The 61,000-nt window shown below is 37.9% G+C and overlaps 2 protein-coding genes across 4 annotated transcripts; both read left to right on the top strand.

Annotated features, from left to right (window-relative positions):
* Positions 1-26,240: 26,240 nt before the first annotated feature.
* On the top strand, positions 26,241-32,931 carry LOC108669561. Its single transcript, XM_018156933.2, has 8 exons — positions 26,241-26,323; positions 27,984-28,123; positions 28,725-29,051; positions 29,409-29,467; positions 29,591-29,737; positions 30,372-30,670; positions 31,990-32,418; positions 32,863-32,931. The coding sequence occupies exons 3-8, from the start codon at positions 28,795-28,797 to the stop codon at positions 32,929-32,931; spliced, it is 1,260 nt and encodes a 419-aa protein (XP_018012422.2). The 5' UTR covers positions 26,241-26,323; positions 27,984-28,123; positions 28,725-28,794.
* A 1,233-nt stretch (positions 32,932-34,164) lies between these two features.
* On the top strand, positions 34,165-59,501 carry LOC108669559. Of its 3 annotated transcripts, none has more exons than XR_007156866.1 (6): positions 34,165-34,338; positions 34,804-34,961; positions 35,844-35,966; positions 36,803-38,315; positions 39,067-39,368; positions 39,427-39,662. XR_007156866.1 is itself a non-coding variant. In XM_018156931.2 (6 exons), the coding sequence occupies exons 1-5, from the start codon at positions 34,286-34,288 to the stop codon at positions 53,607-53,609; spliced, it is 2,025 nt and encodes a 674-aa protein (XP_018012420.2). In that variant the 5' UTR covers positions 34,165-34,285; the 3' UTR covers positions 53,610-53,626; positions 59,386-59,501. The 3 variants fall into 3 exon arrangements, 2 of the variants coding, with proteins under 2 accessions (XP_018012420.2, XP_018012421.2); XM_018156931.2 differs by lacking the exons at positions 39,067-39,368; positions 39,427-39,662 and adding exons at positions 53,432-53,626; positions 59,386-59,501; XM_018156932.2 differs by having other exon boundaries at positions 39,067-39,662.
* The last annotated feature ends 1,499 nt before the right edge of the window (positions 59,502-61,000 follow it).

Raw genomic sequence — 61,000 nt, 5'->3', positions numbered from 1 at the left:
AAGCACAATAGAAACATATTTAAAATCAAGGCTAAATAATTAAATAATTGTAGTGCGTAAAAATTGTCATGCCTGCGAAACCCGATCATGTATTCATGATAAACAATCCTGAAAGTTTTTCAAACACTTCTCATATCCTTGCTATGTTCTCTCGTTGGCAAGATCAAAATAGGAAAAGGGGTCGAATAGGACTATAATAAACGGGAATAAAAATGGCAATTGTGATAATAATTATAGTAGTACCTAATAATAATAATAATAACAATAAAATAAAAATAATAATAATTACAATAATACTACTACTACTAATAATAATAGCAGTAAAACAAACAGTTCACGCAGCTCTTTCTTGGGTTCAACGTCACCGGCATGGTCCCTTCATATAGGCTCAATTTATTGGTGCAATTAATCGCTGGCTGCCAGATAGATCCGCTCTGTTTGTTATTAAAACATCTAAAGATAAAATGAAACCATTCGTACATTAATTCTGTATCCGCTCATAAATGGACAGACAATATGCAATGGATTGAATTTTACGAATGACAAAATTGTTTTAATTATAAAGGTTTATAGTTGAAATCAAATGATCGATAAGATCAAAGTCTAGCATCTCTGTCGTCACTTGAAGTGATCGCAAGCAAGACCTGGAGATGGCGTGTTGGAGATCGCTTGCTCAGTAACCATGATGTGAAATCTCCGTAGAGTTATTCCGCTGGTACTCAAATAATGGGAGTATTGTGGGAGCATTTTCTGATAGGAGTATCTGGGATGCTTTATCTCTAAATAGTGATGGGCGGCAAGATGTATTTCGGTCCGAAATAGGAAAACTATAAAAGAATAACCTTAACGTGATGCGCAAAATTCAATAAGTTATAATATATTTACGTCAGTGAATAATGGGATGAAAAACGTATAGAAACAAAGTCTCAATAACCTCCTCATTTAGAGTACATACTGAATCTGTTGCACTTCTTCTTCTCCAAGCTAAATTGAAAAGGAGTTAAAGGTTACTTACTTCCCTGTCAAATTTTCCTCTCAGTAAATATCCTTGACTTGCACCCGTTGAGACCCGCGTGTGAGCAGACCAGAGTTTGCCATAAGTTGAGCCGTACTCTCAAATTACTGAGCAAGTTTGCCGTAGTTAACCCAGCAGGTCTCATGCCGTGGGTCGGCAGAAGGTTATTTATGCCGGCAACTTCCTAACTCACGGCGCGGCGCGGCAGAAATTTCAATCCAGTTCTTAGGCGCCCACTACGACCAGATATGAGCGCTAGAATTTGGTTTCTCCACGCAACAACATTATTTTGTACCTTCACGCAACATCATTTGTATCTCCACGCAACAACATTTGTACCTACACGCAACCACATTATTCTGTACCTTCGTGCAACAGCATTTGCATGTATCTTCACGAAAAACCCCGTCTCTGTCATATTAATAAGCACAGTTGTCATTTCTGAGCAGTCGCGAACAGTGAATAAATAATGAATAAAATAAATGCAGCCAGGCTTTTGGCTTAATCGAGAATCAAGCCTCTTGACAATTTACCACATATAGCTTATAGCTCGCGCACAACCGTCATGGAAAAGGCAGCACTCTGAAACTGCGCAAGGAAATTTCCAATTTTATCATACGTGTGACGTCATAGCCAGCGCCGTGCAACGCATCGCGTTATTTTGTTTTCCGCTCCGCCTAACGTCGTTTAATGCTAACGTCACATGACGAGCTCGCCTTTAACGTGAATACGTCAACGTAGAATGCACAAATTTTCTGCGTGGTCAAATAGCGTCCAAAATGGTCAGTTTGAAGATACGCATGATTTCAGGCTGCAGATACATCAAATGGCTTTAGATTTTGATCCTTTCTCGTCAATCGTGCGATGGAAATTCTTGTGCCGAAAAACGTTGGAAAATCGAATTCTAAAATGTAGAGAATTGCTGCATCGTGCACAGTTATATATTTAGAAGTCGCTACTTCCTAGAAAATCTTTAAAATTTTGCTCAGGGACAACAAGCATGGCCCGAATTTTTCGGGATTTGAAGCATTGAAATGTTTCAGAGTATTAGAAGAATTTGAATTTTAACAGGATACCTAGAATGTAAAGCTCTGAAATATTATAAAATGAATGTATCAGGTTGAAATTTTCGGGATGTCGGTTATGACGTAAAGAATTTTTCGAGTAATATTTCTCTACGAAGAGCATTGAATATTTTCCAGTTCACTATATATTTCGCGACATTTATAGGGCAACAAAATGGTCTTGATGATGGAAATTGACTATTGAAGCGCTGCAAAATATCGCAGGACCAAGAAAATGTTTCTTTATCACTAATGCTTAGCAGCTAAACTATCAAAATATTTATGAACATTAATTACACTATTGATATTGTAATTTTCCATTACTGTTAGTTGAGTATTGTATTATTGTCGTCTCCCTGCAAAACTAATTTTTCCGCTTTCAATTCTGAACGCATAGGAATAAATCCATTCACGTCCAAACAAGAAATTTTTGCGTGAAGGTTAAAATTTCTATTCTGACACATTTTCATTTATATGAACAAAAAATTTCAGGTTTCTTCGTCTGAATTCTAAATTTGGATATATTGCAAGAAAGTCATAACCAAAACTGTATTCAATGGCTTTAGGAGTGCTTCAGTTAACTGAGATAGGGAGCTGCAGAGCAGCCCGAGAGCTCTGGGCCGTACTTTCAAAATTCGCTAAGTAAACGAAAGCACTTACGCTCTATTTTCTTTTCTCTGATTGGTGGATTTAGCTTGAAAGGCCGTCAATGATTAGCTGATGAACTTACGATCTCCTAATATTTTGAAAGTATAGGCCCTGTTACTTACTGCGAATCATTCACGGCTCACGAATGAAAGATGGGCATCTTTTCGCTCTGCCAATTCTTCCAATTACTACGAAGTAGCAATTAACCTTATCTATTTTAAAACTATTTGTGATTTATGTCGAGAGTTTTTACTTTATTAACGCGTTTGAAGCATTAAATGTTGATCTGTTTTCGGTGATTTGACGTTTTAATGTTTTTCTGTACAGAATGATAACCGAGATTAGCATTCATATCAAAATTACATATGCCATGAATATATGCATAACAAACGTGCAAGTTTAGATTTATAATTTTTAATTATTGCGGCATGTACATATACGTAGATATAGATTTGTTAACTGTTTCCAAGGCCATACCAGTTCCTAGGATGCAATTAATGATTGTTAAATGATCAAGTGTAGCCGAGAATTAATTAAGGAGTGGTTGGGGTGGAAAAGTTGACCGGTGTATGGATTTCGGATTAATTTTTGTATCGATAAAAAGGAACCAGAGGAAAAAATTAAAGTGACTAATGGAAATGAAAAGGGAAAAGATTGTATCCTTAAGGGAAATAGAAATATTGATTTAGACGAATGTTAAATGCAATTTTTCTCATTAATTCCACGCAGACCTCATAAAGTCGAGAGTTCACTAGTGCAATGTAAACTATACAGTATAGTAGCTACGTATTTGTCAGTTGTGTTAATATAGTGGATTTCGGACATAAATACTATTCTGTAAGAATTGATTGTGCTTTATTTGGCCATAGATTTTTTTGTTCTCTTCCTGTTCATAAGAAGGTTTATTTCACAAGTATCAATATTCATGGATTCATGAATTTTCTTCTTAAATTTCTCATATCCCTTGTGTCTATTGATTGCAAAATGCCGGCCAATGAGCAACACAAAATACCACATTGATTCTGATGACATTTTTTATCTTGATTTAAAGAATCGTAAGGAGATTCTCTGCACTGGAAAACAAACGACAATTGAAATTCTCGTTCAGTTCAGCAAGGACGACCCCAAAGAGTCACCGATGCATCGTTTATGTGCGCAATAGAAATCGTTGCATTTTCACCTCGACAACTTGCTAGTTTGTTTTAATTATTTTCGTTGTAAACAATCGTCAGATGAAGGAAGCACTTTTTACTTGTTTCAAGATTTATAAATGAAGCAGCACCGGGCAGCTGAACGCATGCGAATCAAATTAAAACTCGACAGAAATTCATGTATATCGTGTTTATATGTAATATTTTCCTCGCTTTAATGAGCTGAATCATTTCGATGATTGTTAGATTGATAACCGCTGACATTGAAAAATTCTTGATGATGAAAATGATAGCAAGATGATAAAAATTTGTTATAAAATTAATTTTCCAACTTGATTGTAATAGTTCAGCCTAATACTAATAATAGAAATCATTGTAAGAACGAGTTCAGATCTCTTATGGAAATGAATATAAGTCATTACTATTGACGCAGGCCTGTTTTTAACAAAACAGAGGTTATTCATGGAAATAATATGCCTCGTATCAACAAATTATTACTATGAATACTTTTCCTACTACGTAATGTTTTTTTTTAGTAATGAGTAATGTTTTTTCGGCAGCTGAATTAATCCATTCAAATTCATGTATTTATTCTCCCTGCTGTGCTCAGGATATAAAATTCCTGATAAGAGGATGCCGTCTCTCCAATAATCCTTCATAAGTTTACACCCGCGAGAATTTTAATTAAAGGAAGATCCGTTAAAACCACCGTTCAGAACTGAGCTCTCACTCAACCACTCAACAATATTTTCGAAATATAAGAAAACTTTAATGTGCGATCCATTAAATATCTGCGAAACTTGCTGTGTTTGTTCCAAGCTTAGCGCCAGAAATTGCAAGCAAGTAGCGAGAAAATGAAGTTAGGAAAAGAAATTACGTGTGATTTGTATTATGGTCAGTATAAATATAGTTTCAAAATAAGAAATATTCATGGTTAGCTAATTTAGAACAGGAGTTAATAACTTTATATGCAGTTTCATTTTACATATTAGTCTTAATGATTTCATATTTAATTAACAGCTCTTTAGTTGTCAAACTATTAACGGGATCCTCAACTCTTAATTAGAATTGACCTAAAATTTGTTGGGCAAAATTTCATGCCAATTAAGGAAATATCCAGACTTGGCAGGTATCCTGGATACGGGCTTGAAAAGCCCTCGGTATTTTCACATATTTTATAAGCCAGCATATATATATTTTATAAGCCCGCATTGATTGTTGTAAGAAAGCCCGCAGTGGAGCCAAATAATTCGAATTTGCAGAATACTGTTCGCAAAAGTTTCAATCAAGAAATATGAATGATTTTTAGATGAATTTTGAATGTTGTTTTGTTGCATATGTGACGCTTGGTTGTTTTTCTCAAATTTTTAATACAGAAGTAATTACGCATACGAGTACCTGCATTTATGTGTTGGTATTTCTCATATCCTAGCGACTCTAGCAGAGCTGTCCATACCCTAACAAAATTCAGATTCGCCCCATTTTCTGATACTCCAAATCAGAAGCTGTTGCGTCTGTGAATTTTCACTGGGTAGCCAACATGGGAAATTTAAACCTCTGCGGTAGTTTGTTATGCGCACTATACTTCTATGTTTACTCCAACTCTTTTATCCAATTACACTAAAAGACTTTGCCTCGTTTGCCGCGTTTTGCGGTCTTAAAGAGGATGGCTTCCACACGACATTCTATTCCAGGAGCCGTCACTACCGCGCGGTAAAAAGTCAGGTTTTACGTTCGAGATTTCGTTCCCGGCAGGAATAATAGATTCTCATTGTTCATGCTTGGGCTGAGTAAGCCGGTCACAGCAGAGTTTAGTGCATCTGATTTAGGGCCAGGATTATAACCTAGGTATTCAACTTGGTAAGATCTGAATGATTTGAAATATTTTCGTCTAATAGAAGGTAAGGAAATGAGAGGTCCATGAAATTGAAGTTAAATTGCGAACGCTGATCAACACTATTTTAAGGATATTTCCATACTGTGAGAGTTAAATTGATTTAGCTTTGCAAGTAATGATCTTTAACATAAATCAGGATTAAAGGGCAGTATATACGCATGCATAAAAATCGCTTTATTCTCCAAATTTCGATGTAATTTCACATTATTAATGAAACTGGTGAGTTTGCCAGTAAGTTAAGAATTGGCGATAAACCATTTAAGTTTTGAAAAATTTGTTAAAGTTTTTCAATGAAACTGTTTGCACATTATAGAACACAGTTTATCCAGTTTTTTTCAATAATAACCTAAATAACTTTAGCGAGGTTTTACGAGTATTATTGCTGAAAAAGCTTAAACTTCCGGCATGCATTTCAAATTAAGTATCTATACATACAATGATTAAGTAATCGTTAGTCGTTACCGATAATGTCCTTGTAACGTTAGTATAAAATGTCTCGGATATGAGATACAAACTTCACTCGTCACCTACGAGATACAACACTAAAGGTTATCAGCCAGATTGGTTAGTAAGTCTTCTGAGAAATAAAATTCACTTCAGAAAAAACTCTTCTACAATATTATGACAAGATTTTAGGTATAAATAAGGCGTAAAAATAGATCTCTCCAGTTTCAAGTGTGATGTATCATAGTCTGGAAATAAATAAATTAATCCGCGCAAGTTATGTGAATAGAACAATATTTCAGGATGAATGACGCAGAGCTGGCGTCGCTCTCCGTAGAGTTATTTGACTTCCTGGCGACGGCTGTCAGTTATGCTTGAATTTTATGGGTAAGTGAGACAGCCTGAGACCCCATGAGGATTGAAGCAAATACAAACATATTGTGGAAAACTGCGACAAATGTTTCATTTGTCCAGAATTTAACTTAATTGATGCGTGCAAGCATATGTAAATCAGCTAACGTTATATGAAATAAATTAATTGTTCAGTGAAGCATAAGAGAAACATGAAAGATTGAGTCAGGATTTTGATTAAGAAGAGAAAATATCATTTCACGCAATTGTAACATTTACTGTTCACATCAAACACGCTGAACTTATTAATTCTGCAATATTGTTGATGGAAGGAAGTTTCAATCAACTAGTGCTGCATCGTTGAAAAATTCCAATTGACTGTTATACGTCATTTCAATTTTTTTCCACACATTTCAGCAAAGCGAGCGACTCTTGCTTAGGATATAATGTAAAGTGTAAACTCTGCATGAAGATCAATTGTCAGTTTCTGCTGCATTTACGTCTTCTTTCAACATGGAGTGATGTCGCTGATCTAAAAGTCCACGGAATTTTCCCTCAGCATTTGAAGAATTTTAAAACAGTTTGACGAGTTAGCAAATATTATAGGTGCTTTTTTAGTTTATTAACAAATTTGTGAGCGTATGCCGTGAATATTTTGTTATGAAGTTGTTCAGAATTTTCTAGGCACGATTTGAATGCCACAAACGGCATACAACTCATACATATCTTATGGTCAAAGCCCTCAATAAAATAATGATAGATGAGACATATTAATGAACGTTTATAACGTCTAGTGTGGGCATTACTATAACTGGCCATTCATAAGAGAACGGCCCTATTATCGTTCGCAGATGCATACTTAGCAATCATCGAGCTTCAAGAATGATGTTGCCTGTGCTGTACAAAATTGTAGTACAATTTAAGGATATTAGATTAAGGAAATTGCACCTTATGTAATATGTTACATATGTTGTGAATTGGAATTCCAAATCATTACTGCACCGTGACTCCAATATTTGCTTATAGTCACGAACTATAGTCAGCCCAACCGCACGGCTAGCCAGCGGCAATAAATCAACAGTCAGGAGAACTTCAGATCCCATCCGGTGCAGACTTGTCCACTTTGGTCTCATCATCTTTGTATCTTCAGTTAGTCTTCACCGTAATTCGACCACCTTGTTCTCTGGGCGCTTTCACCTGATGCGTACAACTTCGCCGTATCTCCTGAGTTCCAGGAGGGTTCGTGTTCTCATTCAGTATGGAACCTAGTTTTCCGATCGCTGAGCAAGTTCCTTTAAAATAAAACTCTTCTACGTCATAAATCATTTATCAGTTTTAATTTGGAATTCTAATTTACCATCTAATTTAAAAATTACTTCGAAATTCTGTCAATTGAAACTTTTGTGAACTATTTGCAGGCGTGTGAAGTGGCGCTAAAGGTGGAAGATGCCTGGAAGGAGTCTGGGTCAGAAGCCTTACTAGCTTCCGAGTTTCGTTCAATAAACTTGTATCGTTACCTGACTCTGGTCCATTTTCCCCATTATTTAGTGCATGTGCCGATGAGGCGATGTTTTTTCGAAATTGTCATGGAAACTTCGGCTGTATGGTCGTTTGAAGGTGTATGTATGGTCGTGTGATGACCTCTGTGTGGTCGTGTGAAGGTGTCTGTATGGTCATGTTAAGGTGTCTGTATAGTTGTGTGAAGATGTCTGTATGGTTGTGTGAAGGCGTCTGTATGATCATGTTGTAGCGGGCCAGCTTTGGCCTCGCTATTAGTTTTCTCCAGTCGCCGCACCTCTCTAAAGGCCCGTTCACACTAGGGGCAACATACGAGAATCAAGTGCCTCAAAGCGCATTAAGAGGCGCTTTGAGCAGGCTCTGCAGGCTCTGCATGCGCTTCTTGACCGATTGACGAGCTAGCGATTGACAGGGGCCATGCCTCGTGCAACACAAGCGCGGCGCTTAGTAGATAGCTATTAAAGAATTGATATCACTTGTATGCTTAAATCGCATATTAACTAAGAATTTAAATTAAATTAAAAATTTAAATCAAATTAAAAATTTAAATCAAATTAAAAATCTAAATTAATTAATTAAAGAAATTCAATTCGTTCTATCTTTTCAATGTATTAATTTGTGACTTCTGATTTGTGATTGTAGATTCTACGAACTGACGATGGAGCTGGTCTCCGAAACGTTTTCTATAAAGATATGAATTTTTGTGGACTATTCTTTTCTTTTAAATTCTTAGTTAGTACTTTAGTACTTAGTAGATAGCTGTCTGTGGTCTAGTAAGGTTGATTGCGTACGCTGGTCCGGCACACCAAATGTCGACTATTACACCACTCTCGTTTGGAGTCACTCTCTAGTAGAGCGCCTAATTGATCTTTATAGAGAACACGAATACCTATGGAGTGTTTGGTCAAAGGAGTACAAAAATCGAAATGCAAATGATGTAAGTTATTTTTACATGACGTGTTTAGTTTATGTGATTTTAGCAACTCCTGATAATTTATGCATTACCGTTTAGCGATTTCGAAGGATGATATAATATCTGTACGAATATTGTAACTTTTTATTTAAGAATAGACTATATTTTTTATAAACTTTATCTTTTTGAATGTGCTAGTTTGTGCTCTAATTATGATGCCTATGCTAAATTCTCGTTTACAACTGGCATATTGCGAAGAATGACGGACCGCAGCACACGCGAGAACAATGGCACACAGCTCAAATTCGGTTACATCCATCCTCATTGACGTCTAGGTGGCAACTAGTGTTCAAAGCGCGCGGTCTCAAACTACCGAGTACAAAAGTAGTGTGAACGGTTGTGCGCGGTGAGGCACTGCAGCAAACGACTCAAAGCGCATGTCGTTGCCACTAGTGTAAACGGGCCTTAACGTACAATTTGTACTGAGCAGTTATCTGAGGGCGTCTCAGAGTGCGGCGCTAATAGGAGTCAAGAGATAGAATAAAAAATACAGTACCGTGAAAATCTGGCCTGTGAGAACAGAGATTGAAGAGAAAAGGTGTGCGTAGGTAGTTTGCGCGGGAAGCAGCGGATTGCTAGTAGCCAGCCTACTTTTGCCGGACTTACCACACTTTGTAATGACTGTAAATATCTGTAATTATTGTCCATATAATGTCTGTATTCGTAAACATATATGCATTCAGTTATAGTCCTGTGTCGTGGATGCCGGTTTCCCATGAAATTTAAGTAAACCTTTTTGTGGCTTTTGTAAATTTGCTGAACCAGTTGTCATTCATCCTCGTACGTTAGGGCCCGCTTGCAGAGACCCAGTAACTTTGTATATGGAGCGTAGTTATCCCGCTACAATGTGAAGGTGTCAGTATATATGTTCGTGTGAAGGTGTCAGTAGTGACACGTTGTGAAGCCGTTGATGTAATTTTCCGAAGATTTTCTAGAATATCTTCAGTTCCGACGAGCAGGATTAAGTGATAAATTTCAAACGAATAATAACCCATTAACAATATTAACTATTAACTGGCTAATTACCCATCTAATCCTAAAAAATATGTGAGAAATCCTTAATTCCTCACCGACAATATGTATTTAGGCTGGAGTTTTTTTTATAAATTAAATGATTCATTATTCGCTTACAATTTAAATTAGAAATCCACTCAACTAAATTAATGCAAAAAATATAATAGATTCGAAGTCAGAGGTCGGAGAGCATCGAACCTTCTACGCGAAGGCGGCGCATCAGCGTGACCGGGGACTAGGAAGTCCCGAACTCATCATAAGGTAGTTGCCGCCAGTGAAAGCCTTTAAGTCATTCTGTCACGACGCATTGTCCAAATCTCATTGTGATTCATTCATTAAAATTCGAAATTTTCGTGAACATTGCCGTTTCAGAACAGTGCGGCAACTAAACTGCAACAACTGCTTAGTATTTCTACCGTATTTGTAAGTATCTCTACCGCTCAGTATTTTTTCTCTCTTCTTTGGTTTCTACTAATGTCCTGTGAATTTCATATAATTTTTTTTTGTTTTTTAAATTTAATTTATTTAATGTGGGGAAGTTGGACAATTAATGTTTTCCAACTAAGCTGTCATTAATGTTGGGAAGTTTCAAGGCTTACAATTTCGAAGTAATTTCAATTGAAATTCCGTGCGTCAAATTTAATTTTTAGTTAGTCTAAATCAAATCAATCAATTCAGTTTAGAATGTTCTCTGCTTTAGAAGTGCGTTATTTTATCACTTTACCTGCGAAGATCACTCATCAAATCTTGAAAAACTTATTAGGGATTAAAAATTGGATTGGTAGAAGGACAGTTTATTGAGCGCTGAAATATGCGATACCACATGCTGTCGTCTGGAGTTCACGTGTTTGCACCGAAGAATGGGCACGGCCAGCGGTCCACGTCTCACGTCCAAGGCAGGAGGATGACGGGGGATGAGTCTAGTGGAGATGAAGCATCAACTGAAGTCCACAGTAACTTCAAGCAGGGCCACACTGGACGAGAGCGTCACACGAAATTGCGAAGCACAGATGAGACGTCCAGCACAAGTGACGAACCGCTATAGACTGGCGAATCTTCTTACAAGAGGCCCTGGAATACTTAATTCTCCAAGTTAAATTTATTGTGGTTGGAAAATGTGGCATGAAGTGGCACAACGACACAGATGCAGTATACTGATACAGATGCTGTAAATTGATATTTAAGACATTTTAAAGTTAAGGCTTTTACCAAGTGGAGATCGCGAAAAAGATTCTGCATAAAGTTATGCAAATAAACTGTACGTGAATTTCAATTCTTTAACATCAAACATTGAGATTAAGACTTTGTCTTGACATCAAAAGACTTTGTCTCTCCAAAGCATTAAAACCTTCAACTGTTCTTATTATTTTCCAGGCCTGTCTAACTTCCCACCTCTGAAACTGATTTCAAATATTTTCCTCCAATATTCTTTCTTCATAAAGTGATCACCACACTGGACATTCAAACCTCCGGTTTGTAGTGTTTTTCTGTGTACAAATAAATTTTTTATATTTGCTTATAACCTAATAGTTTATACGGGCATAATGAAAGATTCGTAAATTATATTTATTTCTTCTGCAGTATACATTATCCTGCTCTTGTGACTGGCCGGCCTTATTTTATTTGTACGTCGCATATACCTATTCTAGTTCTTTCAACGAGCTACCAACCCTCGACCTGAACTTCTTGTGAACCGTATCCTAAAAATTGCATCAAGGGTTCGGTTCCTACCGACCGAACATCGAAATTTTGTTAGTATTTAAAATCTGCATTTCAACGATGCTAAACACATCAGACATAATCTCAAAATAAAATTCTCTCAGTGCGAATATTTTAGTGATAAGTTTCGCATTCCACTTTGCAATTTTCCCGGTATGTTTTTTCTTGTATCTGCAAACTCGGGGAGATTTTCAACGGCTTCCCTCCTGACGCCCCGTGATAAACTGCCTCACACAGGAGACAAAGCGTACCGTGTTTGCTTCGAAAGATGTCTTTTTTCAGTCCACAGTCTCAGTCCACAGTCTCAGTCTCAGTCCACAGTCTCAGTCCACAGTCTCAGTCCACAGTCTTAGTCCACAGTCTTAGTCCACAGTCTCAGTCCACAGTCTCAGTCCACAGTCTCAGTCCACAGTTTCAGTCCACAGTCTCAGTCCACAGTCTCAGTCCACAGTCTCAGTCCACAGTCTCAGTCCACAGTCTCAGTCCACAGTCTCAGTCCACAGTCTCAGTGTATTATTCATTTTCTTCTATCAGGAAAGCCTCAAGACTTAAGCCAATGCTCTTATGTAATGACGAAGCCGAATATAGTAGGAATACTGTTTGCCAAGTGAATATAAGTTCGGCCACCACTGATTGTTTATACTGTAGAAAGGATTTGTGCAATAAAATGATTTAATTGAAGACTATGTGTTACCAGAACCTTATGTAGCCCGAGTTGGCGTGTCCCGGTGATCTAAACAATAATTCTATTTTCATGTCGAGTTTTTTCATGTCAATACAGCTGAAGGAATCTATCATAGGAAACAATATCAGCTCTGAGGGCTGCACAGCAATGGAACATAATTTAGGTGGGACAATACATAGTAACTTCAGCCTTACATATATTTACAGCATAATGAAAAGGACGTTCTAATGCCACTCGACTGCAATAGACACTCCTCTGCCACGTACATTTGCAGCATAATGCAAGTGGCTTTCTAATGCCACTCGACTGAAAAGCCACTCCTGTGCCACGTATATTTGTGGCGTAATGTAAGTGGCGCACTTATGCCACTCGGCTGCTGTAGCCACCTCTTTGCCACTTTCCTTTGTTTATGAAATTTGCGGCACAATATCCCGTAGAAAATTTTCCCTACTCAGGAGTCAAGCATCTATTTAAGCATTTATTTAGCATCAACCGAAAGGATTTTAAAAAGTATTATTGAAGTTTAATCAAGAATTTTTTATTCATCAGGGAAGCAATAGAACTGGATCAACTCATTCATATAATGTATATATATATAGAACTCAAAAAGCCAACTGTTATTAACTTTCTCGTCCTCCAGAAAGTAAGATACACTGAGACACGTGTGAGTCCAGGAAGTGCCCGTAAAGACACTTGGCGAAACAAGAGCGGCCATTAAGCCAACAATGCTTAAATATAGTCATGAATAGTACAGAAATTTATTTTCAACATTATAAGAGCATAAATTTATTGCAAATTAAGCTCAACTTATTCGATTTAAAATAAGTGGCGAGCACAATAGATCAATAGAAGTGGCGAGTCCGTCTGTCCTTCAGGCAGACGGACAGACGGACGGACATGGCGAGCACAATAGTGCATTTTTTTCATAAATCAGAAAATGCGCTAAAAAGCACATTGAGCTTTGCCCAATCAACTTCTTCGGTTAGCTTCGGGGAGGGAGTATCAACAAGCGTTAAATATTTGTAGAGTTTCTTATAAAGGAAAGAATAATAATTATTTAATTCGATTGTTAATTCTTTTATTTAATGATATTGATCTCATTCATATGGAAAGTTATCGTTGATGCGAACGCTCATGATTTGTTCGTTTGATTGCAGGTTAAAAACTTTGAGTTCGCTTGTAGGCTCTGCCAAAAATGGCATCTTAATTTAAATTGCTAATTTGTATACTGATGTGTATAGTTATGCTTCATTCTCTGCGTCTCGCTACCATGAGTGCTTCCCCTAACATGTGTCCTGAATTACCATGTATGGAATTTCAGCTCCAAGGCAGAGTGGACGCTGCGGTCGCTGNTTATGCCATTGGAGTTACTCAGACCCAAAACCTAGTGATTAATAATGAAGATTGGCACAATATGAATGATCGAGATATTCATCGCATACGGAGCTGTCTATAAATGGCATGCAAACAATGGTTAATGAAACAAGTGAGAGTAAACGTGAGAAAAGTTTATTTCGTCGATTAATTACAAATGTACAATAAAACAGAATTTGGGCTGTCTTCATTCAATTCCATCGATATTAATTTTTGTATTTTTAGTTTCCATTTTATTAAAGTCAATCAAATAAGTTATCTTTGTTTGCTACCTGTCATTGTTCTGATGGTATTTGAGCTGTGGTAATCTGTGTTACTGTCTCTGGAAAGGTTGGGCATTGAGGCTACTTGCATAAAGAAGCGGTCTCTATACAGCTCGTTTGAGTTGAACTCACTTGCCAGGTTTATTATTCCTCGTGTTTATGAATTTATTCGTTATTATTATCGGAAATCTTACTCTATTAGAAAAATGTCGTTAGTTAAATTCAAATAATGACTTCGTACCAAGTTATTTTTTATGGTTTCATATTTATGTTGAGTTCGTCATTCTTCGTTGTTTGAATATGATAAATATGAGCTTATATATTTTTCTTTAATATGCATACAGCGGCCTATACATTCATATACACAACAAATGATGAACCCACGACATGGTTCACGTCAACCTCCGCGCGCTGGAAGTCGTGCTTTGGTTCCCGCGTCCCCAGCGCGGTGCAGGGACGAGTCGTGGGGTGGGGGGTGTAGGTATATTATGGGCTGTTTGGTCAAACGCGGGAAAATATGTTTTGAAAACATATTTTTAAAAAAGGTTTGACCGACTAAAATAGCGTTTACAGGAAAAACAAATTCGACGAATTAAGACTTATATAATAAGAGACTCATATAAGACTAGAAAAAGAATGTATAAGACTCATTCATTATACACATGTATAGCTACCATGTTTGAAACATACCCGCTGAGATAGTAACTACTCAAGCATTATTGCAACTAACAGCATACAGGGACTGGCTGGAGTACAACCAATATTGCCTATAATTTTACCTATATTGCCTATAATTTTACCTATATTGCCTATAGGTATACCTATATTGCTATAAGTTTACCTATATTGCCTATAAGTTTACCTATATTGCATATAAGTTTAACTATATTGCATATAAGTTTAGCTATATTGCTATAAGTTTAGCTATATTGCTATAAGTTTACCTATACTGCCTATAGGTATACCTATATTGCATATAAGTTTACCTATATTGCCTATAATTTTACCTATATTGCCTATAAGTTTACCTATATTGCATATAAGTTTACCTATATTGCCTATAAGTTTACCTATATTGCATATAAGTTTACCTATATTGCATATAAGTTTAGCTATATTGCTATAAGTTTACCTATACTGCCTATAGGTATACCTATATTGCCTATAAGTTTACCTATATTGCCTATAAGTTTACCTATATTGCCTATAAGTTCACCTATATTGCCTATAAGTTCACCTATATTGCCTATAGGTATGCTTATATTGCCTATAGTTATACCTATATTGCCTATAAGTTTACCTATATTGCCTAGAAGTTTGTTGAAAAATCCATCTGAACGAATCCCCCCTCCCCTCCCACCTGCGAATATTACCCACCAAAAAATGTTATTCTTGTGATCTGTTTTAATGTTACTAGAGCAGATATAGTTTAGTTCAGACTCTTTTGGAGAAATGAAATAAACAAAATTATGTTTAACTTATAATAAATCTGCTCAGTACACGGGGCAGATGCACATGCTTAAATTTATGATTTTGTGAACAATCAATTAGATGTTTAATTAGGCTAAAAATTTTTACCATATTTTCTACGAAAGCATTTGCCGATTAAACGCTTTTCGACTAGCGCTTTTCGATTAAAATGCTTTCGATTAAAATAATTTTCGATTAAAATGATTTCGATTAAAATACTTTTCGATTAAAATGATTTTTGATTAAATGCTTTCCGATTGAATTGCTTTTCGATTATAGTTCTACTTTGCTCAGGGCCTTGGGAGAAAGATTGACCAATAAACATGGCCAGTCGCAGGTCAGTTGGCCAATAGCTGTTATCAGTTAAAGATAATTCGCTAATTTCTCTGAACAAATGCTCATGATTTCGCATGCCAACGGAAAACGGGATTGAAAAAGGTCAGGAGCGAAATTGATGCAAAAGGATAATTTGTTTAACCAAAGTTGTATGACATGGGAATAAAAGTATAGAAATGTGTGTACAAATGACATATTTGCAAAATATACACCTTATAAACTAGTGAGGACCAATATCTATCAAATAGAAATATCTACCAAACTTGCATGCGAGCGCCCACAAACATGTAAATAAGATTAAATTTGTGGAACTGAAATAAGAACTAAAGTAAGGATATTTGCTTTTAAAATTTATAATAAATTTAAATATTGAAGTTTCAAATTTTACTGGATGAAGTCATACATAATGAACATGGTGAAAAATTCCGCAATATATGAAATTAAATATTACGTTCTAACGAAAATTCTCTAACAATAAAATTTAATATTATAACATTTCAAGATTTTGCAGCTTCGATAGCCCAAGAAAAAAATCGTAGGTGTATTTTAGTGCTGCTTTTCCTATTGTTGTTTTTAATTATACAAAGTCAATTAAAACATGTAACCTCAAGCTATCAACATACAAAACACAGGATTCGATATGACTTTGAAATTATTTTAAGTACAATCCTTAATTATTATATTTTTTAATTGTATCAATATGTATAAATTTGCCCATGGGAACCAAATATTATAAATAAGAAAGCTTATCAAAAACTTAATTCGCAAAGTTACAAGAAATTCTTATGAAGAAAAGCTTTCTGGCCCTCAACGATACGCGAGTCAAAGAACTACTTCTGCCTAGTTATACTCAAATTCTTATAAATTGCAATTTATTCATTAATTTCCAGTGGCAATTTATGTCTGCATAGGGAATGTCATGCCTCTGCAGCAGCAGTACAGGGATGAGGAGTCTGCTTAATTGTACAATTATTAAACTGTTTTTTGTCCCTCATTTTCTTGGGCTTAAAAATTCGAGTCAGTTGTGATTTATTTCCGTAATTTTCTCCGAGTCGTTAAAATCAAGAGTCAAAATTAGATTTACAAATTAGAGAAAAATTATCTAGCGATATCAGCAACATGAAGGTTCGCACCGCCATTCAAAATCATCTAGAGCTTAAACAGTTCTCTTCTGGAATGATCCATGCAATGGAAAAATTTTACGAACCCCTTGACAGTAACTCTCGTGATGTGGGAGAGTAACCCTCGTGATGTGGGAGAGTAACCCTCGTGATGTGCGAGGGAAGTCAAGATGCAGAGACAACAGGCGAGGGAAGTCAAGATGCAGTGACAACACGCTAGGGAAGTCAAGTTTGATATAGGGAGCAATGAACTAATATGAGTGAAAGACATAAGGCAGATAATACAATCAAGGGAAAATTTTTTTGGATCAAAAAATCAATTAATGGTCTATATTTTCTTGCAATGCAACAATTATAGAGGAACATGTCGAGTTACAGTATGTCCTGAGAACTCAAGTCTGTCGCGTCATTGCTGTTGATCAACTACGGAAAATTGCAATTTTTCGTATAGAAGTAAAATAATCGAGATTTTCCAAATAGAGTATGCAGCAAGTTCGTTAAAGTTTCACTGGGAGGCTCACACGGTGATATTAATCTCATCTATTTAGATGAACATTAACCTTGATTAATGACGACCGTGAAAATTTATATTACTAGTTTTTTGTTTACAATTATCAAGCTTTCTAATTTCATGAGTTAATATTAGAACAGCTGGAAAATTGCATGACCAAAAAATTACCAAATATAGTCGTCTGGCGTCGATGATTATATATGAACGCAAATTTATATAGACTACAAGAAAAAAAATTTTTATGACTCTGACAGGCGTATTCCGCTGCAAATAACAATCAAAATACATAGCCCTCATTCTTGTTCGAGTTGACGATCTGGAGCTTGAGTTCCTTTTGAGAACCGACTCATGTAAGTGGGGCTGACAACTGCTGTATCCGTACTATAGTTCCTGCTCTACTCATCATTTTCAAAGGGATTCTTTTCTTCGTCAATTTGATTAATGCGATGTTGAGTTTGAAGTTCCATTCATTATATGAAATTCAATCTATTATATGAAGTTCCATTTAATGGATGTAAGTAGTTCAGTATATCATATGAAGTTCAATTTATAATATGAAGTTCCATCCATAATATGGAAATCGATCCACTACTTGAAGTTCTATGTATACATTATAAGAAATTCATTTATTACATCCAATGTCGCTTTTGGATGAGCGCTAATATGAGCGATAATATGGCTTTTCTTTCTATTTATTTTACAACTCACCATATCTAGAAACAGCATTCCTATTTGTTCTTATACGAGCCCAAAAGAACAATTTACCATAATAAATGTGTTCAAGGTATTATAAAGGGAAAAATCCAAAAATAGATAAAAAATTTGCAATATTTAGTTTGAATCTTAAATTTGCCTGGTATTTTATTCATTCGAATAAACATAAAAAAGGAATAAATAAATAAGCATGAATTGCAGTTCAAATTTTCAGTTTATTCCGCACCAGAGCGCTGCAGGATATGCTTTACATTTCAGAGCGATCTCCGTTTTGAGCAGAGGGCGGGGGGAGGGGGCACCAGCCAGACGAAATGGAATCCGGCAAGCAAACTCCGTAGAATTTAGCAGGTGTCTTTTTATCAGGCAATTTTGGCCTTGGCACAACAACGGAGTTAGCGAGTCGTGTCTAATAGCATGAAAGTGCGTGGAGACGTTGGATACGCTGGAAAATTTAGATGCAGTCGCCAGTTCTTTCTTAAATTCCATGCACAAAAATTGGTTTGCCATTTTTAAACTGGAACAAAATAATATCTTTTTCACTTAATGGCGCTCTTTTCAATATTGGCTACTTTTAAAATTAATAGAAATGCGGTTAAGTTGAAAATTTTTGCACAAAACTATTTAATTATTTGCTCCTCACGAACTGAAAGTAAACTTTAAACACAGGTTCATGAGGTTTCTGTTGCGCCGCTAACAACACATCGACGATATTAAAATTAATTCCTGCCGGAGTGCTCTGAAGGCCGGCGCGTTAAAAGTGTTTGATGATCGTTGGAACTGAGTAAAAGCTAAAATAATTTACATGTTTTTCGATAATGTTTTGTTCAACATCTAAGGTCGTAAATCGTTTGAATCGTTTGCGTCTGGGGCCATACTTTCAAAATTGGCTAAGTGAACGTAAGTACTTATGCTCTATTTTCTTGTCTATAATTGGTTAATTTTGCATAAAAGGCCGTCGTCAATGATTGGCTGATGAACTTACGATCTCTTAACCTTTTTTGAATGTATAGGCCCTGATGGGTAGAGTTAGTTTTTGGCCGTCGTGACCTAGGCTGGTCTAGGTGGCCGGCCGATCGACCAGCGGGCGTTGTGGCGGTGATGGTGTTGGCGTTACATCACAGGCCAGCCACAACATCCTATAGGTGTTGGCGTTGCCTCGGTCAACAGGCGTTGTGGTGGTGATGGTGTTGGCGTTACATCACAGGCCAGCCCTAACATCCTATAGGTGTTGGCGTTGCCTCGGTCAACAGGCGTTGTGACGGTGATGGTGCTGGCGTTACATCACAGGCCAGCCCTAACATCCTATAGGTGTTGGCGTTATCTCGGTCAACAGGCGTTGTGGTGGTGATGGTGTTGGCGTTACATCACAGACCAGCCCAACATCCTATAGGTGTTGGCGTTGTCTCGGCCAACAGGCGTTGTGGCCGTGATGGTTTATGAAGTTTGGGGCTGATTATATTACTGGCTCATCAGCACGTACACACTTAGACGGGGGTAATAATTTGTTGGAAGCCAAGCGAATTAATCCCATTTTTATTAGCGGTAAACAGCAAATATTGAAGAGATTTGTGGAGAAATATTATATGGTGTTGGTCATGTAATCTCTGAGCAGATTTAGGCTGTTATCGAGCTAGTAAAAGTTTTCTTATTTTATGCATTATGGGAACGTACTTTGTTAGTAATTTTGAGTAATTTTAATTTAAACTTTAACGCTATTTTTAACCACAAAAAATGAAAGTTGAGAAAATTTACATCATAAGAGCTGAAATCTTCCAGGCATCGGATGCTGAGTTAGAATCCAGAGTGAACGATGAATAGCCTCTATATTGAACAGCGAATTAACGCTAAAAAAACATACGCATTGATAAGATTAAAGAGTCAACACCATTAAAACTTAAAATTTGAATCACCGTTACCAGCAAACGTAATGTATAGGTTATAATATTTCTTTTCAATGTAGGGCACTCGATCCGATCATTACACTAACATTTACTTTGCTAGATTGTGAAATATTTTTCACTGTTATTCTTAGCTAACGATAAACACTTTAATGGCAAAGGAACTTGCGCTCAACCTTCGATACTCACGCAGCGCTTGCGACAAGCATGTCTGTACCTGAAGCTTATTAATTTGTTAAGCTTTGTAATGCCGAACAGATAAATAACACGGCACTCTGACGAACATGTATCCCTTTAATGAACCGTGCGGCCAAGTTATCCCTGACTTCCCCGGTATGTTTACTTGAGCCATTTTCTGACTCTTGATGCAATCGATAAACGACTTCTGATTTGCATTCAGAAAATGTAGTAAGAACCTGAGAAACAAAATAATTCAATTAGATTATTTTAGTTTTATTGGCATTGATGTTGTCTTTGATATTGCATTATTTTTTGTGAGTTAAATAAAGCGGTCGGTTCTAACATTCCCTACGAACTCATTTCGAGTAACAAGAATTATATGATGATAAAACATGTAGAAAGCCTTTAAGAGGAAAGAGACGCATGTGATACAAGCAAAACAGCGCAGAATGAATCACTTGAATGAGTTGTTGACGGGTAAAGTAATTTATTCACTCACGCGAGTAGTCAGGGCAGTTTGTTTCTATTGCTCACTTCAGTATCTAATACATATTAACATTAACAATGCATTGACTCGTTACTGCTTCAATATTTATGGAGAAAAATGTGGTGTGATAATACTGCTCACTCGATGAGCTCAGCACTTGTCTACAAGATAATACCTTTCATTGAGTACTCCTGAATAACTTTTGTGCAACCATAAACCGTTTCTATAATTGTATTTTTAGAGCAGCGCTAAGCAGCTTACGAATTTTCAATGGAGTTGAATCAGGGTTCGTCGACTGAAATTGATCTGGGCATCGAATATAAATCGTAAATGTTGCGATAATTCAGGCTATTTCTGATGACACGAGTTCGTTGTGACTGATTTAGTTTAGGATTCATAGAAAAAGATTTGAATTCGAAATCTAAATTGCAGGATTATCAAGGATGACTGGTACATGAAAGCCCTTGAGGCGGAGAGTGCAAAGAATCTTAATTGACGGCCCAAAGGAATAATCCCAACACAGTGTTAAAGATTATATTTGAACTTTTTCTCAGTCATTTGAGTTGAAGTGTTTCAAATTGGTGGCCAACATAAGAATATATATCTCGGTATGACCGCCAGGTAGCCGGTTACCAAATAAGTCTGAGGAAATGTTCTCTGGTTAGTAACTCAACGAGCCGACACCGGAAAACATGTCGCTTCAGAACTCCTCTGCCAATTTGCTAGCTTCTTCTCGCGGATAACTTGAACTTTGAAACGGCGAACTCTTGGACGTTGCTAGCCAGCCAATTGATATTCAAAGCCGTCCTTGTCAGGACACCCGACTTTTTGCCTTTCTAGAAGAGAAATGCTAAAATAGTCTTAACTTATTCGAAGTGTCCGTTGTCTGAAAAAGTATCTGGGCAATACGGGTTGTACATTAATTCTCAGGACTCCCGTGCCAATATATTTTACTACGGTAAGTTAGAACGGTTGTCTGGTAACATTTCTGATGCATTGGTATTAGTCCTTGCCCTACAGCAAGCAACTGGGAGTTATTTTATTGCATTAAGCTGAATTAGGCTAGTTAATCAATTGCTGTTCATCATTGGTGCTTAAATCCGAATTTGAAATGATGCTGTCGACTATATCCCCATACGGATCGATAGAATAGAGACTAACCGCTCTCGAGTGTTTAAGCTAAATTTCCACCCTTGTCTTTTCTGTAGAACTTTGTATTTACGGTGTTCTTTTTCCCCCATTGGTTTGAACGCCAACAAATGGTTTTGAACACCAACAAAATGGTCTTGAACATTAGATGCATTGCTACGAATGTTGTAGCTTGGTAGTTTCGCGGAGCTATCATATAATTCAGGTTCTTGTCCTACATTCGTCCCGCATCTCGATGTCGATTCTCTAGAAAATTAACGTCTGTGAAACGAGTACGTCCCATTTGGTGGGTAATATGAGATGTTCTTTGCACATAAAAGTTAATAAGGTGATGAAATGGCTAAAATTATTAAATGCAAGTGTTATGATTTAGAGTTGAAAAATAATTCTTCCTGTGCTGGTGCTTTTAGACAGGGCAACTTTATAAATTAAATACCTACGTTATTTCCGTGGTGTATGCGTGAATGTTCCCACGACTTTCACGAGCTACCGGTTTATTCCATTTAAATATTGTGAAAATTTAGACTAATTAAAGCTTAACGATTTTGCATATCTTTAGGATCTTCAAATTCAGTAACGACTCCAGATTCGTTAAATTCATGAATATCTTGCTGATGATTTGGGGGTGCGTATCGTGATCCAGATTACCAAGGCTACTATTACCGGTTACTGCTACTACTATTACCGGTTACTGCTGCTACTATTACCGGTTACTGCTGCTACTATTACCAGTCACTGCTGCTACTATTACCAGTCACTGCTGCTACTATTACCAGTCACTGTTACTACTATTACCAGTTGTCACTGTTACTACTATTACCAGTTGTCACTGCTACTACTATTACCGGTTGTTGCTGCTACTACTATTACCGGTTTTTGCTGCTACTGCTATTACCGGTTCTTGCTGCTACTGCTACTACCGGTTGTTGCTACTACTACTATTACCGGTTTTTGCTGCTACTACTATTACCGGTTGTTGCTGCTACTACTATTACCGGTTGTTGCTGCTACTACTATTACCGGTTTTTGCTGCTACTACTATTACCGGTTGTTGCTGCTACTACTATTACCGGTTGTTGCTGCTACTAGCTGCTATTACCGGTTCTTGCTGCTACTCCTATTACCGGTTGCTGCGGCTAATATTACCAGTCGTTGCTAATACTATTACTTCCTTTCCTACTATTAACCCTTGCTGCATGCGTCTTGATTGTCTTTCAGCAGCATGATACTGAACCTTCATACATTTTCCGACAGGACATGCTACATCTTTTTTCATTTTACTCCGTTTTCTGACAACTCATATTCAATGTTATGAAATACATGATGAATTTCTTCGTTACATTATAGTTACTGCATTCTGTTCGTTATTATCGAGTTAAAATCCTTTCCAAAAGATTTTGGGCGTTATGATGCCTAATCTCAATGCACTACGATGAATTTAGCTATACATGTACATGTTGATGTACAGAAATGAGTGGAACTTTTCCCAAATTTTGATAGTTTTTCCCCCTTTGTGGATCGTTCTGGCAGTTAGGCTCGGAAAAAAGCATATCAGTGCCTTATCCGCTCTCCTCTACTTGTGATTTGGGAAAGAAAGTTTGGTTTTATTAATTGAACAATTTGACCATAATTCATTTGAGTGTACTAATGAAATTATGTTCATGTTCCATCAAGTCCTTGCTCATCCTAGTGCCTCTGTGTTCCAAGAAGACTTAGCTCTTTAAGGGGAGCGTCTGCCCCAAAATCGAAAATTTTGACTTTTACGGTTTTTATTTTTATACTCATCTTGAAGCTTACATTCTGATGCATCTAACGGTACCAAAACCATATCTGTACGTTGATTTATGCGTTTACAACAGAGCGCGAAAGGGTTAGGGGTGGTGGAGTTCTTAGAAATTAAATATAGGCCGAAATTACCGGTAGCACACTTAAACAGCTAGTCTGAACACGCTGTGCTCAAATCCGTCTGCAGTCGTATGGGATGGTTCTTGTGCCGTCGTTCACACCATCCTTGACAGAAATTGAGCTCAAATATCGTCTAGTCTTGCAACCTTGCACCCTTGAATGTCTTTTTCGAGGCGCGCGCGACTTTGTCGGGCCCTGCTGAAAAGTTAACTTATTGTCACTGCAAACCTATCTCCTCCCAGAGTTTTCAAGCTACATCAATGAGACATATACCGTTCGATTTGCAAATAAGATATCTACAACTGGAGAGTCTTTTTTGCAATTTCGTTATAGTTCGGATTTTATTTTGCAAAAAGTGGGGCGGGCTGGGGTGAAATTGGAAAATTTCGAAACATTTCAGAAAAAATGCCCCCACACTCACAAAAATGAGAAATTCAAAAAACCCTTTCCTCCAGTTGTAGATATGGTCTTTGCGCATCGAATGATCTGTCTCGATGTTGTAGGTTAAAAATCCTAGGAGGATATAGATTTCTACAGTACCCCCTTTTTGGCCGTTTTCTAGGAATTTCACGTTTTCTTTAATTTTTTCGAAAAATTTACATGAGCAAAAAAAACAGAATTCCGGGTTACATACGTGTACCAAATTTTGAATCGATCCGTCTGTAGATATCCCAGATCTTTTTTGGGGCAGACGCTCCTCATATGAGCGCCCAGACTGCGTGTCTGATTGCGGGTCTCAGTTGTGGAGACGATTTGGGTGTCTTCGTTGGTCTTTAAGCGCCCAAGACTGCGTGTCTGACTGCGGGTCTCAGTTGTGAAGACGATTTGTATATCTTCGTTGGTCTTTATGCGCCCAAGACTGCGTGTCTGACTGCGGGTCTCAGTTGTGGAGACGATTTGCGTGTCTTCGTTGGTCTTTAAGCGCCCAAGACTGCGTGTCTGACTGCAGGTCTCAGTTGTGGAGACGATTTGGGTGTCTTCGTTGGTCTTTAAGCGCCCAAGACTGCGTGTCTGACTACGGGTCTCAGTTGTGAAGACGATTTGTATGTCTTCGTTGGTCTTTATGCGCCCAAGACTGCATGCGTGTCTGACTGCGGGTCTCAGTTGTAGAGACGATTTGGGTGTCTTCGTTGGTCTTTAAGCGCCCAAGACTGCGTGTCTGACTGCGGGTCTCAGTTGTGGAGACGATTGGGGCGTCTTCGTTGGTCTTTAAGCGCCCAAGACCTGTCTCTTATACACATCTAGATGTGTATAAGAGACAGGTAATATATTGACGACATACAGACTGACTGTAACAGGGCGGTAATGAAGGTCTCACGATTAATTGAGTGCATAAAGAAAACATTTCTTTTACATCGCTAAATTCCGCTTTTCAATGTTTTCAATGTTCCTCGCTAATAAATGAGGCCCGACTGCAGTGTAACCTCATTATTAATTTTAAGATTTAAGGGCTGTTTGGATTTGTCGGCTCAGCCACCATAAAAATTGTAATAACTATATATTCAACTTTAACTTTGGTAATATTGACCCGTAAATAAAAAATGCAGCTATTAAGCGCAGCTGTACGGTCAAAAAGAGCTCATAATCCGGTGTAGTTGCTGTCTCTTATACACATCTAGATGTGTATAAGAGACAGTGATAACATAATAGCGGAAACTGACACAAGTAAAANCTACTATTACCAGTCACTGCTGCTACTATTACCAGTCACTGCTGCTACTATTACCAGTCACTGCTGCTACTATTACCAGTCACTGTTGCTACTATTACCAGTTACTGTTGCTACTATTACCAGTCATTGCTAATACTATTACTACCTTTCCTACTATTAACCCTTGGTGCATGTGTCTTGATTGTCTTCCAGCAGCATGATAATGAACCTTCGTACACTATTACACCGACAGGCCATGCTACATCTTATAGGATGAGCAAATCTAAGATAAGTTTTGATATACAGTAAGGCAGCACTTACTTGTCGCTCAGAAATAAGACTTGGCGATCTGTATAGGATATATTGAATCCCTGTACTTTACAGTCGAACCGAACTAACTTTATTGGTGTACACTGCAGTCTGTGCTGATCAAGTATAACCAGAAATACGTTTTACGGAGTTTTTCAACTAAATTTCAACATCTGTATTTCTAACAGAAACTGTATTAAAACCGCTTATTGAACGTAATTTCGATGGTTTGTAAGTTCACGCATCGGCAAATTGAAGACATTATTGAATTTGTGGTGGTAGTTCAAGAGGGAGGGATAATATAAGTAAATAGTGAATTTTTTAAAACCTGAAGCTGATCAAACAATTCACTTGAGGCCTGTGTTTCCGTCCTTACAGCCCCCGCTGGTTCAGACGGTTTGGAGTCCGATGATCACCAAACTAACCGCATTTGGTTGTCCACCAGAACTGATTTGCTTAATCAGCGCCACTCCTTGGTGAGTTCAACATTTGGAAGACTTAATACGTGGGCATTAATCAGAGAAATAAAAGCACATTTTACAAATAGCGGTGCCACTTTTTCTCCTGTTTGGCTTCTGATCCAGTTCGGCAAGGAGGCATATCAGTGTTTATACAGAAAAGGTCAATGTATGTGGACAACACTGTAGTCCTCAGCTATGTCGGGTGTCACATTCCAGGCGTGGCTGCGATAGGTGAAATCAGCTGCAAAGAATTATTCATCGACTGAGTACTTGTATAAACATTTATTTTTTTCTTTTGTACGTTATAATTGGTTTAAGTGTTCAATAATTGATTAAATTGTAAGTTCGTATATTTTCATAAGTTCATTCAATATTAGAAAGAATTATTTTGCAAAAATGTACCGATTGACTCAGAAGCCCAGGGATCAGCGAATATCCGCCAATGATTCTTCTCGCTAATGTTTCTTGAAAAAGAGCTAATACGTGAAGCCGCGTAAGAGAAGCGCGATGTAGAAAGGGATTGTTGATTAATCACCCATTAATTTTTTTAGTTTGCGAAAGTCATCAGGTAAGAAGATAGTGATGATACAAAGTAGGTAGATTTCTATGACTAACTTTTACCTCGTTCAGGGCAAGTTCACCAACCATTAGTACAAATTTGTCGCGATTTATGGTACTATTGTCACTATAAATGGAACTATTGAGTAAAACTACGGTGAAAAAACTATTGTAACTAAAAATGGAACCATTAATTAACTGCCATGATTAATGCAACCATTTCTATATTATCAAAGAGCGATTGTCACGGTAAATTGAACCATTGTCACGGTAAAAAGATCCTCAATCACGGTAAATGGAAATATTTTGATGAAAGGAAACGGTCACTTTCAATCGGTCGTTTGCGCAGTTAAGCCCTTCGGTAATGAGAACAACATTTTTTTCAAGTTTCGACGAGACATTTCCAAGCTTGCTGGGATGGGACTGATCGATTGCAGCTTTATTTTCCCGACAACGGAGAAAAAATTGGATCACAAATGTAGCTGTACATTACAATGTGCGCAGGTGTGAAATTGACATATTTATCGAGTTTGGTTGATACCAAACTTCATTTGTAGTAGTTATCGGTTAATTAACAAATTCGGTAACAACTAACTCCATATTCCTTATTAAGCTTAATTATTATAGTCACTGCACAAGTCTAAAATAAACGTATTCCTCCAGTTTGGCGATGAATCGATTTCATTTGTGCCAGTTTAATAATTTAATTTAGTTGAAATAAAAAGGAATGAAGTATAATTTCACGACGAGGTCCCCACGAAATAACTGCAATAATAGCAAATATTTCTTCACCTTCACATAAATTTTTAAATATGAACTACGAAATTCAAGTGAATTTTGTTCTTTACGCCAAGCTTCTCCTCCCTATCAAGCGAACAAATTCTAAGAGTCGCGTATTTCAAAAATGCACTATTTGAAATACACTTTGTGGTCACCATGTTTGGCATGCCATTGGATCAAAGATTCATATTTTTTCATTCTCTATTTTAAAGGAAAGCTAAAGTATATTTGAAATTATTAATCATTCCCTATCTTTTCCTTGCCCAAATAAGAGAGCGCTTGTAATTTTCAATGCTGATAAAATTTGCACATCATGTGGGTAAGGGTTGTGTTTCAGGACGGTTTGAGCCCTGCTGCGCGGCGTCTGAATCACTCGGTCGCCATAGCGCACTCAGCCGCTGAAAAACTTGAGCACATCCGAAATTATCCTGAAAGTGTAGCTGGCGTCGTGGAATTCGATGCATATGAAGTTTTAGTGTAAGTAGACGGTATTCAATTGGATCAAATATTAAAAATTATTATATTAATTTTATACATATTTTAAATATTATCAAAGATATAAAAATAAATACTAGTTATTTCGATTTGACTTTTGAACACAGATCATCAATAGGAGCTATCTCAAATGAAATGCTCCGCAGTCTTTCAAAATGATGCAAGAAAGTTTCATGTAATTCATGAATTTTCCTAGACTGCTTCATTGTACAGTTGCTTAATAGTTTCATTTATTCGTAATTGCGAAAAATATTCATACTAAAATCTACCTTTACACTATGGTATCCAGAACTTTGCATTCGATTAAAAATAATTTTGTTCTGCCCAGGGTTGAAATGAATAGGCCAAAAATATTGTTGCTAACAGCAATTTACTGATATTTCACTTTGAACGATATGAATTGTTATTATTATGATGTTAACATAATACTACATTATTAAAAATATAATTTCATTACTATACTTTATTATGTGTGTTATGGTGCACTCTGTCGAAAGTGACTCATGAAATTAATGACTACAAGTTATTCGGTGAACATTCAAGTATTGAAGTGACATGTTTTGTGCAAACCTAATTCCTGCAGAATCCCGCGTTGGCTCGGGAAATCCAGTCTACGCCACTGCCAGCAGGCTCTCTACGACGCCATACTCGCAATGCAAGAAGTTACCGCTATAGAATTCCAGCGCTTGCCTCTAGCAGAAATTCCTTGTTCGGATCTCTCAACAATAGGAAATACTCTGGACAATCAGCCTTATTTCAAGCCACTTTATTACCCAAAATTATATGTGACGAAGCCAAGTGCACTTGGTCCTGGGCTGGGGAGGACCGCCATCATCAACGCCTTGAACCATCTGCAGAGAACCTGTGTCATCCTCATGCAGCTCTCCGAGGCCGCCCTCGCGGCCAACGAGTGAGAGTTGTTAATTCTGGTAGCTTTATTTATGTTCGATAGTTAATTTTTATATGTATTAATTTCGATTAGTAAATCCAGGCTTAATGAAGCGCTTCTTGTCCTATAGAGATGTTTTGAAACACCCCCTTAAGAATCGAAGAATTGCATCGATTAATAATCATGACTGAGAACGGAAAAAGTAATGAAGCCATGTGCTTCTCTCTGTCGAGGGTCTTATCGCGGAGATAAGGCCCCGTCAAGTGTTCCGTTGCACCCTTCTTATCAGAACAAATAAGATTTACTGCTTGAAATTAGGTTATTATCTTATCCAATTAGATGGTTTTATATATAAAGTAAGGCGCTATTATTTTACAGCCTGGGAGGCGCTCCAGCAGTCCTGCTGGCGCAGAGCTTCACACAGGCGACAATTTCCAGTCTTAAAATCTCAAGCTCTTATAGTTTAATACATGGAATGTTAATATTACTGATGATATAAACTAAATTTAAATCTTGTAGGTTCAGTTCATGAACTAAGTTTCTCCTTCTAATCTGCACAGGAACGCTTGATTTTGAAGTAAAATTCCTGATGGCAGAAGAATGTGCACACATTGCGTGCGGGATGTATTCTAAGTTGAAGATCCCAACTCAGTTCAGACGCACTGAGTTCTACTCATTCTACATGGAGCTCTTCGCTCAAGCTCAATGTGAGTCTTGAACGTAAGGTATTACGTAAATTTAACAGCCTTTATAACCGAACATTAAGTACAAATTTTTTTTCAAATGATCGAAGCAATGGCATTGGAAATTTACTCCATCCTTTTAAAAAGATTTCCTCCGCGGTGATGCATCTTCCTAAGTGGTTAAAATGATTATAAAAAGAGGAGTCAATTAAATTAACCCAAGCGTCTTCCGACGACTATCAAAGTTGGATTATAAACGTTACTGAATAATGAAAGGAAATGAATGGAATAATTCAGAAGTTTGACGTTGACGTCCAAGGTTTTTCGTTTGGGATTTCAACAAATATTTTTCTGCGTTATTTTTATACTGGCTTGAGCTTAGATAGGCAAAAAGCGAAATATATTCAATTATGCTTAGCGGTTCATGAGTTGTGACACGTACGTAGGTTTTATTCTGTAAATTAAACTTGTCGAAAAACCTACCAAATAAAATGTACTGGATTTTTTTTACTGAAATTTTGCGTAGGATACGATTTCCGATCTTTTAGATCAACTGCATTTGCCTCATAAATGTTTTCTACTTCAACTTGGTAACCTGTATCTTCTTGTTTGCGGGACCATAGTAATTAAAATTTTTGTTATATTCTACAATTTCCAGTCCTAAGGAAGATGCCGAAAAAAACTTACCGGGAAAACATTCAATACGTCGACTTCCTAATCTCGTCGGGCCGCAGCCTTGAGAAGAAGCTGGCAGTTCGGGACCCGAGGTTGTTAGGAGACCTGCTGGTGTCAACGCGTCTTCTGTTGTCGGACTTGTGCCGACGCAAGGCGCAACTAACCACCATGGATCCTGACAATTACGTGCATTGTCCGGCATTAGGGAAGCATAGAGATATGCTGGACAGAAGCCAAGAGACACAAGAGACACAAGTCAAACTTCATCAGCTTCATGAAATGGTAACTAGACTTTTAGATTTTTTTAACGTGCATTGTCCAGCACAGCAAGGAGATGTGCTGGAGACAAGCCAAGAGGCACAAGTCATGCTTCATCAGCTTCATGAAATGGTAACTAGATTTAGTTTTAGATTTTTTTTCAACGTGCATTTTCCAGCACAGCTTTCAAATTACGTGCATTTTCCGGCACAGCAAGGAGATGTGCTGGAGAGAAGCGAAGACGCACAAGTCAAACTTCATCAGCTTCATGAAATGGTAACTAGATTTTTAGTTTTTTTTTTATTGCAAATTACGTGCATTTTCCGGCACAGCAAGGAGATATGCTGGAGGGAAGCGAAGAGGCACAAGTCAAACTACATCAGCCTCATGAAATGGTAACTAGATTTAGTTTTAGATTTTTTTTTTCAATCGCAAATTACGTGCATTGTCCAGCACAGCAAGGAGATGTGCTGGAGAGAAGCCAAGAGGCACGGTCAAACTTCATCAGCTTCATGAAATGGTAACTAGATTTAGATTTAGATTTTTTCAATAAGAACAATCAATTGAGTAATTTAGAATAGTTTTGGGGGACAATTATTTGAGTGGTAGAATCTCTAAATTTTTGTGTTCCCATTAACTTTTCAGACACAGTCGCACCCGAGACGACGTTATGTGTTATAATGAAAGGTCTACCTTGCAGGAACACGGAAGTTGTGAGCGGTAAATGATATTTCAAAACGATTCAAAGCCAAAGGTTAATGCAGCAGGTTAATATCGTCGAGAAGATTAGCTAACTGTTGAAGATTGAGTCGTGTTAGGTGCTACTCAGGGTGTATTTTGAGCACTGCGCAGGCAAGTTTATCGGATGAAGGGAACCTATTTCACTTCATCTGATTGCCGAGTCATTGAGTGCAGCAGGTTCATTGAGCGCAGCAGGTTCATTGAGTGCAGCAGGTTCATTGAGTGCAGCAGGTTCATTGAGTGCAGCAGGTTCATTGAGTGCAGCAGGTTCATTGAGAGCAGCAGGTTCATTGAGTGCAGCAGGTTCATTGAGTGCAGCAGGTTCATTGAGTGCAGCAGGTTCATTGAGTGCTACTCGGAGACGGAGGACGACGAAGGCGGCGCATCAGCGTGACCGTGGACTACGACGTCCTAAAACTCATCATAAGGTCATAAGGTTCATTGAGTGCAGCAGGTTCATTGAGTGCAGCTGGTTCATTAATCGATCTATCGCATCTTTCTTTAACGATAAATTGCATCGGAAGTGTCGCTTTAATAATTATTTTGCATGTGAATCTCATGTTTCGAATCTAATCAAATTTTTAATTTCTATAATTTCCTAGACTTTGGCCCACTTGACACACGCCTCGTCCTTCTTCGAGGAGCGGGATGGCCTCTTGACAGGCGCAACGGGCCCCTTGACGGGTGCAACGGGCCCCTTGACGGATGCAACGGGCCCCTTGGCGGATGCAACGGGCCCCTTGACGGATGCAACGGGCCCCTTGACGGATGCAACGGGCCCCTTGACGGATGCAACGGGCCCCTTGACGGATGCAACGGGCCCCTTGACGGATGCAACGGGCCCCTTGACGGATGCAACGGGCCCCTTGACGGATGCAACGGGCCCCTCGACGGGAACGTCGGGCCCCGTGACAGGCATGTCGGGCCCCGTGACAGACATGTGGGGCCCCGAACGTCGGTGCTACGTCGGGGTGCTCCAGCGGTGCGTCGTCATGGAGACGTTCATCGCGCTGGACTACGTCCAAGATAAAGCAAGTAACGGGCCGACATGCGGGCTTAATATTATTGTATAGCAGTAATATTATCTTAATTGATAATAATTATCTAATTTATTAATACCATTATTGTCTATATGGGCCTAGCAACAATACTATCTTAATTGATAATAAATATCTAATTAATTAATAATATTATTATCTTGATTGATAACGCTGATGTTGTATGAACTTCTAATTTCCACAATTTATCCAATCAAGGAAAGCTTTTGTTTCAAATGCTGTTTGACGAATGTTGCGAACATTTATTTTCATGAAAATGTTTTATTGAATATTCTGCCTTGTTATCTTGCTGAATACGAATCGTTAGGTAATTTTCAGTATTGATTTTGAACTTAATCGTTGTTTGATTGAGGAATTTTTAACATATTTATTTTTGACAACATTTATTTACAATATACATTGCCTTTATTTCAACAGATTAATCAAGATAGAGGACTTTCGATTCTGGTTGACAGCCAAGTGAATTGCGCGTTAATATTATCTTAATTAATAATAAATATCTAATTAATTAATAATATTATTGTCTATGTGGGCCTAGCAATAATAATATCTTAATTGATAATAAATATCTAATTAATTAATAATATTATTGTCCATATGGGCCTAGCAATAATATTATTATCTTAATTGATAATAAATATCTAATTAATTAATAATATTGTCTATATGGGCCTAGCAATAATATTATCTTAATTGATAACGTTAATGTTGTATGATTCATGTTATTGTTAGGAGGAGCCTAACAGTAGTATTATTATCTTAATTGATATCATTGATGTTGTATAAACTTTTAGTTCCGACAATTTATCCAATTAAGGAAAGCGTTTGTTTGAAATGCAGTTTGACGAATGTTGCGAACATTTCCTTTGATGAAAATGTTTTATTGAATATTCTGCCTTGTTATCTTAACTGAATACGAATCGTTTAGTAATTTTCAGCATTTTCAGTGATGATTTTAAACTTTATCGTTTTTTGATTGAGGAATTTTTAACATTAAAATTGATTAGTTGACATTTTTCATTATATTCATTGACACATACTGATTGAAATATTTATTCACAATATCCACTGAATATATTTCTACAGATTAATCAAGATAGAGGACTTTCGATTCTGGTTGACAGCCAAGTGAATTACGCGAAATTATTGCGACTGGAAGGAGGTTGGATGCGTAGAACAAGAACGTCACAAGGGAACGTTACTCCCGGGCAACGTTCTCCTTATGAAACGTCGCTAAATAACCCGTCTCATCCTGCAGCGTCAGGTACGTTGTATGCTGCGCCTCTTATAGACGTCAATAAACGTAAAGCTGGTGAGGTGCACTCAGGCAAATGAGTGGGTCAAAACTCAAGCAATTGAGTAAGTCATTCATGTTGTCAAAATAGTTACTAATTTTTTTACAGCTAGCAGTGATGCTACCTGTAAATCGAATTCCGGCCTCCACGTTGCCGGAACTGCCGAAATCGAATTAACCCACGCACACGCAAGGATAAAATGTTTATTGCAATTTGGACAAAGCCTCAGCCATTTCTGTGAGCGCAGTATTAAAATACATTGTTCGCCGTACTGATGAAACGCAGCGTGCGAGTAAACCTTTCAGTATAAACTTCCAAACAAAAAACAGGACCTATACCTTTCAGTATAAACTTCCAAACAAATAACAGGACCTAAACCTTTCAGTATAAACTTCCAAACAAATAACAGGACCTAAACCTTTCNACCACGGCCTCCACGTCCTCATCACAGCGACGTTACTACAAGCCCTCCTGCACCACGGCCTCCACGTCCTCATCACAGCGACGTTACTAGTGACAACCAAGCTTCCAAGTTCACAGAGAGCATGACGATGAATTTTTACGCGACCAGCTTGGCCTTCCTATCATTGAAAGATGGGTGCGTAAGGTTGTAAATGCTCGTTTTAACAGTCCCAAAAACTTAGATAAAACTTAGATAAACTTAGATAAAACTTTTAACAGTCCCGAAAATTTGGCCTTCCTATCATTGAAAGATGAGTGCGTAAGGTTGTAAATGCTCGTTTTAACAGTCCCAAAAACTCAGATAAAACTTAGATAAACTTAGATAAAACTTTTAACAGTTCCGAAAATTTGGCCTTCCTATCATTGAAAGATGAGTGCGTAAGGTTGTAAATGCTCGTTTTGTCAGTCCCGAAAACTATTAGGAAATGCTATAGGTTTTTCTACTATATTACTAATTCTTATTATTTTAAACCAATTATTAATACAGATGTAAACCGGAAACAAAAAATCGAAAGAGCGACAACCTTTTTTCTACCGCCTTAAACTTGATATACTTTTACTGCTATGAAAAATTAGTGTAATTTTTATGAACTCTGAGCAGACCGCCGGGTTGTGCAGTCGCCGGCTCGTCGGTGCGCAACGCGCGTTACTATCTCGCCTGCGCCATGCATTTCTGCGCAGTCGAGCCTCGCCTGTTCACTTACATCGCGCATAATTTCCTCGCGCATGCGTGGAATGTTTATTTATGGTCACTACAGGGTGAGGAAAATATCAATTTAAATTGGTAACGTCTTGTTTCATAGAGACAATCTTGTCTACTTGTTTGTCAATTTCAGGCAGATTTATTATACGATTACCTTAACAAACGAAGTTGGAATCTGAATGATCGAACACCGATTATCTTCCTAAAGTGACGTTGAAAATTGTGTTGAAGTAGACTCTTGAGAACCAAGATGCTGAAACTGTCAGAAAGCTTTGGTCTATACGCGATGGTCGTCACTTCGGGATTTTTGCCATTTTTGGCATCCTGATATTGATTCTGGTTCTATATTTTCTTCTGCAATCCACTCCGTCTTATGCTGGTCTCCTTCGCAGCAAGATTCATTAAAATTTTTAAATATAATTTTGTTAATGAGTTTCAAATATTCCCAACCGCATTAAATTTCGTCTGGCTGCGCTAGTTTTCAACTTTGTTCCGTTCTGGCCCTCTGATGCTGTCAGTGAAGAGTTAGTATACACTAAGACAAATGAGTGAGATTTTGTCCAAATTTAGAAGCACATTTGGCCCTCGTGTGGGTCGTTCTGACCAAATTTGTGTGGGCAAAACGGATGTATTAGTTCTAGGCGTAGAAAGTGTTGACGATTTGGTCTCTTTGACTCATTGAATTTTTTTAGTGCAGTCTGTGCTGTTTTACAAGACGTTAACTTTAAACTAATGTAAAATTTCTCATATTCATCCATTGATTTTCCGTCTCATCACGGTACTCGCTCCAGAAAGGATTAGTGCCTGTAGTTATTCGAATTATATTCATTATCGTTTTATAAAATTTATAAACTGTTAAGTTTACAGGTGACTTGATGCATCATTTCACCTCTTTACATGCATTGCATTATTTAATCTTATTAGTTTTCAATTTCCAGACAAATTGTCGGTATTTGAGGAGCTGCGTTGGTTGTTAAAAGCCATGAAGGTCTTGCTAAGGCTTCTCCCTGCGCTGTGGGAGCTGGCGATTTTCCAGAAGCTGCCTGGAGGCCCTCGCTACTGTAAGTATAGGTCGTTTACACGAGTCCAGTAGTTGCGGCCAGTACAACGTTCAGATACTAACTGCGAGTAATTATATTGCAAATGTCCTAGCGTAAATAATCGCAGGGTTCATCCGTGGCGCACTTATACACGAAGCCAATAGCACGGTAAGTCATGGCAGTGAGTGTACAAGTAACCCGACGGGACACAGCTGGTAGTGAAACACAGTTGGTAACACAGCAAGTATATTGGCAACACAGAGAGACAGAGATCTGGATGACTTAGTCTGATGACGATAAAACAGATACTAACGCGACGTTTTGCTATCCTACACATTGGGTTCCGAAGGCACGTTAAGGTTCGGACTCGAGTTGTGAACAACTCTACACAGTGAGTATTTGAAAATTTTACGAGACGCCTTGAGCACTAGCACCTCTACAGACCGAACATTTGGCTTGTGCGCTGAATTTATTATGCAAGACATTATTAATATTTCTTCAAGATATAGATAAGTTTTGGTGTATCCACACGCTCGTATTTTAGATGGCACATGGATGTGATTTCAATTAGCAACGTACAAGAGCGACTGTGGGGCAGTGGTAGTGGCTCCGAGTTGAAAGGAATTAGCCGGGTTTGAGCCGTGGTATGCTCAGGGGCCATACTTTCAAAAAAAGTTAAGAGAGCGTACCCTATCGAAATTCGAAGACCTGTCAGCCGCTGGCACACGGACGCCCCAAGTTCTTATGGCCCGGTAAATTAGAAGCTCTATGTCCGCATTAGGTTCCGGTTGCCGTAGCGAAATAAGCGCCGAAATGGAATCTTGTGAAATTATTCGTCGAGCTTGGTTTTTTTCCAGATCATGGCATTAAATTGAATATAATCGAGATGCCGTTTATCTTGGATGTTTGCGAAGCTTCTAGTTCAATCAAACTTCACCTCAAAGAATTAGCCAGAGGCTTATACGAGTTCACGAAGCCATCGACAGCCCTCATTCCGGGTTATTATTTGACTTCCGACGATGACGCGAGGCCTGTTGGACAACCAGGATCAGACCAGCAGCCTCAGGCATATCGTAATATTCAAAACCCAACGAGTTATTCTACCCCGACTTCACAGGATATTATATCTTTGCATTCTTTGAAACAGGAAACTATACGGGAATTGCATGGCTGCATATATCACTTGCTCCAAAATAATGAATCTGATTGGACTGAACACAACTTCACTACGCTTCTCGAAACGTCCAAGTCCATAGCAGATCATCTTTCTAAACTCTTCTGTTTGGCGAGAAACGATTTTGACGTTGATCGTGCATACGTCCACGAGATCACCAAAGTTAGTAGAAATCTCGCTTGCTCTCATATGAGACTAATCACGAAATGCCTGAAGGAAATCTTTCTACGGCAAATATTTGCTGTAAATTTCCGGGGTATGGCTTACCGAAATGGTTTGGCCGCTGCAATGGCTTTGATATCTGGAATATTAGGGACCATATTTTCTGTAGCATTTAGTCGGCATCGAGCCCGCGAAGAACTCGACTTCGTACCCAGATTAACGTTACGAATATTCTTTGAACTTTCGAGGCAACTTGGTGTCGTGAACAGTGAAATTCTTGGCGGGTTACCTGCTATGTACGTCCGGGAAGAGATATTGATAGCGGCCTGCGAGCAGCCCTATGTATCTTTATTCACCGAATACGAGAGTCTACCCCGACGTCACTCTAGTGATAGAGAAGCAATAGAGATTGCCATTGAACAAATTATAGATCTCAAGTACGTGCGTCCCATTCAAGACTGGGACTTTGAGTTACCTCCGATGGGAGGATGCGTGAAAGAATTTGTTTTTCATTTCGCTTGGACGAGTATGGAATATTTTGCATTATATTTTGAATATAATATTCCTGGCGAGGGACAATTATCCCAATACACAGACTTCATCATCGACCTTCTGGTCATCAGGACGTCCAAACTCCTAAGGTCACATCCACTCTATGTCAACCTGAGCTACACACTGAATGTATCTTCATTCAAGAATGAGTCGAATTTAACGCGTAAATTTCTAGAGAATTTCGCGACAGACGATGGAAGCTCTGAAGAGGACGACAAGCTCCCTCTCTTCGAAAACATAGAAGAGTACGTTTTAAAGGACGAGCTTCATTTTAACAGGGAAGACAGTCTATTTAATGACGAATTTTTGAACTCCCTATTGGCACGTTCATCCAACATGGCAACGAGCGATCCCGCGCGATTGGAATCAGAATTGAAGCCACTCCTTTTGGGAATTAAGTGCTTGTTTAAGCGTCAAGTAACGATGCTGCTGACTCTGGTGACGTATATACGAGAAAAGTTGGCATCAGTGGGGGTCCCTTGGTGAGTACTGATGCGCCGTGAGCCGGGCAAACCATGCACTAACTTAACTAGCTATTTATGCTTTTATCCTGATACCATTTCTACGTTCGGTTGCATTGACCCACCAGATATATGCCGTTGAAATAACTTTGAATGAACGCTTTTTCAACGGAATAAACTCGCAATCTACGATATGTGAACGTCGTTTGCCCATAGATGGGAGTCGAGTATCAGATCGTGCAATTGATGATGTGTGTGCGGGCAGAAGTATGAAGTTTGATTAAATAAATATTTATAATATATTTAAAAACTTTTCAACGGAGATTTCCCTGTGTTCTGTTAAGGGATTGACAGTTGAAAAGGATTGACCTCATGCAAACATGAACTTTTTCAGCAATTTTTGACATTGTAGACCAATCGCCCAAGCTCAGGAAATTAGGTTTGTTTGTGAAGGACTCCATCACAGAATTTCTTGTTGATATTTAATACAAATTATATCAACTATCACATTACAAAGCTAAAATATCAATATTTTTGTAGAATCGGAATATGTTACCTTTGATCTTGCTGTAACCTCTTTGTTGCAGTTGTAACCTTTTATCACTAGCTATACTTTATTGTTGCTTGCTGTAACCCTATATGACTAGCTGTACATTTCTGTTGCTCGTTGTGACCTTTTATCACAAGCTGTACCATTTTGTCACTCTGTTAGCTCAGCTGTAACGCTTCCTATTTTTCCAAATTAACTTGACGTAACTTCTGTGTGTTTCAGTAAGATATATGGAGTACTTATCAACGACCAAGTCATCGAATTGTTACAAGAAGCACAAAATGCAATTCAGCCAGACGACCAAGATCTTGTTAGGACCATCGCTGCGCTACAAATCTTCGACCAAGTCTTCAACGGGGGCTTGTTGACGCAAGTCCTGCGAGGAACGCTGGTGCAGTGAAGGAATTTTGCGGTGTTGTCCTATGTTGTGTTATCCTTGGTCAGAAGATAAAACCTTCAGATCAATAGTGCAGTTATGCTGCTTCCATAGGCTATACAAAGTTTTAAAGTACTATCACTGTTAGGTTGCAGTTATGCTGCTTCCATAGGCTATACAAAGTTTTAAAGTACTATCACTGTTAGATTTTATTGGTTAACCATTGCTGCGCGAGGCATTGCATTGAGGAATTATTCATAATTGAATTGACATACATTTTTAATACTAAATGGCCTTCCATTGATGACGTTGATTGTTTTTTGTCATTCATCGTCGAATGTTTTATCATTTTATCGTTGACTGTTATCAATTAAATAATTGAATTCATTGTATGTGATTGATTGTTGTATCTTAACTAGGATAATAAAAAGTCTGAGCCGTCCTGTGTATGATAACATGGCCCTCTGATGAAAGCTTACGACGACCATTATAATTAATGCAAGCTAAACCAGAATCGCCAGGGTATGTGTTTTATGCAGAAACGTATTACATGATCTACTCACAATTTAGAACTGAAACGTTATGAATTGAGAAATTAATTCTGTAAACACTGATAACTTTTTTAGCGTTCTTGCCGTAAAAACTGGCCAGGGCCTACTAGTACTGATCTCCTAACATCGCAGTTGCGGTATTATTCCCAAGCAGTTTACCATGGATTGTAAATGTAAAAAATCGTGCCGTGATTTCTGCTATCTACCATATAGCGGAGTCTACTCACAATTTAGAATTGAAACGTCATTAATTGAGAAATGATTCTATACTCGCTGATAATTTTTATTAGCGTTCTTACCGTAAAAACTGGCCATGGCCTACTGATCTCCTAACATCGCAGTTGTGGTATTATTCCCAAGCAGTTTAACATGGATTGTAAATGTAAAAAATCGTGCCGTGATTTCTGTTATCTACCATATAGCGGAGTGAATAGCAAGCTGCTGTAAAAAGAAAGGTAGAACGGTAATACATGTGACTGTATATATTGTATTAAATCTATTATTAAAGTGATAAACTTTAATTACACCTCAAAAGAAAGCCGAGCATGTACAGGGTGGCCAATTTGCTTTGTTTTGACCGCCCTGTTGCGTGGGATTTAAGTAGAAACATAAATGCTTATAAGATTGCAACAAACAAGGCAATTCCAGCAATTATGCACAGTAACTGAGCTCTAGAAATGGCCTTTGTTATTGTCGAAAAGAAGAACGCGGGCTGGAAATTTGACCGTCATTGTTTCATTTATTTGGAGTTTTTCTTGAATTGCAGCAAATGCTGCAATCTAAACAAGAATAAGTAATATGCCGGAAATTAATATTGCCGCAACAAAAAAAATAGTTTATAATTAACCGTTGCATGATAAAGATAAGTAAAGCTCACCCCGCACACGGTAATCTAGTTGGAATAATTTATGAATAACTGAATAATAGTTGAATGATCAGTGAGAGTGAGTCACGCTCGCCCGTTCTATTGTAATTTACTCGGATAATAATTCATGAATAACTGTTGAATGATGCGAGTGGTTAATCCTCATACTAGCTGTCATTTTGTGTCGACTTAGTCCTAGGACAGGAATAACTGCTTAAAATATTAAAAATGAGCTTAGGTTCATCAATTATTAATTTTCTTCACATTATATATACCGGCATGGATCTCGTACCATTTCTCGTACTGTCTCTAAAAAAATGCGTTCCCGACGTAATTTCAATTAAACATTTTCCATGTAAAACTGTGTGTCCACAAATGGGATCCGTTGGGTGAAATGCTTTACTGCAGTCTACATTTCTACACCACTGAATTGACTCGAGGACATAGCCGGCGGTTGATTAACACCTAAAAATGCAATCAAAGGATCCATTGGTTTCAAAATGTTAGGGATTTTGGCCGGCTCGGCGACGTGTAAATCGCTGCTTCAATGTAGCGGTTGAAAATCCGTGGACTTTTCTTCTCGACTGCTCGGCTGAGCTAAGTGCGTGCACTGGTGTGCGTTGCATTATGACGAGAAGCTTTAACAATGATTTATGAGTATCGTAAGTCCAAATACTAGTGACTAGTGACATGACTAGACTAGTGGCATGAATAAATTTTAAATTGCATGTAGGTTATCCATATTCAATTCGATAATGTGTATTAGTACGTCATCCAATTTAAGGTTAGAGAAAATATTCACTATCAAACGTATCATGAAGCCATTCCCATTCATCACGATTAGAAGTTGTACTAGTGATCGAAAATGCCAGAAACGATCAGTGATGAGGCTATTTTCAACCTAAAATGCGAACACTGTAAGTGAACAGGCTATTATCGGTCTAAAATTACTAAAAAATATTTTTTCGTCAAATTGTTGCCATCGGATTTTATAAAAAATTCGTTGGACGCAGTATCTCACAGTCACAGCTATTGCAGCTCCGTAATAATGGGTCTCTACCGAACCGACGGAATATGATACAGTGGATAAGAAAATTTTTGAATGAGTGATTCCATTTTTTGCCTTATTAAAATTCGCTAATAATTATTAAATTTGTATATATTTTTATGTTGCTAAAGATGATCACAATATTAAATAACCTAAAGAGTTGCATCACCGTTCTATGCAAAATGAAATTTTCTGCTGCAGGCAGAAAATCAATTTCGACTTGCGAAGGCCGCGTTGATTAGAATCAATCCCTTAGATTTAATAATCCTCGATAATAATAATATAATAATAATAATCCTCGAAATAATAATCGTCGATTAAAATAAATCCTTTAGATTTTCAGCGGAACTGAAAAGCGGCAGCTCGAGCTTCAAATCTCGCAACGTCATGACACTGGAGAAAAATGGGCATAACAGGGAGATGAAACGCCTACCTTGGAAAAAATATTGAATTCAAAGATTCTGCTGTGAAATATTACAATCTAATTGTGAGTTCGAATTTGATTCATTACTGTTAGAAAAAATTAGGCTGGCAGCTCAAAACACAGGTTTTTTTTAGTAAAATTTTTTAGCAGTAATTGCTAGATGAACTTCTTATAACTTAGATACTTTTATCAATAACGGAGGTGTAATTAAGTGCAAGCCGTGCTAGAGTTTTAATGTTGTCGCTTCGAAAATGTTTCAATATTTAGTTTCTATTTAAGTTACTTTTTAGACCACTTTATGATTAATTGTTCGGTATTTTCATTGGTAGGGATTTCGCTTTGAAGTCGCTGCGTGCTTCCAACGATCGACCTCGACAAAATACATTTTCTGAACTCTAGCGCAAAAATATGAGTAAAATTCTAAATTTAAAAAAATTAAGTTCTGTTCACAAGAATATGCTGGATATTGCGGAGAAAAATAGCAAAAGAATTTCGTTCAAAATTCTGGATCTTTCCCCTAAAACCCGGAAAGTGCAAAGCCTTGCATCAAAGCGGCGAAAAAAAAAAACAGGGAGTGGCCGAAAACTCAAATGCCTTCACTCCGCCTGGTGACGTTGCATTACCTATTTTTAATTTTAGGCTAAGGGAAAATAATAACCAGAAGTAAGTGTATTTGGCCGGTTTACCGGTTAGTAAATGCTAAGTATCACTGTCTAAATTTAACCCTTCATCTTCAAAAGTTTATGTTACCGGGAAATGGTGAACCCGACTCAGGATCGCGTATTTATTTGCCAACGGGCAACTTGATTTATGCTCAAATACGCGACAAAACTCTGCCATATTTTGCGACTGCGCTAAACTGCAGACGACAGTGAAGAAATTCCAACGACCGCCTCGCATTTCTGACGACCGCCTCGATATAATTGATTCTTCAGTTATTTCAATACTTAAAATACAGAGTGGGCTGTCTCTGCCTAATTTTGCTGAATTTTATAGTTCCCTAGTTTACCGTGCATAATGCCGCAAGTTATTTTAATTCATTGTGATTAATTTCTTTTTTAATTATCACCAAATTATGATCAGATCCCATTTTTAAGCCCCTAGTGCCATACTATCAAAAGCAGTCAATGTACACATTGCGGCCTTTGTACACGTAGCGTCATAATTACCCATAGCGACCTAATTAAGTACACGTGAAGGCAGATTTTTCGTCTGTGATTCGTGGGTTTGGCCTAAAATCTGTCAGTGATTGGCTTACGGACGCACAAGACGTGACTTCTTCCGCCGGCATAGCTATAGCATTCTTAAAAAATGGAAAAAAATTTATTCGAATAGCAATACACTTTTTGCTCTCTGTGGGCCATCTCTGTGGGCCATCTTCACCCAATCATTTCAGGTAACAGGACGTATCAATGCTACATGCAGGAAGTGTGTAACTATTCTGAAAATAAAACCGATTAATTTTTCTGTGTGTACACATTGATGACAAAGTTAATTCATCCCCCTACCCACATCCCTCCATCCTGTCAACCGAAACCATGGTCCCCGCTGTTTATTAATTGCAAGTCTTCCTGCTGCCGGTGCAACCACAGCACCATGACGATCAACCTTTTTACCACGTTTTTCTTAGCTCGCTTTCGTGTCCGTCTGTGATGATCAAATCTTGCAATCGATATTTCACCAACTTTCCCGCTAGCTAGCGCTCTGAAACTTTTAGGGAAGCTCAGCTCCCGATGACAATACAATAATCAATAATTTGTTGCACGTTTCGAGGCGTATTTATCACTATTATAAACAAATTAATACGGGATAAATACGGGAACAACAATGTACCCCCTCGAATACAATTTTCTACAGTACTACGAAAAGAATTTTCTTTCGTGTATTTGCGTGGCCAACTGAAATAAAATGAATATCGCAAATTTGCTCGCAACAACGTTTTTCATGTGTAGCAACGGACTAAAAAGGAGAAATAAAATACTTAAAAAAAAACTTTTTAAAAAACCACGTTTTTCTTGTGGACTAAAAAGTAGAAAAGAAATTATGGCTCGCCCTACAACACACGAATTTTGGAAATTTGATGGTGAACGTACAGCCCGACCCACGTTTTTTTGGGCGAGCCATAATTTATTTTCTACTTTTTAGTCCACAAGAAAAACGTGGTTTTTTTAAAAAGTTTTTTAAGTATTTTATTGTTTACTTGAAATATTAGCCTTGTGATCAATGTTATTCTTAGTTACTTTTGATGAGTTTACTTTTATAAATTAAAAAGTTATTTTTTCATATATTGATACACTTTTTTTCTTTCAGCAAAAGCAGCGAGCGAAAATGTAATTTTTTTGAAAATTTAACATTAATAGAACCATGAAAAACGATAAGAGTTAGGTACTAAGTCTACATTTATTTTAAAATTAAACATTATTTGTACACAAAATTTATAGACTTTTTCGATAAAAATAATGAACTCTGCTTCTTCCTAACATTTTAAAAAGCCAACAATTCACCTAAAACCACATCGAATTTAAGTTCAACAAAATATATCATTCCTACCTATGTTATCGATTACATATTTCACAGAAATTTTTTGTGTTGCTAAAAAAGGAAACAATTTACCTAAAACCACATCGAATTCAGGAGTAACAAAATATTTCATTCCTACATATGTTATCGATTACATAATTCACAGACATTTTTTTTACCTGCAATGTACATGTTCTTTCGCAAGCAAGGCTCCTTGACACTCGAGGTAGCGGCCACGTGGCAAGTTTTTATAAGTACTTATATTATCAATCTTCTTAAATCGCAAGTTCACAAGGAATTTAAAAGCAAAGAAAACGCCGAGAAAATTTACCAGATCGATATTGAAAACGTATCGGAGTCCAGCTCCATCATCAGTTCGACTAAACTAAAATTGAATAAAATCGAAATAAATAGGAATAATTATTATATCGAAATAAACAGGACTAGATAGTCAACATCTAGTCCTGTTTATTTCGATATAATGTTAGGTCTTGTTTAGGTTTTATGTCTGTCTTTGAATTTGAACCTTTAAAATGTTTTTATTCATTTTTAGTTTAGTCGAACTGATGATGGAGCTGGACTCCGAAACGTTTTCAATATCGATCTGGTGAGTTTTTATCGGACTTGTAGCGGGCCGTGCAGGATCTTGAGGGACGTCCTGTATGGTGCGATGCAATTTAAAGTTTCAGCTTGTAGCAGTAGGAGAGCTTCACGTCAACTCCCTTGCCGCTGTAAATTGATTTTTTGTTAAGAAAATGGCCTAGGCTAGGTTAAGATTTTTTCAGCGCATATTTCGAGGCAAAGGAATGAGCTATATTGTCCAAATATTGACACACTTTCTGGACGTAGCACTGATACGTCATTTTGCTGAGCCCAACTGGTTTAACACAAACATAACAGCAAAAAGCGATATTTGGACAACGTCTCTCTTTTTTTCCTGAGTGTACTCACATAAATGAATCAAGCCCTCTGCTTCCTAGCGGTGTGAACTGCTGAACTATAAACACGACGTCTGAGGCGCAGCTCTCAAAAACAAGCTACTTTAAATCTTTACGTATCTAATGAAGTTATCCGCCGTCCTAACTGTTCCCATTGGTCTTGATTATGCGCCACATTTCTTCTCGTGTATAACTAATGGTTTTATTTTGTTGTGCATTACCCTTGCCGAGTACTGATTTATTTTGGGTGCATGCTTTTGTCACCTCCTTTGAACACTTTGGCAGGCCCGTCAGGCTCTGTGATAATTATCTATTAAAAAATTAAATGCCGAACGTGAAACTAAACTTACTTGATCAATACCTTAAATTCTTAACTATTAATCTTTGTTTGGCGGGTCCCATTAAATCTTCAACTTAACCATAACTTCTCTTTAACTGTATTGCCGAAGTGTTCACTTCTCTCGTGGTGTTTATTAACTTTGTGGAACAGTGGCGACCATTAAATTTGTTCAAGTGGTGCGGTTTGCGACCATTGTTGCAGCCGCATTTTAACTAAGAGAATTGCAAGCAGCATACTGTTAAACTTCACTTCTAAAAGCACAAAAAGTGCACTTATTTTTGATTTAATAAGGTGAGCTCTAACTTGAAATGAAATTGTTGAATTTCCGTAATTGAATTTTTAAGCAGTGTTTGTCCTCAAGCGCGTTAGTAATAAAGTCTTTTTCTCGTACAGTATACATACTGGTCGGCTTCTGTCTTCTGTGACCGCCTGGACTTCTAAATTGTTCTAAAATTCGAGTGACCTACGATAAACTCTGGGATTAAAACTGAACTGCAAGCAACGATTTCATCTGATTAAATTACTTCCATTGGCCTCTATCTGTTTTGATCCTTTTGAAATATTAGCTTTACATCTGGAAGAGGTTTACCTCAAGCGTAGGGAGAAATTTCCCTACACGATTCTTGATTTCACTTACAATCTGTGATTGTTTTACTTTGAATCACAGCAACTTTACTGATGTATTCTGATCGATGATCTAAAACATAAACACTCTATGCCCACCCAAACGGTAGACCAAATTTTCTTCTATCAGAAAATTTAACTAATCTCATCGAATCAAAAAAATATGAAACACAAAGAAAGGTAATACATACACTAGTTTTCATATGACAGAAAAATCATTTTGCTGAATTTGCAAAAAATGGCTGAAATTGCAAAATTTGTATTTTGTATTTGCAAAATTTATCCATTGAATACAAAAATTTTTCAATGAACACGACATGGGGGCGGCCCCCTCGCAATTTTCCACGCTGGAGAACAGAACTTGGGAACTGGACGAGTCTTTCGTGAGCATCGCTTCATATGAAGCCAAGGGAGCTGGAAAGTCTTGGAAAAATTGCTTAAATTTGAGAAACTATCATTTAATTTTACTAATTATTAGTTATGGAATATTTCCCAAATTGACCCACTGAACTTATGATCACAGTTATTATAGCGAAATTCGTTTCGAAATGTATTTATATCGTTGATTTATTTAAAATGCAAACTAACCAATAGAGTAGGAGTGAAGAAAATATCAAGTATATTATAATGAATTTATACGTGAAATTTTCTTTGCTTCTAAATTCTGGGTTTGATGGGCGCCAGTTCAAAATCTCCATAAATCTCATTCATTGGGAGAAATTCCATGACAAATTATTGAAATACCTCACAACACTCTGGCAGTCAATACCTCACAATTAGCTCAGTCATCAATACCTCACTACACTCTGGCAGTCAATACCTCACAATTAGCTCAGTCATCAATACCTCACAACNAGGATTATCCATATTCAATTTGATAATGTGTATTAGTACGTCATCCAATTTAAGGTTAGAGAAAATATTCACTATCAAACGTATCATGAAGTCATTCATCACGATGACAATTGTATTAGTGATCGAAAAGGCCAGGACGATCAGTGAAGAGGCTATTTTCAGTCAAAAATTACTAAAAATATTTATTTGTCATGTTGTTGCCGTCGGATTTTATCAAGAATTCATTGGACGCATTATCTCACAGTCACAGCTATTGCAGCTCCGTAGGAATGGGTTTCTACCGAACCGACGGAATATGATACAGTGGATAAGAAAATTTTTGAATGAGTGATTCCATGTTTTGCCTCATTAAAATTCGCTCATAATTAATAAATTTGGATTTAATTTTATCTTGCTAAAAATTATCACGATATTAAATAACCTAAAGAGTTGCATCGCCGTTCTATGCAAAATGAAATTCGACTTGCGAAGGCCGCGTCGATTAGAATCAATCCTTTAGATTTTTAGCGGAACTGAAAAGCGGCAACTCGAGTTGCAAATATCGCAACTCCACGACACTTGAGAAAAATGGCCACAACAGGGAGATGAAAGGCCTACCTTGGAAAAAATTGAATTCAAAGATTCAGCTGTGAAATATTACAATATAATTTGAGTTCGAATTTAATTCATTACTGTTAGAAAAAGTGGGACTGGCAGCTCAAAAGTCAGGTTTTTGGACTAAATTTTTTCGTAGCAGTAATTGTTCGATGAACTTCTTATAAATTAGATGCTAATTGTATCAAGAACTTAGGTGTTCAATTACACTCAAGTGCATGCCGTGCTAAAGTTTTTAATGTTGTCGCTTCGAAAATGCTTCATTATTTAGTTGCTATTTAAGTTACTTTTTGAACCACTTTATGATGAATCGTTCGGTATTTTCATTGGCAGGGACTTCACTTTGAAGTCGCTGCGCCGATCGACCTCGACAAAATACATTTTTTGAACTCGGTTTGGCTGCCGGAAAATTGGACTTCGATATCGAGAACTCATGTACAATTTCATCCGAGAAATTCCCATCAAAGCAGTGCGTGCAGGACGATTTTAGCGAATTTTAGTAAGTTTTTAAATTCTTCTTCCTGTACTCGGTTTCCGGTACAATTTGTAGTTATTTTCATGGTCAATAATTTCAGGAGTATAATTCGGGCTGTTGGCGGTGAATGGTGAAGATTTACGCAATTTTCATAAACTTTTACGATCTTAAACCTTGAAGATAATAAGCGTTGAAGATTAAACCATCATACATTTGATTATTCTGGACAACACAGAATTTTCACATTTTGCTGTGGGTATCAAACACGTAGCTCCGGCCTTGCTATTCCTATAACAGCCCAACCACCTGCACGATTTCGACCAGAACCATCACAGTTGGCTGTGGGTCTCGAAACCCCAATCACAGTTTAGGTCTCGGTGATCTTACTGACTCGGGGCCATACTTTCAAAATTCGTTAAGTGAACGTAAGTACTGATGTTCTATTTTCTTGTCTATGATTGGTGGATTATGCTTAAAAGGCCGTTAATAATTGGCTGATGAACTTACGATCTCCTAACTTTTTTTGAAAGTATAGGCCCTGGTCATTCCGTGCTAGCGCAGCGTGGCGCATCTGTTGGGATATTCGCTAATTAGTTAACTGTCTTTATTGACTGTGCCAGTTTTTTATATTGCATGATGTGATGCCAAGAAAAGTACGCGGACTGGAAATTTGACCGTCATTGTTCCATTGAATTGGGGTTTTGCTTGAATTTCAGTAAATGCTGCAATATAATCAAGAATGAGTAATATGCCTATATGAGTGTATTGTGTATCATTGTATCTCATATTATTTTGTTTGCTTCGTGTTTATCGATATAAAATAACTCTTCTTTGACTTTATAATTTATTCCTGCATAATTCAGAGAGGCTACGTTAGTAAAACTGTAGCTAATACTTGAATATATGCCGACTAGTAATCATGACTTCACTGGCTGTTTGTGCCCCATGACACAGGCTGCTAGTGCTCCATGACACTAGCTGTTTGTGCCCCATGACACTGGCTGTTAGTGCCCCATGACACTGGCTGCTAGTGCTCCATGACACAGGCTGCTAGTGCTCCATGACACTGGCTGCTAGTGCTCCATGACACTGGCTGCTAGTGCTCCATGACACTGGCTGCTAGTGCTCCATGACACTCACTGATGAAGAATCAAATACTATCTATATTCAGGTCTGGTGTCAATTGGTTTAAGTTTAATGCAAAAAAAACTTACGTATCCTTGTGGAATTATTTCACATAAACGAAAGAAGCATTTAACAACGTTTGTGCAAGTGCAAATTAAAATTACTCGTAAATATAAACATTTGTGTCAGGAAAATTATTGCGTGAGAGGAAAGTTATCTCACAAGAAATATGTCTGTCTCGCGCTATCTTGTAGAAAAACAAATTTTAATCGGATTTCGAGGTTTTCGTGTGCAAATTCGTTTAAATGAATTTCAGTTCCATTTCAAATTTTCCGCAGCGCAAAAATATGAGTAAAATTCCAAATTTAAAAATTTTTAGTTCCGTTCACAAGAATATGCTGGATATTGCGGAAAAAAATTGCAAAAGAATTTCGTTCAAAATTCTGGAGCTTTCCCCTAAACCCGGAAAGTGCAAAGCCTTGCATCAAAGCGGCAGGAAAAAAAAGGGAGTGGCCGAAAACTCAAACGCCTTTACTCCGTCTGGTGACGTTGTTTTACCCTATTTTTAATTTTTAAGTTAAGGGAAAATAATAATCAGAAGTCAGTGTATTTGGCCGGTTTACCGGTTAGTAAATGCTAAGCATCACCGTCCAAATTTAACCCTTCATCTTCAAAAGCTTATGTTACCGGGAAATGGTGAATACGACTCAGAATCGCGTATTTATTTGTCAACGAGCAACTTGGCTTATGTTCAAATAAGCGACAAAATTCTGCCACATTTTGCAACTGCGCCAAACTGCGGATGACAGTGAAGAAATGCCAACCACTGCCTCGCATTTTTGACGACCGCCTCGCATTTCTGAGGACCGCTTCGCATTTCTGACGATCGCCTCGCATTTCTGACGACCGCCTCGCATTTCTGACGACCGTCTCGCATTTTTGACGACCGCCTCGCATTTCTAACGACCGCCTCGCATTTCTAACGACCGCCTCACATTTCTAACGGCCGCTTTGCATTTCTAACGACCGCCTCGCATTTCTAACGACCGCTTCGCATTTCTAACGAACGCTTCGCATTATAGACGACCGCTTAGCATTTCTGACGAAACGCTTCGCATTTCTAACGAACGCTTCGCATTGTAGACGACCGCCTCGCATTTCTAACGAATGCCTCGCATTTCTGACGACCGCCTCGCATTTCTAACGAACGCCTCGCATTTCTGACGACCGCCTCGCATTTCTGACGACCGCCTCGCATTTCTAACGACCGCCTCGCATTTCTAACGACCGCTTCGCATTTCTGACGACCGCCTCGCATTTCTGTCGACCGCCACGCATTTCTAACGACCGCTCCGCATTTCTGACGACCGCTTCGATATAATGATTTATCAGTTATATCAATATTTAAAATGCAGAGTGAGCTTTATCTGCATAATTTGGCTGAATTTTAACGTTCCCTAGTTTACCATACATAATACCGCAAATTATTCTAATTCATTGTGATTAATTTCTTTTGAATTATCACCAAATTATGACCAGATCCCATTTTTAAGCCCCTATTGCCATACTATCAAAGGCAGTCAATGTACACGTTGTGGCCTTTATACACGTTGCGTGGTGATTACCCATAGCGACCTAATTAAGTACACGCGAAGGCAGATTTTTCGTCTGTGATTCGTGGGTTTTGCCTAGAAATCTGTCAGTGATTGGCTGACGGACGCACAAGACGTAATTTTTTCCGACGGCATGGCTATTGCATTCTAAAAAACGAAAAAAACTTCATTCGAATAGCAATGCAATTTTTGCTCTCTGTGGGCCATCTCTGTGGGCCATCTTCACCCAATCATTTCAAGTAACAGGACGTATCAATTCTACATGCATGCAGAAAGTGTGTAACTATTCTGAAAATAAAATCAATTAATTTTCCTGTGTGTACACATATTGATGATAACGTTAATTCATTCCCCTTTACCCCCTCCCTGCCTCCTGTCAACCGAAACCAGTCCGTTTATTAATTGCAAAAAATTATTATTATTTCGCAATTATTATTAATTGCGAAACCCGCTGTTTATTAATTGCAAGTCATCCTGCGGCCGGTGCAACCACAGCACCACGACGATCAACCTTTTGTTTACTTGAAATATTAACCTTGTGGTCAATGATATTCTTAGTTAAACGGCGGATTTCTAGAGTTACTCTTGATGAGTTTACTTTTAAAAATAAAAAGTTATTTTTTATATATTGATACACACTTTTTTACTATCAGCATGAGCAGCGAGCGAAAATTTAAAATTTTTGAAAATTAACTATTTATAAAACCATGAAAAACCATAAGAGTTTAGGTATTAAGACTACATTTATTTTAAAATTAAGTATTATTTGTACACAAAATTCATAGACTTTTTCGATCAAAAGAATCTTCTGAAGAAAGAAGATTCGATCTTTCGATCAAAAGATCTGTGCTTCTTCCTAACATTTAAAAAGCAAACAATTTACCTAAAACCACATCGAATTAATGAGTAACAAAATATTTAATTCCTACCTATGTTATCGATTACATAATTCACAGACATTTTTCTGTTGCAATGTACATGTTCTTTCGCAAGCAGGGCTCCTTGACACTCGAGGTAGAGGCTACGTGGCAAGTTTTTATAGGACTTTTAGCGTAGCGTCCTGTATGGTGCGATGCAATTTAAAGTTTCAGCTCGTAGCAGTAGGAGGACTTTACGTCAACTCCCTTGCCGCTGTAAATTGATTTTTTGTTAAGAAAATGGCCTAGGCCAGGTTAAGATTTTTTCAGCGCATATTTCGAGGCAAACGAGTGAGCTATATATATATGTTGTCCAAATATTGACACGCATTCTGGACGTAGCACTGATACGCCCTTTTGCTGAGCCTAACTAGTTTAAGATGACCCACGTAACAGCAAAAAGCGATATTTGGACAACGTCTCTCTTCTTTTCCTGAGTGTACTCACATAAATGAAACAAGCCCTCTGCTTCCTATAGCGGTGTGAACTGCTGAACTATAAACACGACGTCAGGCGTCCGTCGCAGGGTTACAAATTTATAGCAAGTTCACGCCTTCGCCGCGTGTTTTGGCTCTAGCACTCAGAAAAATCACGGAAACTTTGTTTAAGTGGCGTTGCACTTTTGGCTCCTGAATGGTCCTCCTGACCCTCTTAATTTTATATAAAACCGGTATAAGGACATAAACAGTTTTGCGTGCAGAAAGTGCGACTCTGTTTAGGCTTTACGACAAACTCATTTTTATGTGTGCTATATGAATTTTTGGGTTTTGAATTACTTCTATGATTCGTTCGGCGAGAGTAAAAATGCTGGTGGAAATCGAAATTTGGACTATGAATTTTATGGATAGATTCTTGATTTCACTTACAATCTGTGATTGTTTTACCTTGAATCACAGCAACTTTACTGATGTATTTTGATCGATGATCTAAAACATAAACACTCGATGCCCACCCAAACGGTAGACCAAATTTTCTTCTATAAGAAAATTTAACTAATCTCATCGTCTCCATCACAGAATTTCTTGTTGATATTTAATACAAATTATATCAACTATCACATTACAAAGCTAAAATATCAATATTTTTGTAGAATCGGAATATGTTACCTTTGATCTTGCTGTAACCTCTTTGTTGCAGTTGTAACCTTTTATCACTAGCTATACTTTATTGTTGCTTGCTGTAACCCTTAATGACTAGCTGTACATTTCTGTTGCTCGTTGTAACCTTTTATCACAACCTGTACCATTTTATCACTCTTTTAGCTCAGCTGTAACGCTTCCTATTTTTCCAAATTAACTTGACGTAACTTCTGTGTTTTTCAGTAAGATAGATGGAGTGGTTATCAACGACCAAGTCATCGAATTGTTACAAGAAGCACAAAATGCAATTCAGCCAGACGACCAAGATCTTGTTAGGACCATCGCTGCGCTACAAATCTTCGACCAAGTCTTCAACGGGGGCTTGTTGACGCAAGTCCTGCGAGGAACGCTGGTGCAGTGAAGGAATTTTGCGGTGTTGTCCTATGTTGTGTTATCCTTGGTCAGAAGATAAAACCTTCAGATCAATAGTGCAGATATGCTGCTTCCATAGGCTATAAAAAGTTTTAAAGTACTATCACTGTTATGTTGCAGATATGCTGCTTCTATAGGCTATACAAAGTTGTAAAGTACTATCACTGTTATGTTGCAGAAATGCTGCTTCCATAGGCGCTATACAAAGTTTTAAAGTACTATCACTGTTAGGTTGCAGTTATGCTGCTTCCATAGGCTATACAAAGTTGTAAAGTGCAATCACTGTTAGATTTTATTGGTTAATCATTGCTGTGCGAGGCATTGCATTGAGGAATTATTCATAATTGAATTGACATATATTTTTAATACTAAATGGCGTTCCATTGATGACGTTGATTGTTTTTTGTCATTCATCGTCGAATGTTTTATCATTTTATCGTTGACTGTTATCAATTAAATAATTGAATTCATTGCATGTGATTGATTGTTGTATCTTGACATAGGATAATAAAAAGTCTGAGCCGTCCTGTGTATGATAACATGGCCCTCTGATAAAAGCTTACGACGACCATTATAATTAATGCAATGTTTTATGCAGAAACGTATAACATGAATTACTCACAATTTAGAATTGAAACGTCATGAATTGTGAAATGATTCTATACTCGCTGATAATTTTTATTAGCGTTTTTACCGTAAAAACTGGCCATGGCCTACTAGTACTGATCTCCTTACATCGCAGTTGCGGTATTATTCCCAAGCAGTTTAACATGGATTGTAAATGTAAAAAATCGTGCCGTGATTTCTGCTATCTACCATATAGCGGNAAATGGCCACAACAGGGAGATGAAAGGCCTACCTTGGAAAATAATTGAATTCAAAGATTCTGCTGTGAAATATTACAATATAATTTGAGTTCGAATTTAATTCATTACTGTTAGAAAAAGTGAGACTGGCAGCTCAAAAGCATGGTTTTTGGACTAAATTTTTTCGTAGCAGTAATTGTTCGATGAACTTCTTATAAATTAGATGCTAATTGTATCAAGAACTTAGGTGTTCAATTACACTCAAGTTCATGCCGTGCTAAAGTTTTTAATGTTGTCGCTTCGAAAATGCTTCATTATTTAGTTGCTATTTAAGTTACTTTTTGAACCACTTTATGATGAATCGTTCGGTATTTTCATTGGCAGGGACTTCACTTTGAAATCGCTGCGCCGATCGACCTCGACATAATACATTTTCTGAACTCGGTTCGGCTGCCGGAAAATTGGACTCCGATATCGAGAACTAATGTACAATTTCATCCGAGAAATTCCCATCAAAGAAGTGCGTGCAGGACGAATTTAGCGAATTTTAGTAAGTTTTTAAACTGTTCTTCCTGTACTTGGTTGCCGGTACAATTTGTAGTTATTTTCATGGTCAATAATTTCAGGAGTATAATTCGGGCTGTTGGCGGTGAATGGTGAAGATTTACGCAATTTTCATAAACTTTTACGATCTTAAACCTTGAAGATAATAAGCGTTGAAGATTAAACCATCATACATTTGATTATTCTGGACAACACAGAATTTTCACATTTTGCTGTGGGTATCAAACACGTAGCTCCGGCCTTGCTATTCCTAACAGCCCAACCGCCTGCACGATTTCGACCAGAACTATCACAGTTGGCTGTGGGTCTCGAAAACCCAATCACAGTTTGTCTCGGTGATCTTACTCACTCGGTCATTCCGTGCTAGCGCTGCGTGGCGAATCTGTTGGGATATTCGCGTATTAGTTAACTGCCTTTATCATTGACTGTGCCAGTTTTTTATAATATTTCAATTTTATTTGTGAATTGTGTACAATCGTAACTAAAATTATTTTGTTTGCTTCGGATTTATCGATATAAACTAACATACTAGCTAATGATATCGATATAAACTAACTCTCCTAACTAATCGTATCGTTATAAACTATCTCTATTCATATTTATTTCTGTATAATTCGGAGAGGATATGTTAGTGAAACTGTAGCAAATACTCGTATATATACCGACTAGTGATCATGACGTCACTGGCTGCTAGTGCTCCATGACACTGGCTGCTAGTGCTCCATGACACTAGCTGCTAGTGCTCCATNATTTCTGACGACCGCCTCGCATTTCTAACGACCGCCTCGCATTTCTGACGACCGCCTCGCATTTCTAACGACCGCCTCGCATTTCTGACGACCGCCTCGCATTTCTAACGACCGCCTCGCATTTCTGACGACCGCCTCGCATTTCTAACGACCGCCTCGCATTTCTGACGACCGCCTCGCATTTCTAACGACCGCCTCGCATTTCTGACGACCGCCTCGCATTTCTAACGACCGCCTCGCATTTCTGACGACCGCCTCGCATTTCTAACGACCGCCTCGCATTTCTGACGACCGCCTCGCATTTCTAACGACCGCCTCGCATTTCTGACGACCGCCTCGCATTTCTAACGACCGCCTCGCATTTCTGACGACCGCCTCGCATTTCTAACGACCGCCTCGCATTTCTGACGACCGCCTCGCATTTCTAACGACCGCCTCGCATTTCTGACGACCGCCTCGCATTTCTAACGACCGCCTCGCATTTCTGACGACCGCCTCGCATTTCTAACGACCGCCTCGCATTTCTGACGACCGCCTCGCATTTCTAACGACCGCCTCGCATTTCTGACGACCGCCTCGCATTTCTAACGACCGCCTCGCATTTCTGACGACCGCCTCGCATTTCTAACGACCGCCTCGCATTTCTGACGACCGCCTCGCATTTCTAACGACCGCCTCGCATTTCTGACGACCGCCTCGCATTTCTAACGACCGCCTCGCATTTCTGACGACCGCCTCGCATTTCTGACGACCGCCTCGCATTTCTGACGACCGCCTCGCATTTCTGACGACCGCTTCGCATTTCTGACGACCGCCTCGCATTTCTAACGACCGCCTCGCATTTCTGACGACCGCCTCGCATTTCTGACGACCGCCTCGCATTTTTCTAACGACCGTCTCGCATTTCTGACGACCGCCTCGCATTTCTGACGACCTCTTCGCCTTTCTGACGACCGCTTTGATATAATGATTTATCAGTTATTTCAATATTTTAAATGCAGAGTGAGCTTTATCTGCATAATTTGGCTGAATTTTATAGTTCCCTAGTTTACCATACATAATACCGCAAATTATTCTAATTCATTGTGATTAATTTCATTTTTTAATTATCGCCAAATTATGACCAGATCCCATTTTTAAGCACCTAGTGCCATACTATCAAAAGCAGTCATTGTACACGTTGCGGCCTTTGTACACGTAGCGTTGTAATTACCCATAGCGACCTAATTAAGTACACGTGAAGGAAATCTGCGATTCGTGGGTTTAGCAAGGAAATCTGACAATGATTGGCTTACGGACGCACAAGACGTAACTTTTTCCGACGGTATAGCTATTGCATTCTAAAAAATGAAAAAAAAATTCATTCGAATGGCAATGGCTTTTTGCTCTCTGTGGGCCATCTCTGTGGGCAATCTTCACCCAATCATTTTAGGTAACAGGACGTATCAATTCTACATGCAGAAAGTGTGTAACTAATCTGAAGATAAAACCAATTAATTTTTCTGTGTGTACACATTGATGATAACGTTAATTCATTCCCCTTTACCCCATTCCTGCATCCTGTCAACCGAAACCAGTCCGTTTATTAATTGCAAAAAATTATTATTATTTCGCAATTATTATTAATTGTAACGCTGGCACAAACTTTATTTGGCTTAGCCAGCGGAGGGATTAAGACGCATTTGGTTTTATGCTTTAATCGCACCTCAAAAGGCAGTGGATCTGAAAATAATCACGGTATAATGGAATCAGAACTAGCCCAATATGGAAAGAAATGAACAATATATCAAAATATGATCACATAGACAATGTGGCAACAAGGAAGAAATTCTTGAATTCATCACAAATCAACTTACGTATGTGCTTGGCCCTATTGGCTGAATCCTGAATAGAAGATTTTCCACAATTGAATTTCCAGTCCCTAAAACCATTTACGATCTAAGCGTGAAAGCTGTACTAACACATTGAATGATATCTGCGTGCTAAACAAATAAAATAAATTAACATAAATATACATATAACAAAGCCATGATATTGCTCAAGTAATATTTCAGACTAATAAATTTGGAATACTGGAAAAGACGTGACAGCAAATGACCTAAATGACCTAGTCGTCGCGTGTGTTCAGATAATGAACAACTGACGTGCGAGACGTAGCGGCTAATGAATGGTTCCTATAGTGTTGCCACCAGGTGCATGAAGAAAAATACACATAAGAGAACTTAATACTAAAGAAAAGAAAATAAATCCTGTTGCACAGGACAAATTGCGTAACCCGTTGTTTATTAATTGCAAGTCATCCTGCTGCCGGTGCAACCACAGCACTACGACGATCAACATTTTTTTTTACTTGAAATATTAACCTTCTTATCAATGCTATTCTTAGTTAAACGATGGATTTCTTGAGTTACTTTTGATGAGTTTACTTTTAAAAATTGAAAAAGTTTTTTTTTTCATATATTGATACACACTTCTTTACTATCAGCATGAGCAGCGAGCGAAAATTTAAAATTTTTGAAAATTAACTATTTATAAAACCACGAAAACGATAAGAGTCTAGGTACTAAGCCTTTATTTATTTTTAAATTAAACATTATTTGTACACAAAATTTATAGACTTTTTTCGATTAAAAGAATAAGCTGTGCCTCTTATTAACATTTAAAAAAGCAAACAATTTACTTAAAACAACATCACAGTTATGAGTAATAAAATATTTCCTTCCTACCTATGTTATCGATTACATAATTCACAGACATTTTTCTGTTGCGATGTACATGTTCTTTCGCAAGCAAGGCTCCTTGACACTCGAGGTAGCGGCACGTGGCAAGTTTTTATAACTACTTATATTATAAGTCTTCTTAAATCACAAGCTCACAAGGAATTTAAAAGCAAAGAAAACGCCATGAAAATTTACCAGATCGATGTTGAAAACGTTTCGGAGTCCAGCTCCATCATCAGTTCGACTAAACTAAAATTGAATAAAATCGAAATAAACAGGAATAATCGTTATATCGAAATAAACAGGACTAGATAGTCAACATCTAGTCCTGTACCTATATTTCGATATAATGTTAGGTCTTGTTTAGGTTTTATGTCGGTCTTTGAATTTGGTTTTAAAAAATGATTTTATTCATTTTTAGTTTAGTCGAACTGATGATGGAGCTGGACTCCGAAACGTTTTCAATATCGATCTGGTGAGTTTTTATAGGACTTGTAGCGGGCCAGTTTTTTGAAAGTATAGGCCCAGGTGCAGGATCTTGAGGGACGTCCTGTATGGTGCGATGCAATTTAAAGTTTCAGCTCGTAGCAGTAGGAGAGCTTCACGTCAACTCCCTTGCCGCTGTAAATTGATTTTTTGTTAAGAAAATGGCCTAGGCCAGGTTAAGATTTTTTCAGCGCATATTTCGAGGCAAACGAATGAGCTATGTATATATGTTGTCCAAATATTGACACGCATTCTGGACGTAGCACTGATACGCCCTTTTGCTGAGCCTAACTAGTTTAAGATGACCCACGTAACAGCAAAAAGCGATATTTGGACAACGTCTCTCTTCTTTTCCTGAGTGTACTCACATAAATGAAACAAGCCCTCTGCTTCCTATAGCGGCTGTCTCTTATACACATCTAGATGTGTATAAGAGACAGGTCCTATATGTTGTGTTATCTTTAGTCAGAAGATAAAACCTTCGGATCAATAGTGCAGCTATGCTGCTTCCATAGGCTATATAAAGTTTTAAAGTACTATCACTGTTAGGTTGCAGTTAATTATGTTGCTTCCACAGGCTATACAAAGTTTTAAAGTACTATCGCTGCTAGGTTGCAGCTATGCCGCTTCCATAACCTATACAAAGTTTTTAAGTACTATCACTGTTAAGTTGCAGTTATGCTGCTTCCATAGGCTATAAAAGTTTTAAAGTACTATCACTGTTAGGTTGCAGTTATGCAGCTTCCATAGGCTATACAAAGTTTTAAAGTACTATCACTGTTAGGTTTCATTGGTTAACCATTGCTGTGCGAGGCATTGCATTGAGGAATTATTCATAATTGAATTGACATAAATTTTTAATACTAAATGGCGTTCCATTGATGACGTTGATTGTTTTTTGTCATTCATCGTCGAATGTTTTATCATTTTATCGTTGACTGTTATCAATTAAATAATTGAATTCATTGTATGTGATTGATTGTTGTATCTTGACATAGGATAATAAAAAGTCTGAGCCGTCCTGTGCATGATAACATGGCCCTCTGATAAAAGCTTAAGACGACCATTATAATTAATGCAATGTTTTATGCAGAAACGTATAACATGAATTACTCACAATTTAGAGTGTGAACGGCTTGAACAGAATAATTAATTCTGTAAACACTGATAACTTTTTTTAGCGTTCTTACCGTAAAAACTGGCCATGGCCTACTAGTACTGATCTCCTAACATCGCAGTTGCGGTATTATTCCCAAGCCGTTTAACATGGATTGTAAATGTAAAAAATCGTGCTGTGATTTCTGTTAGCTACCNGTCTCTATCTGATTTCAACGCTTTTCTCCTTGCTTGGCAAAATTAGTCACATTCATTCTTTTATAGACATATTTATTACACAATTTATATCGGTATGTACAATCATCATGAAACTACACTCTTTGCTCTTACCTCTATCGAACTGTGGTTGAAGAAACTATGAGTCGCCCGCCGAGATTCGAACCTCTGCCAAGACTGCAACCAAACGCTCGCGAGCAGGCGCCTTAGTCCACTCGGCTACGGAGACGGCAACTACATAGAGCTGCAGTATTGGTTTTGTCTTGCGCGCGGTACTATCAGAATAAATCTTCGATTTTATTATCAACTTCTAGTGTGAGTGAATGGTATAGATGTCGCTCGTTAACATTACTATTGACAAAAGAACAGCAGTGATTTGAAACAATTAAACGAACTGAGTTGGGTCAATTAACCGTAAGCAGTGTAGATTCGTGGCATTCATGAGCGGCGGCTCCACACAACCATCTCCTATGATAGCATTCGGCGCACTGACCACGCGATTCTAGCCGCAAAAATATAAGCGTGTCAAGCTCGAGAGGTTTTGAAACACCCAAGTGTTTCAAAACGGGGGGCCTTTTTCTCTCAGTGTGCGAGTGTTTCATCCTCATACTAGCTGTCATTTTGTGTCGATTTAGTCCTGCGACAGGAATACCTACTCAAAATATTTGAAATATGCTTTGGGTTATCAATTATTAATTCTCTTCACATTATAGATACCGGCAT

The sequence above is a fragment of the Hyalella azteca genome, unplaced genomic scaffold (assembly GCF_000764305.2).
Source record: "Hyalella azteca isolate HAZT.00-mixed unplaced genomic scaffold, Hazt_2.0.2 contig1222, whole genome shotgun sequence".
NCBI lineage: Eukaryota > Metazoa > Arthropoda > Malacostraca > Amphipoda > Hyalellidae > Hyalella > Hyalella azteca.
The sequence above is the reverse complement of the archived record's forward strand: the minus strand, read 5'-3'. Positions and strand labels throughout refer to the sequence as shown.

Bases quoted from the DNA above. Each gene is read 5' to 3' on its own strand.
- LOC108669559 (XM_018156931.2), top strand. From the start codon at position 34,286: ATGACGATGAATTTTTACGCGACCAGCTTGGCCTTCCTATCATTGAAA. The intron at 34,339-34,803 runs GTGCGTAAGGTT...AACTCTGAGCAG, and splicing joins TTCCTATCATTGAAAGATGG to ACCGCCGGGTTGTGCAGTCG. The intron at 34,962-35,843 runs GTGAGGAAAATA...TTCAATTTCCAG, and splicing joins TTATTTATGGTCACTACAGG to ACAAATTGTCGGTATTTGAG.
- LOC108669561 (XM_018156933.2), top strand. From the start codon at position 28,795: ATGCAAGAAGTTACCGCTATAGAATTCCAGCGCTTGCCTCTAGCAGAA. The intron at 29,738-30,371 runs GTGAGTCTTGAA...TACAATTTCCAG, and splicing joins GCTCTTCGCTCAAGCTCAAT to TCCTAAGGAAGATGCCGAAA. The intron at 32,419-32,862 runs GCAAGTAACGGG...TTATTTCAACAG, and splicing joins TGGACTACGTCCAAGATAAA to ATTAATCAAGATAGAGGACT.